Source organism: Ruditapes philippinarum, unplaced genomic scaffold, assembly GCF_026571515.1.
Source record: "Ruditapes philippinarum isolate M1 unplaced genomic scaffold, ASM2657151v2 ctg2693_1_1_1_1, whole genome shotgun sequence".
Classification (NCBI taxonomy): Eukaryota; Metazoa; Mollusca; class Bivalvia; order Venerida; family Veneridae; genus Ruditapes; species Ruditapes philippinarum.
The window spans coordinates 31,317-103,405 of NW_026860351.1; the positions used below are offsets into that span (position 1 = coordinate 31,317).

General features: G+C 33.0%; 2 protein-coding genes across 3 annotated transcripts; one reads left to right on the forward strand and one right to left on the reverse strand.

Moving 5' to 3' along the window:
• Window positions 1-10,002: 10,002 nt before the first annotated feature.
• LOC132759751 (heat shock 70 kDa protein 12A-like) lies at window positions 10,003-18,660 on the reverse strand. Of its 2 annotated transcripts, XM_060751579.1 has the most exons (9): window positions 18,636-18,660; window positions 14,866-14,965; window positions 13,651-13,795; window positions 13,238-13,386; window positions 12,568-12,795; window positions 11,753-11,906; window positions 11,233-11,373; window positions 10,632-10,840; window positions 10,003-10,419 (listed from the first exon to the last, which is right to left on the reverse strand). In XM_060751579.1, exons 2-9 carry the CDS (start codon window positions 14,866-14,868, stop codon window positions 10,009-10,011), a joined length of 1,440 nt encoding a protein of 479 aa, XP_060607562.1. In that variant the 5' UTR covers window positions 14,869-14,965; window positions 18,636-18,660; the 3' UTR covers window positions 10,003-10,008. The 2 variants fall into 2 exon arrangements, with proteins under 2 accessions (XP_060607562.1, XP_060607561.1); XM_060751578.1 differs by lacking the exon at window positions 18,636-18,660 and having other exon boundaries at window positions 14,866-15,079.
• A 14,012-nt stretch (window positions 18,661-32,672) lies between these two features.
• On the forward strand, window positions 32,673-59,166 carry LOC132759750 (uncharacterized). The gene is made up of 8 exons (XM_060751577.1): window positions 32,673-32,874; window positions 33,890-34,159; window positions 34,957-35,121; window positions 37,336-38,946; window positions 44,474-44,659; window positions 52,100-52,245; window positions 53,481-53,561; window positions 57,446-59,166. The coding sequence occupies exons 2-8, from the start codon at window positions 33,890-33,892 to the stop codon at window positions 57,996-57,998; spliced, it is 3,012 nt and encodes a 1,003-aa protein (XP_060607560.1). The 5' UTR covers window positions 32,673-32,874; the 3' UTR covers window positions 57,999-59,166.
• Window positions 59,167-72,089: the final 12,923 nt, after the last annotated feature.

Here is a 72,089-nt window from a genome sequence, read left to right on the forward strand (position 1 = left end):
AAAGATACAAATAAACGAATATGGTTTCGTTGATTGGAAACAATGGGGAAATGAAGCATCAAATTTACTTTGAAGAAAGTTTAACTCGTACGCTTTTTGTATTTTCAATATAACTAAACGTTACATATATACAGAATCACCGTTTAATATACGTAGAAAATGATATCTTCAATGAGTTCAATTTTCGAAACTAGTTTGTATTGCTTCAAAAATAATTCAGATTATTGGCTTTTTTATCTTATAATGTCCTACGTAGGAGTTATAAACTCCCTTTTAGGCTTATTTTTTTATCTCCTACGTAAATGTCTACTTTACTTCATTTTTATAACTAATAATATATTTTCCGTTTGATTCACCATTCCTTAAAATGAGCTTTTTGTATACAAAAATAAACGTAGATCAAGCTATGTTCCAGTACACCTGAAAATTGACACCCAGAGCTTTAATTACCTCTAGAAAACATGGTGGCAATAGATCTATCAAAAAACCAAACGTGTCAAAAACAACAGATGCACTGATGAAAATAACGTTCATTTTCTTCAGTTACATCAACGACAATGACGGTTTATTTCTCGATGAACACGCCAACAGAGCACCTGTACAATGACAACTATTCCGTGTTCTCACAGATTATTATTAATGAGGGAAATGCCTGTGCCAGTTGGACATTCAAGTCCCAGTTCCAGGCATCTACCAGTTCTTTGTAACTTGTAACTATATACTTTGTAACTACACAGTGTTTCATTAGGAAGAATAGGGATGTTCTGTTCTCGTTTATGCATGGACTACAGGAAACACAGACTGCGTCAACTAACGTACATTGCCTCACTGGTGACGTCATATATACGAGTATTTCGTGTGACGGTTTGGAAAACATGGATCACAATCAGACATCACTGTTCAGTGGTGCACTAGTTTCAGCTAAGGAGAAACATAAAAGCTTTGAAAGAAATACTGTATTTGTTATTTTGTTTTTTTATAGATTTATTTATAACGTTAGTGGTAGGCTAAAATTAATTTCATTGAAATTTTATCCTTATCAAATGATGTAGAGTTAGATCCTACATACCCGTAGAAAAATGTTTATACGTAAATATATATCAGATATAATATATCAAAGGGTGTATTCCGTAAAATTGTGCTAACGGGTGTAAAAATTATGGTGAAACCGATACAAGTTGTCCATTTTCCCCATGAAATAACATTCATAGGTTAGTACGTACATGTACAATGACTTGTATCATAGTTTGGGGTCCTTTCTGTTGAAAAAGTGTCAGAGTTAAATCGTATACATATATATGCACAGTGCGGTAACTGGAGTGCGGGTATCAGTTACCAGCACTCCAGATAATGCCCGTTGATTGGTTCATTTTTGCTGGGGTTTACTTATTGTGATGGCAGAGAAAGGGAAAGGGGCAGAAATATCATATTCAAATGCTCGTTCATTGGTTCATTTTTTCTGGGGTTTTGTATTATGACAACAGGGAACGTGCTGTCATGTTTGACTATAATACAAAAGAGAAAGAACACCAAAATACTCGGCAATCTGATTTATACTCGGGGGCTACGCCACCTCGTACAAATCAGATAGCCTCGCGTTTCGGTGATCTTTCTATTACTTAACTTAGTTAACGCGACATGCATGCACACTTCACCCATTCTTTATTCCGTTTTCTATTGTAAATAACAACGTCTTCATATCCATTTCATGGAAAGACACTTTTTCATAAGGGGCTAGAGTTTTCTTCCCCTTGAGCTGAGTCAGTGACATCTCTTTAATTGTAATATTCTTACCGGACATGTTTATAAATATATTTTCTACACTGAGCGAATATTTTTTCGACGAAATACAATATTTTGTTGACAGTGTATTGCCAGCTGTTGTTAACCTACGGAACAAGGTCAAAGAAATGCCCTCAATGTTTAATAATTCATCTATTAAACATTTCATATTTGCTATTATCATATCACATGGTATACTATTTTGCAAAAATCCAACATTAACTTTATCCAGAGGTATTTTCTTTACAGAAAAGAAGCTTTTTACAGGATGTTGAACTAAATCGTTTATTAAGGTGCTTTCGATAGATGGTACGAAACTATCCAATATGTTTTCATTCTCTGAAAATTTACATGATTCGAAATGAAGAAATAGTTTTATTGATGTAATTTTGTTGTCTGTAACCTCTTGCGAAAGTCCGCCATCTTCTTGGATAGATACTCTGTCTATAAATAGATCAATAACACCTGGTTCCCAGGAGACCACCCCATGGGGTTGAGTTGTATGTATATTCAAAATACGGGAACCGTCACGAATGGCGGCCATTGACGTTATTGGATAAACATTTGAAGAAAACGGCATGGCTTTCCTAAATTTTCGTTTAGAAATGTGTATACCATTGGAATCTGTGAAAAATGTATTACCGCTTTGTATTGTGGTAACAACTCTCATTGAAATTTCTCCTATAAAATAATTCGCGTTATTACGTGACAGGTCAGTGAAAACATTCACTTGTAAATATCTTCCATTGACACCAAGCGTATTTTTCAAAACATATTCAATCTTTATTAATTTATGAGAAACCACGACCATGCACTGGTTTCTTCCAGATATTTGGCTAACTTGTACGACGGACCTAAGCAGATTTTCGTTTTGGTTATTCGTTGATAAAGTATATGCTCCACCGCTTTTTGAAAAATGTCGCCAGTCAATCTTCAAACTTTCACAAAAGTGCTCATCTTTGTAGCACATTACCTTAGGTGACCCGTCAGATAAAGAAAACGTGATATTCACTTTACTGTTCTCGCAGAGAATAAATTCTTCTCCACTAGAATCTGAAAGCCGGTTGATCCTCATGGCACGTCCTGACATATAGTGGTGTGAGTTAGAAATTAAGAAAGATACAATACTTAAAGGCGGCAGGCTTGTTTTGAAAAATATGTGTGCCGTTTCACCTTGCCACATATAATCAAAGCTGTAATTTGACCCCGATATTTGATCTGTTATTGAAATATTTGGAGTGGAATGTAAAAACTCGACTATTTCATTCCGTTCTTGCGTAAAATCATTGTATAAAACAAAGTGACAGGCCGTTTTATTACGTTTTGCGTTACATATCTTGGTCAAGTTTGTTACAGAGGCAGGAAAAACATATTTGCCTATTTTTTCTTTTTCCTTTTGTACATTTTCATTATTTGATTTTATATCATATGTCTCCCAATAACTGCAACTACCAAAAAGAATGAATTCAACAAAGAACGCCATGATCTGCTGTGACGTAAGAATAGCAGACGTAAGTTTGTTTTCATAATCTTTTACGACATAAGCGGCAGACGTTCCAGTAATGGCGTCGTGGTGTTGAAACACATTTAATTCTCTTCTAGAACGGACTAGTTGACCTAGAACTAAACCTAATACATTCCGAGATATATCATTAACGGGAACGCTTAAAATAACAAGTGCAGCAAGAATGTCGGCTGCTCGAACAGACTCCTGAAGTTCCCGTCCAAGTTTTTTCAAGAATTGCCTCGTTGTGAAATATCCACTCCAGTAACCTATACCAGTTGTAAATGGGAAAAAATCTCCGCTAACCACTGGGTATTTGAAATGATTCAACTCCGATCTTTTTTCAATTTCAGTAAAAAAATCTTTAGGAGTCCCAAACCTCATTTTGACGTTATAGTTTCGATTGGAATTAATAAACTTCATCAAATTCTTCATATTTAAATGCTGCTTGTCCCATTCAAAACCTGTGTTGTACCTGAAGTCACCTCCATGTGGTAAAAGTAATACATTATGCAAATACCCGTCACTTTTAAGTTTCAGTTGTCTTACAACTTTGTCTGCAAAAGAACGTAGACTTCTGTAATGATGATATAACAAAATAACGGTTCGATTTACTTCCGGTGTGTCCGGATCCGGAAGTGTGATGTCATGGCCAAGGTCAAGATCTTCACAGACATGTCTAGCCGGTCCACAGCTGTCAGGAAAGCTTAGCCACTCGTATGGTTCAACCTAAATGATAAAGATTATGTTAAACAGTCATAAGAATATTGTTTCAATCATTTGAAAATAACATAAACTATTGATTTACAAAACAAAATGAAGGTCTGTAGACTATGTATATGCTGACTTTCGAATATTTTTGTACCCTTTAACGTTGGTAAGGGTAGCCTCCCTTTATTAAACAATTTAGCAATAAGGTTGAGGGAAATATTTGGAAATGAGAAAATATGGCAAAATAAATGAATATGTATGCCAAAGTGGGCAATGTGTAAAGCTTTTGACAACTTGTTTATCTAAAATGATTGTCGTAGTTAATTTTGAGTCACTCAAGGAAATTTTGACAATTATGTGCAACACAGATAATATATGCTGTAAAACAGCAGACGTGATGTGACAAAATTTGAGAATAGTCTTCTGACACGTCATATATGGTTTTATCAAAACTGACAGTTGGGTTACAACTGGTTGATTCGATGCTGATTCATTTTGCTATCAATAACTTAAAATTTAAGCTGCAGTGAAAAGAACAAAATATATACGAAACCTGAACAAAATGTCCTTTTCCATACGCGTCTGATGGTGTTTTCATGTAGAAATTCATCAGCTTCATTTTCATGAGGTATTCCTTCATTCCTAAATGAACTCTTTTCAAAACAGAATATTTTATCCCTGCCTTATCCATCAAAAATCGGGCGGTTGAGGAATATCCGAACTGGTCCATGTCGAATGACGTAATGGGTAAGACACCAAGATGTTGCTTGACCCAAAAATGACCTTCAATCATTTGATCTAAATACGCAAAATAGTGCGGCGTAGCCTCATCCGGAATGATCCATGCGCCGGAAGTTATTTCCAGACGGCCTGATTGCACTAAACGTTTAAATTTAATCTTATTCGATTTATTTTGCCTTGTCCACCATCGTTCAAGAAGGCATGTTTCAGGCCATACAAAAGTCGCGTCATTGTACTGATATAGCATCTCGACCAACAATGACAAAATGTTGCTTGTTGATTCATGAAAATACTCCGAGAACGTCTTCTTATAACCGGGATCATTGTGTGAATGAGGCACAACAATTACCGACAAGAGCTCTTTTCTACGTTTCTGTTGCGTGAAGTTCTTCACATAGTCTGGAAGTGTGTCTGTAAAATTACTGTTCACAAAATCTCCATGTCGTTCCACATGCGTCATGTGATCAAGAATATCGTTCACTGTAAAATCGATAGGTATGTCCAACCTGGTGATAAATTTAGACATGTTATACATGAACAATGTTTTATCTGAATTTTTGACGAGATGTTGTTTATAGAACAACATCACCTGCAACGTAAATACTCCGAAAAATAGGACGCATATGTATCGTAAATATTTTTTCTTTAAAATCGAATAAGACATCGATATAACAATTCTATCCATGGTAATTTTTTTATCATGGAAAACATACCTCTTAAATTTTACATGTAATTCAAGACTGTAAGTTAATACAATCTTTTTGTTTACAAATAATTACAATCGATTTCAATGGAATTCATAATTAGTTTAAAAAACAATAAGGTGTCCATTTTGTAGACTGTTATAAACAAAAGCGAGTGTTTAATTGTCACTGGTTAATCCTACACCACCGATGATATACTTCAATAATTTTCCGCCATAATTTGCAGAAGTAAGGACGGAAAAGACCGAAACAGTCCGATTAGATTAGTACATTAAGACACATAATGGTGGATATTTATTTTTTTCTCAATTTTTTGTGTGTTTAATTTGGAATTACAGAGAGGGTTCTATAAAATATAGAGAGTTTTCACTCAAATAATTATGTTGTTCTTGTTTTGGTAGACTTATAATTTTACAATTAGGATGTTTTTATTCCTAATGCGGCTTGTTGAAAATAATTTTTATAAAAGATGATGATAGCTCGTGCATTGGGTTAAAATCGAAAAAGAAATTGTCACGTCTTAAATGTAAAAATAACTTACTTTTGAAAAGTTGCATGATGTTTTATAAGAAACTTGTCCAACTTGTATGAAAATGACATGGGGCATCATTGTTTTATTTTTCTTTAGTCATGTGATAAAAATCACAATTGCATTTTGATAGATGGATAAACATAAAGAAAGATATCTTATTGCATGGTATTGGAAATAAATCTTTTATATAGTAATCATTTGGTCTAGTACAAGTATCGTTCGACACAAACGCCTCTATATTTCTATATTTCGAAATTAATCATCATTAATAAGTTCGGCATAAACTTAATGGTATGCTGGAATACTGCATGGTATCCCATTGATTCAACCCAAGCGTGAAGCTCTCCTTACTAAGCAGGTACCGAGTGTAAGCCTTTTCATTGCCTCCGTCCTCTTTCAAAAACTCGCTAAGTGCTGTACGGAACCAAAGTCCGAAGTGTCGATGAACGTCGACTTATCGAAAAAAATTGAAATAGTTGAGCCCGCCTCTCACAATACGAATACCATACAGGGTATAGTAGGGTGACGTAATCTCATTGATGATATAGTCGGCTTTTCCCTGCTGTCCCGTCTGTGAGCAGCTTCCAAAAATTTCGACCTGCACACAGATTCTCGTATTAGACTAGAGTTAAACTTTTCTCGAAGGCTTTGTGTCTCAGAATTACTTACAATCCAAGCCGCCATTTTGGTTTTCTTCTGAAATATTGCACTATAGCTTATATTTGAAAAATCGTTTTCCCCTATAAATATTCCGATTGGTCTTAAAATATCTGAATCTTGACGATAGCTCTAAGACCAATTAAAAGCATATCTAAAATGTTTTTGTCGGAACCAGTTCGTTGGAATTTTGGCTGATTTTTGCCCATTTATGTTTTTCGCCCGGGGCGACCCGCCCCCCCAAAGCGAAAAATTCAAAATTTAACAAGTTAAAAAATCGGGGGCCCAAGAGCCAGAAAACACCAAATAAGCGTGGATTTAAAAGAAATAAAACCAGTTCCCGTTGGAAAATTGGCCCTGATTTTTGCCTTCATTTTTCGCCCGGCGACCCCCCCGCAAAGCCGAAAAAAAAAGTCGAAAATAGAAAAAGTCGAAAACAAAGCGAAAATTAACAAAAAAATAAAAAAAAAATTAAACAAGGTTTAAAATAATCGGAAGCGCAGAGCGAGAACACTCAAATAAGCGTGAGATTTAAGAAATAAAACAGCGATGTCGCAGGCCGAAAACACGCTAATTTGCGTTGGCGCGGGGCGAGATTTAATTAATAAAACTTCGCCGTGCGCCTCCGCTAATTAGAGTGATTTTGTCCTCTGACCCCGCCAAGCGAAGAGTCGAGAATTAACAAGTTAAAATGGCTGGGCGCGGGGCAAAAACACGCCTATTAGCGGGGGTGCTAATTAGCGAGTTTACGTTCCGCACTCCCGCCGTTTTATTTCTTAAATTTCGCCCCGCGCCCCCGCTAATAAGCGTATTTTCGCTCAGCGCCAACCGCCATTTTAATTTGTTCATTCTCGATTTTTCGCTTTGGCGGGCCGGGGCGAAAAACACCGAATGCACAAAAACAGCCACCATTAGTGACTTTGCGTCCCTTGTTTATATACTGCAATTTTTGCAAAATTCTTAATGTAACTTCTTGCGACCCAATTTGAAAATGGGTTGAGACCAGATTACATATAAATACAGAGATTGGCAGCTTCTTCTTTCCTTATTTACCTTTCTTGCGAATTCTCGCGTTCCCCGGGATTTTCCGAGACTTCCAGCTTGACGTGAAAATCGACGCCATATTGTATTCCAGAAGCGATGTTTATCGATAGACAAATACTTGTATCTTGAAAATTTATAAAAATAAATTGATTCTTTAAAACAATTTTACGATAAAACTATCGTTAGGTGGTTTCTTCATGTAACCAGACCCGTTATAGACGTCAGTAAGGATAAGATAAGGTAAGAAATTGGTAGTGAAAAATATTCTCGATCAATAGCATAGATGGGTGGGGAAAATAATTTAAATCATCCTTGTGTTATTCACTTCTGTTACATTAGTAACCGATTTAATGCGAAATATAAAGTAAACTTTTGATTATGTTAACGTTCTAGTTATACTATGATTATTTGCTTTTAACCGATTAAGAAAAGGTGTGAAATCTGCACACAAAAGAAGGGAATGAGAGTCCATTTTTTATTTAAATTGATTGGCAATTAATTACACATCTTCGTTCCCTTTTTAGATATAATATCTCTATTTCTTAATACATCATCTAACGCAGAGAGCAACTCTTTCCTTATATCACTATATAATGGACAGTAAAGTAATACATGTTTCTCATCTTCTATAGTGTCCGGACAGTTAAAGCATTTTCTATTCATTACATCAATATTTTCATAACGACCTGTTTCTATTCTTAGTGGTGCTACACCACATCTGAATTTTGTAAAGGCTGATCTATACATAAATGGCAACTTAGACGTAAGGTACTTTTCAGTGCAGAACTGAGATTTAAACTTCCTGTTAATCATGTTAAACTTGACTTTATTCCAAAGTGTAGCTTTGGCTTTAAAGCTGCCCACATTTTCAAAGTGCTGTTTCTTTTCATAAAAGAATAATGACCAATTTTACTTCCCCTGTTAAATGTCATTACCCATGATTATAATTTCTTGAAAAATATTACTAATTCAACTCAACTTGACAGCGAAAAAAAATTAGCATAATGCCTCTTTAAAGTTTTATAATAAACAAGTTGTTAAGTTGTACTACTGTCACTATACTTTGTGCTATTATTCTCTTGTGCTACATTAGTTAGAAAAGTATAGCTCTACTATAATTATGACGTACGTAATTCTACTTTAAAACTAAATTTAAGGGTTTGGCTAAGTTTTGTTAATTTTCTATTCTGCTAATTTTTAGTTAGGAGTGTTTCAAGGGTTGTAATATTTTCCCCCGGTTTCACACTTTAAATTAATTTTTTGAAATAAAAATCACATGATGCCAAATCTATGTTTTAAAATTTTATTTTTAATGCTGGTTTATTATTAAAAGAGTAAGAAAAGTTTATATAAAAATTAACAACTATCATCAAACTTCTGACAGTTAAAACAATAACACTCATGACATAATACAAGCAAGCAATCACTATTCGGATATCAAACATTTTTTCATCATTTGAATTGATAATATTTCATGAACAAAGCTCTTTTTCTCATAACTATCATAATCTGAATCATGAAATTTATTATATAATCAAATAATTATATAATCACTTCATTCACATTATGGGTTTTGATTAAAACATATTTTGATAAATATAAGGATCACATATATACACAAAATTAGAATATTTATAGAAAAAATACAATGTATAATAACATATGAATGTGTACAGGGTACATAACATGTTCAAACATAAAAGTATCAAGATACGTATTATTATAGTTTGTCACTTTATAATGATTCATTTTATATTCTTGATGTTGAGCTAGTATACTAGTATTCAATAAACCCTAGCAACTGGTTTCAATCGGTCACTGAGTTATAAACTAAAGTTCGGATCTTCTTAAGTGTACATGAAGCGTACTGTTTTTAATCAGATTGTGGAATCATTTGTGTAACGCCGTACAATTTCACCATATAGTACATAGTTCTTATTTATGTAAATGGTCTTTAATTATCCTGCAATTATCAACAAATTGAAGGTCAGCATCTATGACAGAAAATCTACTTTTAGGTGTGTGATCTTTTCTGTTGCCTTTTCTGTACATTCAACGTCAATTTCAGTTCCTCCAAATATCATTTTAACTGTAACTTCTCGTCCGGCACCACTTTCCCAAGGGAGAAACAGGTTTACACAAAAGGTTTCCCAAATTTTTTTAGAAAACCGACTATTTTTAAAAACCCCCTTGGATTTTTTGTCCATGGGCCCAAAAAATACCCCTTTCCCCCCAACCCCAAATGTTTGTCTTTAAAAATTATGGTTGTATATGTTTTTTTGGGGTTTTGCCCCTTGGGGCCAAAATTTTCCAATATCTCCCCCAGCTTCTGTTTATTTCGAGAATACATTTCTACATTTGACTCCAGTATCAGTCTGTTTCATTCTCTCTAATGGATGCTTATCTGCATCAAAAGCTACTTGGACATTAGTTCCGTATGTGTATTTGCTGACTCTTTGTGATATAGTTGTTGGACTATGACCATAGATAACAGCTCCTTTGAGAACTGCTAGCCCAGCTTCGTCTGGAACTATAATTCTCAAGTCAGGAAAGCGACTTCTCACTGTCTCTTGCAGCATTGGTGATTCCGAAAATCCACCCACCATTACTATAGCCTCAACTCCTTTATTGCTGCTGCTCTGTAGCAAACCTTTCACATGCTCAATAATGCTTTCAATGGAAGGTTCAAAAAAGCCTTTTACAATAGCTGCGTCTACTCGCAATTTATCTCCCATCAATTTGACCTGTTGGCGAGAAAGAACTGATTGCATAATAAATTTTAAAAAAAACATGTGTAAATCTAAATACTAACTAAATAACAGACATTCATATTAAAAGTCAGATACCAGCCTTGCATAACCTTCAAATTTTTAGTGCCTTACAATTTTGTTAGTTATTTTTCATTTTTAAATTAGTGAATGTGCTATATACACAATTATATTAAGCATCTGTTTACCTTGCTTGAAAACTCTGTCTTCTTTATCACGTGCTGTAACGGTTCGTCCCTCATTTCCATTACAGTGTCAGATAGGGCTGCAGGTATTCTGAAAGTAATTTTTGTGTCTTTCTTCGGTCCAATTTCACGCTTCTTAACTTCAAAGTCCCTAAACAATTCAAGGTAGTCTTCCATGTTTTTGTCTCTGAACATTGGCATCACATCGGCACCTAGATGTTTTAAAATAATTATAATAGAATATGTAACAATGAACTACAGAAACTTTTATTATGTTAGCGTTTTTTTAAGTTTTCCTAAGCTAAGCTTATGTAATAACCATAAAATTTAGATCTTTGAAGCCGTTTTCTTCAGTTAACATTAAAACGCTGATATTTTAAACATATCCCTCGTTTTAATCAATATACGATATCAGATGTTACAAAAGCGGAGAAAAGCATTGATTGAAAAAATAAAAAAATAAGATAAATTACATTTGCTTTATTTTCTCATCCGTATCAAAATAATATAGAACATGAATATACAATGTAATTATCATATAATGTTTAAAGCATATTAACCGACAAATTAATTTGTTTCTTTTTTATGCAATATAATTTGTTACCTGGTCCTGCAATTTCATTCAAAAACCGGAAGAAAGCGTCGTCAACTTGTACCCCTCCCCATGCTCCTCCGCTGGCTTTATCCAATTCTTTAAGATGACCACCGCTCATCACCTCGTGAACAGTGATGTCCACTGTTCCACCTGTAATAGTTAATTAAAATAGGGCAAATGGGTTTTAAAAAGCGTTATGAAAATGATCATTCCGAACAAAGCCTTAACTGTGCTACACATTTGAGAGAAAGTCACTGCAATGTGTTATTCTAGTGTCAATAGAATTTATATGGTGCACAAAGATTCAATCATTCTCTACAATATTTGATCATTAGACGATTCATCGCATATTGGCATTAGTTTTAAATTGTAGCTGTTTTTGTACATACATAGAAATAATAATATTCACGTATGGTCTGTTATATGCATTAATACTCGTAGTACAAGATTAAGATTTATACATCTTACAAAAGGGAAATGTTACGAAGTACAACATAAGGAAGAAAAATATATCATAATATAAAGATACCTCCTGCATCAAGAACCAGATACCGTTTACCAGGCCCGAATGTCGCCAACGAAGTTTTACTACTTCCACATTTTTCCACAGGTAGATGGCGGCAATATAAACTTGCAGCTTCCGGTTCCAATGCAATAGTAAGCATGTCTTCGGATATACCAGCCTTTGGATAAAATTGAAAAGTAAAATGAAACTTAAAAAGATAAATATTATGACAGCATGGAATATATATTTTGCCAACATGAAACAGTGGGTTAATGTTTAACAGATATTTAAGATAATGCATTCGTTGTTATAGTTTCACATGATACATTTCAAAATTACAAGGAAATAATCAAAATCTCATATCATTATGTTTCTTAATAATGATGACATATTTAGCATTTAGCTAACAAAAAGAGAACAGAAATATTATTAACAGTTTCGTTGAGGATGTAAGAATTCTTTATGAACTAATCAATTCTGGTTTCAATAACTTATACCTTCATACACCCACTTTATTAAAACTTTGTATAACTTCTGTAAACAAATATGCTGTAATATGTACTTGTGCCTGTGATATATGAATTGAAGAGGCTTTGGTATTGTCCATTCACTGAATCAATAACCGTCAAAATAATATCCCTGCATTAAATTTAATTCAAAATTAGCATCAATGTGAATGTTATTCAAACGTTACATAATTCCAAGTGCATGAATCAGTATCAGTTGTAATAATTAATGCAAACACATAAGTTCAATTGGCAAAGGGACAAATTTAAAGTTCAATGATTGATTTCAACTCATAGTGCAAGTGCGACATAAACATCAAAGTAATACTTGACCTGCTGAGCAGCTTCTCTCATGAACTGTTTGGCAGCATCATTCCAGATAGCGGGTACTGTGAGGACCCAGTGAATGTCCTTATCTTGAAGACCCCCACCAGCAATGCGGGATTCCGACAACTTGATGAGGTCGTCTTTTAGATATTTAATTGACAGAGAAAATACTGTTTTGGCTAACAACTTCTTCCTTCCGCTTGCGTCTTCTAACATAAGATTTCTTCCAAATCCCTGATACGAAAATAGGCCAAATAATGTTGCACTGTGTCATACGCATATGATTTAAGAATCATGCCTTTGTATGTTCATCTACTGAATGAGAATTTTTAACTGGATCTACGGGTGTGAATCAAATGCTTGTGATTAAAGTGTCGGAACTACGAAATTGAAATTACCCGTGTACAGACTGTTTTCATTCTTTTTTTAAAGAGGGATGGCGTTTACATCGCACCAACAAAATAAAGGTTATCCTGTAAGGAAACATTGCATGAACCTATAAGCCAACCACCTATCTGATGATATTGTCTTAAAACGAATACCTTTGATGTAGAATTTACAACACTTTCTGCATACTTATTCTACAACTTATAATAGTCTACTTTCGAAACGTTTTATGCGAAAATAGATATATATAAAAGGATGGACGCCAACTTTTGATATGAAAGTATATTACCTGTCCAAAAAGATTCATTTTAAATCTCTTGAAAAAATACCACCCGCCATGCTCGCCATCACACGCGAGGTCAGCATATTTACTTTCAGCTTCATATCCAAAACTGTGAAGTGTTACACCATCAGGTTCTATTAAAGCACATGTTGGCCCTGAAACAGTTCGATCAGTGGTTCATATTTCTAGTTTTGTTTAAAAGACATGTTCTCTTATATTATACAAATTAATCACTCTGGTGATCATGAGGTTGTTTTGCATGCATCAGAAAACTTACGTCTACATTGTAAGATTTTGTAATAGCATCATTGAAAATTTCTTTTCTTTTTTTCCCCTAGAAAATGATGTAAAATTTACAATATGTCTTATGATTGAATTTGTTTAAAATTTTATTTCTATTGTAGAAAGACAAATCTCACCTTTTAGGGAAACAAGTTGTCCACCTGTCCAGTTTTTTGCTGACACTTTGGTGGCATCTCTTTCAAACTCATGCTTAAAAGAAAACGCCCAGCCTGAATAGGTCGTTCCAAAATCTATTGCTGCCACTAATAATGAATTACCGGCCTGAAAAAATTATTTGATTCTTTTACTTTACTTTTAAAGAGAAAAGAATTGTTAAGAAATGAAAGTTAAGAAACTTCTAAAATAAAGAACATGTAAAGTAAAGATTATCCAACAGAAGTTCAGTGGATGCATGGGTGATTTGAGTCACGTTGATACAAGCTGTTTCTGCAAAATTTAGCAAACTCAATATTGTCAAATATCAACGGATTTCAAAATATTCGGTATTGTCGCAAATTGAACAGATCCGTTGCAAAATTAAGTGTCAACGAGGCAAACTGCAGTAAATAGTTTGAACTATTCGACGGAAACAAATCAAAATCGATATAATGAATTAAAATACTTCCTGTTTTGCTTGAGAAGTTTATAAAGGAACATTTTACCAGATCTTTTATACTCGATAGCCAAACAAATATTCTTGAAGATAATAATAAATCCATCCTAAAACAATACAGTCAAGTCATTATAAATACACTGCCCAATTGTGTATAATAATGGCAATCACATGCGAAAATTAGACGAAAATAATTGCACTTTATGGTTACATTCAATTAGTACCATTATTGCAGATTTACACAAAAATAGCATTTTAAAAGGTCTATTGGAACTAGAGGGAAAATATTCGTCCTTCTGAAAATAGGTCGTATATGTAAGAGTGGTTTTGTCGGGAGGACAATGCTTTGTTATAAATGTATTTGTGTCTCTACAATAAGCAGTTAAGATTAACTTACAAATTTTTTTCATCATCTATTATTTATTTAGTGTTTTGATACGAATTGGTTTGATTGTGATAAATATCCTTTCGGCCATTTTGAATCATGTAATCACTAATCATCTAGATTTAAAATATTTTCGTGGCAATGTTTGATCATTTTAATCTTAACGACAGAAACACAGTTTTAACAGATTAAACTTTTTATTACAAAAGCTAAAAACAAAACCTTAACGCCATTGGCTATCTAAACATCACAGAAAAATCGGTGGAATGTAATGAAATAAAAATTATATTAAATAGCATAATAAATAAAAACTTAACAATTAAAATTCACAAATAAAGCATAAAATGTGCTTACCATGACATCCGAGTAACTATGTTCTTGCAAGACTTGCACGGAATGCTACGTTCGTTATTTCCGATGGAATTTACTCCCGCTTTTTATTTCAGATTAGAACCTGTTGACACATGCAGCATATTAACAATATGACCGGACAATGATATTTTTTCTGTTGTCCTTTGTTGTCATATTTAAAAACTTAAGGATGTACTATAGGTTCATCTGCGCTAAAATATGCATATGAAATTTTATTCATATATTTAATGGTACAAGTCAAAGATTAAGCTTTGTGATTAAATCTGAGATAAGATATAGTAAAACAAACAAAAATAATAGTTATAACGGGTAACCTACATGCAATATCTCACGGGGAGGAATCACGCCGTTCGTTACCCAAACAAACAAGATGGCGGATGCGGCCAAAAAGTAGGATTTTCCCTTTTTTCTCTGAAATTCATGATGTTCTTGTGTAAAGGTACATATAACAACCTTCTCCACAATTTTCCTGGCACACAGACATTTATTTCATGGTGTTTTGTCCCGTACTTCTTCTGAAATGTGCGTCACCAGATTCGAAGCGAGAGAATTTTCCACCGGTTTGATCGTGGTAACGTACGACTTCTTCACTCAAATTCGCTGTTTCTTTTACATATATGTATATTAACTGAAACCACTGACTTTAAAAAGTTGTAATATGTTGTCAAGTAATCATTCATGCCCATTTTGGCTAGATTTACTGGTGTAAATATTAATATCGGGGCATTTTCCGGAAATGATAACGTATGGCGCATAAAATATTAATGATAACGTACGGCGCATTTTTTTACTTGGTGGATTTCTATTTGTCGAGTCAGCTGATAATAAATTATTTGTATGTAGGAAATGATAGATATTTGTCATCTCAGAAATAAATTATTGAACAATGCTGCACCATCGGATATCAATATCTTTCTAGCTGGTGGCATAATAGATATTCGTTGTAAATATACCAAGTAAAACACACGTTTATAGTTTGAGAATATTTTTGTATAAAATGCAGAATGGAAAGATTTGTGTATTGTTGTCTTCACATTGAATTTCGCCAGTGCTGTGCGATAATTATGGTCTTATCCCCTTATCAGAAAGAAGAAATGCATTCACCAGAGCAAAAATGTTAAAATGGTACGGAAGACTTGATATATTTTCTTTTCCAAAATTACTTTAACAAATTACTGATAAGAAAATCTTAATATTTGAACCACGTCAAACATAAACAAAACGAAAAGTGATTGCGACTAGCTTACACCCAGATGAGATGAGCCTGTGTTTATACAATCTGGTCGCTCATTAAAAGAAAATTCATAAAAGAGAATAATGAATGAGTATAGGTTCTATATTGAATTTATTGAATTAGTTAGAAAATAATGTTTTGCGAAAAAGTTCAATAAATTTATTAAATAAGAAATTTCCAGTTTATTTGACGAAACGTTTTCTATTAGCGTAGCGTGACGTTGTGTCACTATGACGTCAGATATATTTGCACGACATATCCGTACAGTTTTTTATTATAATTGATTTGATCAAAACAATTACATCCAATTCATAAATTTGCCTATCATATTTTGGCGTTTTTTTTCTCGCAAACGCCCCAACAAAAACAATCAATCTCTTACAAAATAGTATTGCAGGTATCAGCAATAAAAGAGTGTCATTGAAATTTGCGGTAAACATTTTACCGACCATGATAAAGTTTCAAATCGGATTTGGATTTCGATGTTTTATCCATGTCCGAGAACCCGTCTGAAATCATTAAAGCTAGACCGCTCATGAATGCGCTCAGATGACGTCATTATCTTTATGAAAGAACAGCTGTAAAAATTACTACGCTACTATGATAATAGTGTGTACGAAGTATATGTTAGTAACATATACTTCGTAAACACTATTATCATAGTAGCGTAGTAATCAGTTAGTGTTCATCTGTGTTGTTCTACAGAATTTAGAAACTTTGACAGGAGCGATAGCGGCCGGAGAATGTTTCTTATTTCCGTAGAACAGCTACGGATGAATACTAACATACTTAGTGTCAAGCTTTATTTGGCTTCATTAATATTTACTTTCTTTCGTCACTTTACTTGTCTATTTTACGAACACGGTTCTATTAAGCACTATGAAAAATAGAAGTTTATGTAGTGTCCAAATTTATTTCTCACCCAATGAAAGCGCTGTATTTCTTAAAAAAATATGTGCGTTAATTTTCATTGAAGAACAAAAGACGATACTTTATTGAATTCCGTTCATAGTCGATTATAATTCATAGCACAGCATAGTGACGTAATAAAGTGCCAAAAAAGCTTGACACTTAGTATGTTAGTATTCATCCGTAGCTGTTCTACAGAAATAAAACATCCTTCTGTCGCTATCGCTCCCGTCAAAATCTATAATTTCTATAGAACAGTACGGATGATCACTAACATATACATAGATATTTGAAATTTGCGATCAAGTTTCACTTTTGACGAAACTTTAAGATCCCCAAAGGTGGAAAAGTTGCTCTATATTCGACTATGATATGCAAGAAAGCATATCACTCGTGATTACCTATCGGATTTTAATATCCATCCCACTGGCACCTGCACAAGGGCTTAAGTTAGCAAGCATCGTTACAGCCCATTGCGAAAGAGCCCTCGGATCGGATATTTCTATCCGTTACAAAAACACATGACATATATTATGCAAACACTAAATAATATTCAGTTTCTTTATTTCGTTCTACACATTCTCTTATGTCTGGTTAACATAACTTTTCTCTTATATAGAAAATCAATTAAGCAGACAAAAATGCACCGTACGTTATCATTGTTATTTTGTGCGCCATACGTTTTCATTTCCGGAAAATGCCCCGATTTAATATTTTCAGCGGTTATTCTAGCCAGAATGAGCATGAATGCTTAGATGCCGACATATTACAACTTTTTAATGTCAGTGGTTTCAGTAAATATACATATATGTAAACGAAACAGTGAATTTTAGAGAAGAAGCCGTACGTTACCACGATCAAACCGGTGGAAAATTCTCTCGCTTCGAATCTGGTGACGCGCATTTCAGAAGAAGTACGGGACGAAACACCATGAAATAAATTTCTGTGTGCCAGGAAAATTGCGGAGAAGGTTGTTATATGTACCTTTACACATGAACATCACGAATTTCAGAGAAAAAAGGGAAAATCCTACTTTTTGGCCGCATCCGCCATCTTGTTTGTTTGGGTAACGAACGGCGTGATTCCTCCATGTGATCTACAATATCTATAAACCTCGGGTATTTTGTTTACGAGCTCCACACCACTGAGGACTTAAAACCGTAGATTAAGCTTTGTGATATACCCGTAAGATAAGATATAAATAAAAGTTATAACGGGTAACCTACATGCAATATCTAAAAATGTCGACTTTTTGTTAAAGTAATTTCATTCCACTGAGGCCTGAAAACCGTTTACATAATTATAATTTGAGAATATTTCGTCGATTATTATTATTATTATAAAAATACAATGAAAAATAGAACTATTTCAATAAAATGGTTATGTTTAAGTCAATTATAATAATCTATTTTTTTTAGATATATATAAACTCACGAAGATAATGAAATAAAATTGTTTACTTCTAAGGCTAAGCACTAACCGTTCCTATGCTATACTGAAAAAAAACAAAACAAATTATTATATCATAATAATGATGTTTAAGTTTAAACTGTATATATATTAACTAAAATTTAAAATTTAAAATAAATGTCATTTTCAGAAAACTTACTTTTCTCTTCTCTGAAATCTTTTGTAAAATTAACTAGGAAGTAAATTGGTTTCCGCGAAGAATGTGTCTATCTATACTAGATATTTTTATCAATTATGACTCGGTGAACTGTGCTTTTCTAGTGTTATCAAATTTGAAACTAGATTAAGAGCTTGCATAAGTCCCATTTCAAATTATCGCCCAAACTGTTATCTAGATGTAAGGCTAGATTTGTCGGTGATGGAATAGCCATATATTCGATTTTGTCTTGTTTGGAATTCATACCAAATAGTAGTATTAGTTGAAGTTGGGGACCATTATAGAAATAGTATTCATTAAACAAACACAATTCATATTAAGATAAGTAGAAAAAAAAAATTTGATGCGGAACGTACGGTGTCCAGTAAGGGCCATCGCAACACACACATAACCCGAAACAACGAAAACACGACATTACGATCATAGTCAAAAGTGAAAATAACCAAACCACGACGGTTAAAAGTGGAAAGTAGGATGGTGAAAAGTCGAAATAGCAAAACCACGATGGTAAAAAAATCCGATATAATTTCGTGTTTTCTCCATCGTACTTTTTACATGTCACCATCGTTGTTTCGTTATTTCGAATTATGTTAGTGCATATTATAAGTAGTATGGTTTTAAGATCAAAGTATATCGAAAATAATAATGCCGATGAACTGTTAGCCTTAATAACGCTTTTTATAATAAAACTCAAGTTTCCTCTAGCAGCTTTTGCCACACAAAGCATAAGTGCTGACTTCCTTTACCCTATATTGTGGACTGCCATTTCCCTGCTCGAAATCCATTTGAAATTAAAGGTACTTTTCCTAACTTGTGACGGTGCAAGTGCCAATAGAAAGTTTTTTAACATGCATAAATTTCCAGGAATTGAAATAGTGCATTACTCCATCAATCCATTTGATTCATCGAGAAAAGTGTATTTCATTTCGGATGTACCACACCTACTTAAAACAGCAAGAAACTGTTTCAGTAATTCTTTTTCTCATAAAAACACACGCCGTATGTGGAGAAACGGAAAAGATATCTCTTGGATGCATGTAGTCAGACTATTTGAAGATCATTGTGAGTTTAGCATGTTTATATACACCTGTCCCTAAATTAACTAGGAAGCATGTAGACTCGAATGCCTTTTCATACATGAAAGTGAGCCTAGCAGCCCAGGTCTTTAGTGACAGTGTAGCCTATGCATTAGAAGATTTATACGGAGAAGAAATTACGGAAACTGTATCATTTATCAAGATTATGAACAAGTTCTTTGACATTTTAAACGTCAGATCTTTCGTAGAGGGTAGAAATAAAAGGAATAGTAACCTAAACCCCTTCTTTTCCACAAATGACCAAAGGCTCAGTTGGCTAGTGGGGGACTTTAAAAATTATTTTCGTGACTGGGAAAGTAGCATTGACCAACGCTAGGGAAACTTCACTAAAAAGGAAAAGGTCAGCATGGGCCTAAGCCATCAGACTCTTACTGGATTAGAGATAACAGTAAACTCTATTTGTGAGTGTACAAAATTCATGTTGAACAAAGGAGCTAAGTTTATTTTGACTTCTGTTTTCAATCAAGATCCCCTTGAGCAACACTTTGGCCACTACCGACATAAAGGGGGTCACAATAGAAACCCAACCGTCGATGAAGTAAGACACATACTGACAAGTATCAGAACTGTTGGAGCCCAAGCTCTTGCACCAAGACATGGCAACACATTAGTTGACCGGGGGGATTATGTGATTGACGATTCAAAGCTACCAAGAAGACGCTAAGAAATTGAAAGTGATTATTACATGATTGAAATGTTGTTTAAATGACTTTAAAATTGTATATTGTGCAATTCTGTATATACCTAAAAGTTCTAAGGAAAATATATTTGTGTATAAATGTATATATAAATTACCATCATTTTTAGTTGCAAGTAACCAAGATTTGCATTAAAGGGACTCCACTGAGGTTTAAAAGCATAAAAACATAACATTTGAATTTCTTACATAAATGAGCTGGGGCACTTTAAACAGAAATATATGCAAAGATAGTTTAGAAATATACTTTAAAATAAACTGAAAATCGTATTTTCATGCTTGTTTTAGCCCTATTTGAGTGAAAAGCGTTTAAACGCTTTTCATTTTGGGTCATTTTTTACAATATGAATAAATATTCTGGAAAAATGAAGTGTGCGATTGGTCTGTAATTTTGCACAAAGATTAGTGGTCTAAACCTACATCAAATGGTACATCTATCTGGAAAAACTATTTTCAGTCCCATCAAAACCTCAGTGGAGTCCCATCAAAACCTCAGTGGAGTCCCTTTAAGATTAAGATGGTTTTAAAACATCTGTCTCCAGATATGTATAAAATTGTGATATTCATTTCTAATAATTTAATTCCAAGGCAGTGCAGTGCACTTATTACTGCTTTCCAATACTCTTCCAAGCACTTGGCAATTTTTACAGTTAATAAAAAGTTTTTATTTTATGCTTTTCAGTGGATTACTGATTTATCCGTGAAAATTATATTTGATAATTTCACAGTGAAAATTATCAAAATATAATTTCACTTTTTTCAATGACGAAACTACTTTTTTAAGATTTTCCCCATGTGGTACCTCAATTCTATTTTTACTGACAATTCTGACAATATCAGGCTGTTAAAAAAATAGCAAAGCTGAAATAGATAAATAACATAAATGTCAAAAGTAAAATAAAGAGAGAAAACTTACTTCTATTCCTTCAAATTCCAATCACAAAATTTCGTCTCTAAATTTTTTTGTTTCGTTTTTACAGTCTGAAAAATACATTCCTACCCCATGCAAAACTGCTCTTGATGACATTTGGGCATATTAAAGTATCCTACGAGCAATAACTGCCGTATGCTTTATGAAAAATTGAAAAGCATTGACAGCTATCACTCGTAAAATAAGTAAATCAACCCAGCGTTCCTTACAATGCCTTAGCAAACTTCCAAGTTTTCCATTTTCCTAGCTCCTTTTCTGAATGTTTTCACTTCTGTCAACACTTATTTTTTGTCTGTTACAATCCTCAAATAAGTTTTCTTTCTTTTAAAAAGGTGTATGACTAACAAATCCAAATTATATCCTTCTGTATCTTACACAATTATTTTCCTCCCATGAAATACACGACTTTAAAAAATGGCTGCCGTTTACATTTTACAAAGCCAGGTCTAATATAAATTCGCAGTAAGTAACAGAAATATGGATGGATGGTTGGACTTTTTCTCCTACAAGAATTGTTTGTTTTTATTATTTAAACAAGCGATCATTCATATTTTTTAATAAAATGAATAAATATCACATTCATTTAACCTCCATTGGCGGACTTATTTTTCAGCTCAAGACTTCTTGTATTTAATGAGAAATTCCCTCTAAATGGGGCTCTCAATGGGGGAAACATATTTTAATATCAACCTTAAAATTATGGAAATTTCGTTTTAACTTGTTTTAAAGCATAAAATAAAAAGAAAATTTGTCTGTTTGTTGTGTAAGATGTAATTTTATTTCATCTCGTGAACTTTAAAAACAGTATACTGTTTTTAAAGCCCACTCGATGAAATAAAATTTCATCTTACACACAAACAAACAAATATCCTCTATATGTTTTAAAGTACATATATGTTATCAAGTTGCTTTAAAAGAATGATGACTAGCAGTACATGTAGATAATTTGTTTCCATTCTTATTTGAAATGACGTAGCGTTAAAATTGAAGACCTTTAGATATAAGTTTTAAATAGTTTATATGTGTCAGTATTGTTACATATATTATGTTTTTTATGCCTTTAATAAATTGTAAATAAGTTCACATATTTTCTTTAAATGCACCCATTTACACAGTAAAATAAAGTAGAAAGGTAATTTAGTTGCTGTTTTAAGCTAGTCTAAGGCTGGGGAAAAAACTAACTTTATCATAATACACTCCATGGCAATGATTAAATGTAATTTAAATATACCCCCCTTCCCCCCAACAGCAATCGATCTAATATAATTAGAAATATTATATGTGCTTTAATTGCCATGAAATACATAAAACAATACCAGTGTAACTGTGTTACATCCTTGTGAAAAGTTTGAAAAGCAATATGCCACACAGAAAAAATGATACTACTTTAGAGAGGGCAGACATGAATTATATTTTTAAATAAACTTGGGGTTTTGATGCTTGTTACCAGAAGAACGGAGTGATAATTGTAATACAATCTCCTAAAAGTAGCAGAATGTAAACAAAGTACTTGTAGACTTCAACACAGAATACTTGTTGAATAACTGTAATTGTTGCCAAAAAGCAACAAATGAAAAAGATGGTTCATTTAAATGGCAAATGAGTAATGAGTAAGTTTATGTGTACACACCAAAATTAAAAACAATTAGGAAATTAATGCATACTGGGCCTAAAAATTCTTCTATATAATTATGAAGTACATTCATTACATCCAAAAAATTATTCATTTACCCGAACCATCTTTTTCATACATCTGTATATTACATCTCTGAGGAAAACAAATCCCTTTCTGAGAATTTGGCAAGGTATTCATCAATTGCATTGAAATGAGTTATACTTAAAGAAATCATACCTTTCAAGTTGAGATTATGCTTCTTTAACACATGACCTCGGAAACCAGATATGCTTTTCATTAAATGTTTGCATTCTGGACATTCGTACATAACTGACTGAGTATCCTCTAGTACACATACACTATCACAAAGTTCATCATAATCTGTATAATCACCAAATCTAAATTTAAGTCATCATCATCCCATGACACAAAATCTGACTTAGACATAGTGAAAGCTTAAAAGCAGAATGGTGTGAACTATTCAGTGAAAATATAATTTTTAAAGAGAACTGATGTTGTCTTCCCTGCAACTTATAAGGACTCCATGGGGACGTTTTCTTTCAAGTGTTAAAAACCAACATCAATTAATAATCAATTGATAAACTCGCGCTTTTGATCATAACAACAATTATTAAATGATACAACATCAATTAATAATCAATTAATAAACTCGCCCTTATGATCATAACAGCAATTATCAAATGATACAAACTTTCCAATTAATGCATATTTCCAGAGACACAGAGACATAGATAACAGAGATATAGGCCACTTCCTAGCCAGTTAAAATATCATGTGTGCCTACTAAACTTAAAACTTGTAGCAAGTAAAACTTATTAACCAGATATCAAAATCAGTAAAATAATACATTTTCTGAAAGCTTATGCATTTGTCTATGGCTGCAGGTAAAAATATTTACAGTTCCCATTTAAATAAATGTTGTATCATTTTTTAAAGAGAACTACTTAATATTTTTTGTTATAAAACTATTCATATGACAAAAAACTGGCTCAGTGGGTATGTTCTGCCATGTTTTTCTAAGTGAAAGGCATGGAAAGTTACCAATATTTTAACATGCAGCCATAGATAAAAGATTTATCTTTCAAATGGTATATAATATTAAAGATCATTATTATGTACATCCATTAAGTTTTATTTGCTACAAAATGCCTAATTTTCCACTTTTTATAGGCATGAGTGATATTTCAATGGAGTATATAGGAGCTGCTTATCTCTGTTATCTATGTCTCTGATATTTCTAAAATTTCGCTGAATATTTTTCACACCATCGCCGCTTTTCAAATGAGATTATCATGCATCCAATTAACGACAGGATTAAGTAAAACAACAATACAAAAATGATTCATTATTCTTTATTACATAATTGCTTTACAAAGATATGAAACAAACATTATTTTTTTCTTTAAAAACAAAAAGCAAAAAAAGAAAAACATTAATTATCGTCTTCAGAAGCCGCGTCCCGTGGCAACCTACGAACAGGTGCGCGCTTCAGTAATCACGCGGAAGTTTAGCGAGATTTCGGTAGTTGCGAATCTCTGTATTTTAACGTCTCTGTTGAGACTTTGTAAACTTAGCCCATCCGGTCTCAACCCGGTACGGAAATAGACCGAACCCATTGTAGTCTAGAAAGTAGTTCTTTAAAATTTTGAAATGGCCGAATTTAAGTCATCTCTAGTTAGATTGGTCATAATTAAAGTGTATTTATTGCATGTGTGTAGTTTTTGTGTGTTATATGATGACTTTAAAAGTTGTTTTTTGTGTATTCTCCAGGAACTCATTTGTTGGTGGAAGGATTAAAGATGTACTACCCACCAGCTGTCAGGAGTTTTTAAAGTGGTGAATTTAAACAGTGTTACAACAGAATGAAGATATCTGAAAAAAGTAGATGGCTAACCTATTATATTTTGGGCCTCATTGGACTTAGAGATAGTGTTAACGTTTAAAGTTGAAGACAGTATATAATTCATCAAGAACAGTGGAATCCAGAATTAAGCCTCAAATTTGACTGATTTACTATAGAACAAATAGTACGAAAATTCACCGGGCCGAGGCCATATCCATGATATGCTAAATGTATTCTCCGATTGACTTTTTCCATTGATCCAGAATATTGACGGATTTACAAATCTGTTATAACGTATTACTGTGGATTCAGACAAAAACCGCTGAAGCATGGACTTTACGTGCTCTTGGACGCTTGATACTAGACCGGAATATGTATATGTTTTCCAGCGTAAACGTTTGAATGTGTCAGAAATTCTGGCTGATAAGAGATAAACTACCAGAACAATGCCGATTAAAACAAAAAATTTCCGTTTCATGATATACCTGAAATTTAAGAAGAAGAAACATAACAAAATAATTGATCATTCGATTTAACAAAACCTAGCGTAAAGCTCGTGAAAAATTAACCGAACTCAGGGTATCTGTGCTTTGAATAGATGTATTTTTGTTTGGTTTTACGTCGAGCCAATATAGTTAAGGGCATAAAGCGACCTTCCAGTATTACTTGTTGGAAGAAGACCTCAGGTGCCCCTCTGTACATTGTTCTAGGCAATCGCAACTACTCGGTCTTTTCCGCCATTCGGATAAGGAGATAATAGCCGAGGCAGTTCCGATTGTATTCTAGGTTTAGTAGAACCACCGACGTTACGTAATCTAACGGCATGGATAGTTTTCTCTAATGAAATACATTGTTATTCAATGACGCTGGCGTGGCTGAAGCAAGGGGTTTGAAGTCAATGACCTTAACCACTCTACCACGGACGCCCCTTTGAAACCTCTACATATATATCTTCATATATATGAGATATAGAATAACGTCTTGAAAATAAATAAAAAAAAATTAATATGCTATTCCATGTGTCGGGCATTGTCGGAGTATGATTGTAAGTAATTAATGAGTCTATGTTACTGAAATAATGAAGTTAATTACATCTTAGAACTACACATCTTTCAATGAGTACAAAAGCTTTGAGGCATTAAAGTCCACATATTGTACATTGAAAAGATGCAGCTGTATTTAATTTTCTATTCATGGCCAACAGTGTAGGGCCTACAATATGTAAATGTATTCAAATTTCAAATTACAATGAACGATTTGAACAAGATTTATTTAATTTTCAAATATCTGTAGAAAAGGGCATAATTGTATATTGTCGTCCTAATTATAAAGTACAACTGCATCGTATGATATATATTTATACAAAATGGTACGATAGAGTTATATACAAGCCTGCTTCTTTAAAAAGAAGCATGCGAGAGGACTTTTTGCAGCAGTGGAAGATTTGTTTAATTTGTAAATATTTGGAGTTATTTTGCATAAAAGGCACCGTGAATGTTTATAGATTAGATCTTGAATTATTTAACAAAATAGAATTTATTATATATATTGTACATATAGTATCATAATGAAAGTATACATTTGTATCTAACACTTCATGTTTTTTTAATATTTTGAAAGATTATGTGCCGGAGAACTGGACATTTTCTTGTGCATTAGGGATATTTTTTTCTACAAAGGGACAATTTATGTTATGTTAACATAAATGATTTTCGCACTACTTTCACTGTGTACTGTTTCCAATGTTATTATGAATAAAAGCCGAGGATGATAAGTTATGCCGTATTTTGAAACGGAGCATGCGCATGACACTTTTTGTAGACTGGTCAGACCCACAGGCACGAGTATCGGACCTGGGAAGAAAATATGACCACATTGATAAAAAACCTCTGTGTTCATCTTAAATGTGTCAAAAAAATTGTGTCCCCTTAAAAATATACTATACTGTAAGTTAACTCTTAACCTATAGTACATTTTTATGGGATGTACTATTCTGCGGTCAGGTCGCTTCCGGTCTCCGGTCTCTCCCGGTCTATTTTGACCGGAATTTCGAGAGACCGGCGAATAGTATCATATTTATTGGCCCTGTCAGTGCCGGTCTTCTAAAAATTATCGATCTTTCTAGATGAAAAATGTGTTGATATAAGATTTTTTTTCGTATATAATGTATTTCGTTTCAAATTAATTGTTTTTTAATTATGTATTTTTTGTTGTTACTTATTATAAGATTTAATCAAAGATATAAATGTAAAAGTGTATTAATTACGGGGAATGACATTAATTATTTTATGTGAGCATAAAATGTTATAAATGAAACTAAAATTATGTAGAATTTGAAATGTGTATGATTTTGATGCTCTTGTTTGTTTTTTGTAGTTGTATTGCATAAATATTTCCTTATATGAATAATACATTATCAATATCACGTCACATTGCGATTTTTTTTTACGTTTTGAAAATGATAAAATAATATATTATGTTATATTTTATGTATATAATTTATGTATTTCATTATTTATAATTGCTAATTGTGCATAATTTTGATGTAACGTTATATAAGTTCTGTGTTGTGTAAGTAAATTATGACCAATCTTTCAATATATTTATTCAATATTCTTAGACCATTTATTTTACTTAAAAAAAAAAACCACTTAAATAATTCATAAAATCCAATTTGTAACTTAGAATCTCTTTACTAAACGCTGATAACAAATTAAATAAAATGTTTCAAAGTTGATTGTGTCATATTAATACCATAAAATTTTCCCTTTTTATTTAATTATTGTATGTATTTATTGGTTTATCAGATATAAATAAAATGAAAAGTGTTTTTGTTATTTTTGGAATTGAAAGTTTTTGTATAATAATAATAATTAGATCTATAATAAATAAATAAATTTGAGAGATGATCTCTGTTAATTCATTATTGCAACCAAATTAAGTGAAAACATTCAATTTTGAAAAAAAAACTTATTTTTTTGTTACGATTTCAAATAAAATATCTACTTCAAAACCGGGAGAGACCGGACAATAAACGTGTGATACTATTCGCCGGTCTCTAGTAAATCCCGGTCAAAATAGACCGGGAGAGACCGGGATTTACCGATAGGAGACCGGAGAATAGTACATCCCCATTTTTATGGGGGCAAATTTTTTTTGACACATTTAAGATGAACACAGAGGTTTATTTCATCAATGTGGTCATATTTTCTTCCCAGGTTTGATACTCGTGTGCCTGTGGTCAGACAGAATGACAGACTATTCTCTCCCTTACCAGTTCCTCTCCCTGACGGTTCTCTCCCTTACCGTTTCCTCCCCTGACGGTTCTCTCCCAAATTTGAAATATGCAGACAGTTCTCCCCCCAAATTTTATATGTTAGTTATCATTTTAGTTTTTACTTAATCTAATAATATTTTCCCCCAAAATAGGGAGAGAATCGTCAGGGAGGAAACGTCAGGGGAGGAACTGGTAAGGGAGAGAATAGTCTGACTACCGGTCAGACCAACCTCTCCATTAAGTCTCTGGATAAAAGCGACAATTTATCCAAAGTTACTTCCCTTTAATTACCGTCCACCATTTGTCGCTTTACGTTGAACAGGTAAACAGATATGATTACTAAACTCCATTTTGTGAATTATAATTCGATTTACGTCAAAACTTTAATATTTTTTTTTTGCAAAACGATAATGTTGTTTATAACATTGTTAATTTATAACTAACAATCATAAGTCCTATAAATATGACGCTGCTTTGAGATAGCTTTATCTGTTTATTTCTTTGCAAAGCTTGATCATCATGTATAACATGCCTGTAATCTGGTAATGTCTAATATTGGACGACTTAAATCATCAGAGCATTACCATGCAGGTAGCTTTTCAAGTACATGTACTCTATTGAGACTTGGTCAGTTGATGGTAAAACTAAAAAAATATTTTTTTTGTTTATGTAAAAATTGTTTGAAAACTAGTTTTATCATTGTAACCCTGGACATAAGTTATCTTATATCCAAGTTGTAACAGATGTCCTAATTGTGTTTAAATGTTAAAATATTTTTTATAATGTGTTTACATGTGCAGGGGCATTGACCTTTTCGAAAACATAGCTACACACCGTTTTCCGGTACGTTACGAATTTAGCTCTGGGGAATTTCACCAAATGAAGTACATAACACAGTTACATGATATTTCTATTTTTCTATCATTATTTTACCGTTTAAGGTGAAAAAAATTAATGTCTTTGAAAATTATCAATTTTCCTTGAATATCTATTACAAATTTTTTCAAAAAAATAAATTGTTCATGATGAAAATCAATAAAATTTAAACGGACTTGGTGGAATCTTCCGTAATAAATAAGGTTATTTTTTGCGTAAACTTGTGTATCTACTTTATTTTCTGTATGGAATTATTCATACAATGATATTTAATTATTTTCTTATAAAGAAATTACTGTTTTATTTCAATTTAATTTAAAAAAGGCCGAAAACATCGAGTTCGCTATTACACTCCATTAGGTGAATTCCCCAGAGCTATGTACAGAAAGTACCGGAAAACGGCATTTAGCTAGGTTTTCGAATTCGCGAATTAGCCCAACAAACTGTGCACTTACGGGCTTTTTATCTATAGATGATGATCACCTTAAGGCCTACCTCTGGCAATATCCGGTTATCTGTCCCCCGGGGCAGAAAAATTCTTATCTGTATTTTTATGACAGTCTTGTGGTCAGCCCTACTGATCTGGATCATTCAGGCGCTTAGAACATATCACACCCGCATGCGCAAAGAAATAAAATATTTACGTTCCATGCGCGTGCGTAGTGAGCTGTGAAAGAACAATCATCTAGCAAGGGGTTCATACAGGATTTTACATAATAAAAATCCTCTATGGAATGAACTCCTACATTTAGACAGCTAAAATCACTTCAGTATATCGTTCATTCCATAAAAAATAACTGACGGAATGAAGTTATACATTGATACTGCTCATATAATTTCATCATACCGTTTAAAATAGCAGATGGAATGAACTTGTACATATATACTTTTAACATCGTTTCAGTTTATTGTTCATTCCGTATTATATAGCCTAATGCATATAATTATATCGCCGATATATATACTCCGGTTATCAGTCCCGGGGCAGATACCTACTAGGCATTCATAATGTTACTTTAATGTCAGTAAAAAAATCATTCCTTTTATGCTTATTAAGACAGTACCCCCAAAACATTGCCAAGCCCCTTTTTTAGCTCGACTATTCGATAAGAATAAGTAGAGCTATTGCAGTCACCCGAGCGTCGGCGTCGGCGTCGGCGTAACCACTTATGTTAAAGTTTTTGTAATAGTTCAAATATTTTCAAAGTCCATTGACATATGGCTTTGAAACTTTGCACACTTGTTCACCATCATGACCCCAACCTGTAGACAGGAGGAGGTAACTCTATCAAGCATTTTGACAGAATTATGCCCCTTTTTCGACTTAGAATTTACGTTAAAGTTTTTGTAATAGTTCAAATATTTTCAAAGTCCATTGACATATGGCTTTGAAACTTTGCACACTTGTTCACCATCATGACCCCAACCTGTAGACAGGAGGAGGTAACTCTATCAAGTATTTTGACAGAATTATGCCCCTTTTTCGACTTAGAATTTACGTTAAAGTTTTTGTAATAGTTCAAATATTTTCAAAGTCCATTGACATATGGCTTTGAAACTTTGCACACTTGTTCACCATCATGACCCCAACCTGTAGACAGTAGGAGGTAACTCTATCAAGCATTTTGACAGAATTATGCCCCTTTTTCGACTTAGAATTTACGTTAAAGTTTTTGTAATAGTTCAAATATTTTCAAAGTCCATAGACATATGGCTTTGAAACTTTGCACACTTGTTCAACATCATGACCCCAACCTGTAGACAGCAGGAGGTAACTCTATTAAGCATTTTGACAGAATTATGCCCCTTTTTCGACTTAGAATTTACGTTAAAGTTTTTGTAATAGTTCAAATATTTTCAAAGTCCATTGACATATGGCTTTGAAACTTTGCACACTTGTTCAACATCATGACCCCAACCTGTAAACAGGAAGAGGTAACTCTATCAAGCATTTTGACAGAATTATGCCCCTTTTTCGACTTAGTATTTACGTTAAAGTTTTTGTAATAGTTCAAATATTTTCAAAGTCCATTGACATATGGCTTTGAAACTTTGCACACTTGTTCACCATCATGACCCCAACCTGTAAACAGGAGGAGGTAACTGTATCAGGCATTTTTTTTACTATCAAGCACTAAGAATAGTCGAGCATGCTGTCCTACCGACAGCTCTTGTTAAAGCATGATGGCCCCTGAAGAAAACCCTCTTCCCGGGGAATACTTCCCCTTAAGTAGCATTTAATTATTGTTAGTAAATTATTTCGTCGCTATATATATACTCCGGTTTTCAGTCCCTACATGTGTGAGATTAAAATGATATTACCCATTTGGTAGCCCTTACATACCTAACTGTCTATACTACTGTATAATCACGTAACAATGAATTTATCAGTAATTTAAGTTACACGGATGACAAAATGTTCAATAACATTTTCATGAATTTTTCCAGTTTAAAATAAAGCCAAAGAAAATTATAATAAATATTAAACATTTTGCAAGTGATAATGAAAACATTACTGAATTGATTTTATTTTATAGTGAATGAATCTTTCAAGATATGTAATGTACACATGTACTGACATGCTTAAATGAGAAATTAATCTTGCAGAAAAGCGCCAAATTTTTAGTAAGAATTACTGCCCTAGAAGCTTCCTTCGGAGTAACCTCAACCAATGAAATTCAAGGAAAAAACCAGCGTCCACGAGATCATGATCTGCCCCGGGGGCAGATAACCGCATATTGCCCTACCTCTGTGTAATATCAGTTTTTAAAGCTGGTCGGTCTGCAGTCGAAATATTATGATTACAGGGTCATATCATGCACATGTTGGGCAGGGTCTGACTCCATAGCGTCTGCAGGGATCAATCCACTCATATTTACTAGTAGAGATCATTGCAGGACACATACAAAATGGTAGAATGCTTGTCTGGCAGGAGCAAAAATAATAATAATGTAAAATAATGTAATAGCAGAGATATACATAACATTATCTATGTCTCTGGTAATAGTAAGCTAGAATTCTCATAATCAGTTTGTTTACTTTTAAGGATGGAAAACCAGAAACGAAGCTTGTATTTTACGTTATGTTTAAATTGCGCACTTAATGCATTGTTAATTGGATATGGGTATCACTGGAATGTGCCTGACAATGCTCTTTAAAGTGACCGATTTATACATAACCTAAAACACAAGCTTTGTTTCCAATTTTGGTGCGGTAAATTTGTGAAAAACAAATTGTGAAAATTCTAGCGGTCGATTGCATTGACGAGGTTCTATTGCATTAGGGAGATTTATTTTTGAAAATTGTGTCTAGAATGCAGATGAATAGCATAGCTAGCATTCAGGACGATTAAAAATTTGAAGCAACCTGTCCTGCAGTACGAGGGGCTTTGAAAAAAAATTGATCCTTGGTCTGTGGTAGCATTTTACAGGTAACATTTGGTAATTTGGATAGGATAAGTTCTCCTATTATGCTATAACAGAGATTGAAATTCTAATAACAATTAATAAGGAAACAGTAAAATAATTTACGATGTAAAAATTATAACAGTAATTCCCAATTGATCTTGAAAACATAGGGTATCGAGTTTTGAAATACCCAATCAAATGGAGCCATTTTATTATACTCAATTACAAAGGAAATGATGGAGTAATACCCAATTCACTTTTAAAGCTTATCTGTTTCTCTGTAAAGAAGTATAGTCAATATTTATAACTAATTGTTATCTTTTCTATCTGTAGATTTACATTTACCACAAATATGGTTTGGGTTGTGATGGTAGGGCTTTTACAAAAAGATTGGTTTTAGATTGAATTTGGAGTGATGATGATTTGCTGTAACAAGGATGATCTAAGATAACTATTGGTAAGTTGTCTATTCTTTGTTTGACAGACTGACACAAATTCATATTTTAGTAGAATAGTCAGGGATAGAGATACAGGAAAAATTTTCCTTTCTTAGTTTTAAATTTTTTATTCATTAATCTGTAAATGTCCTCAAAATGAATACACTAGGCAGTCACAGAAACAAAACTTCTCTCCTTATAAAGAAAAAAATTGCGGTTTCCTAACTTGACCCTCGTTGGTCAGGTTAGTGCATTAAGATTTCACATTAGTTGTCACAGTGAACTCTGGAAACATTAAAGAACATGTCAAATAAATGACTTAGGTTTGTTTCAATCATACAATATCCACAATATCTGTTGTTGTAACTTCAAGGGTTTGTTTAAGTCACATGGATGGTTTTAAAAGTACCTGGTGATTCTGTCTGCGGCTAAATTTTGTTCAACATATATCAAAGCTTCAAATCCAAAATATATAGAATTTATACAGAAATAAATGCTTGGACTTTTATAAATGTCATTGTAGCATGATTTGAGTACATAAGATAATTCTCTTATTTTTGGCACTAATTTGCCTGAGTATCCCTTTATATTGTTTCTATGTAAGTTTTGATTTAGAGGAACGCATTATTTTTCATATATTTTAATGATTACATATAATGTGCACAAATATTTGCAGTACATATTTTACATATTCTTTGATGTTTAAAAATTGTTTTATTAGCATAATTATATACATATATAAAACATCACTTAAGTGTGGTATCAACCTCAATTACACCATACAGGATCTTTAGCAGCAAGGTCACACTTGAAGCTACCCGGTTAAACATCAAGGTCACACTTGAAACTTCAATGCTATACAAAAGTCATGGCTTCTGTATTCATCCTATTCCCTTTAAACTTGGTATCCAGGGGCTCTCTATTATTCATGTTTGGTAACCTTTTATTTGTGTTGAGCTGCCTGTTATTCACATTTAGCATCCTGGTAATTATAACTCATGTATTATGCAAATTGTATTATTTTCCTTCAACCAGATGAGTCATCAAGAAAAGACAATGCGGAGGAAAAAAAAGACATTCGCATTAAAGCTCATAGCAGCTGCTTTCATCACCTTAATGTTGCTGAGAACTGATTGGTTGACATCTGTGTTTATAAATAGCAACCAATCAGAGGAGAGTAAATGGAATCTACCAGAAGATTTTGTAAATGACAAGCAAGAAAGGAAAAGTATCCTGAGAGAAATTCTAAATGGGGAAGAAAGGAAAAATGAGGAAGATCCAGAATGTCTGAATCCAAGATTAAATGTATGTGAAACATTAATGCACATGGTAGCATGGCCTAGTGGTCAAAGCGTTAGACTAGTAATCTAAGGATCGCTAGCCGTATGGGTTCAAACCCTGTCAGGGGCAAGTCGTTGTTTTCTTGAGCAGGAAACCTTACACTCATTGCTCAGTACTGGTTGACTCCAGGAACGGATTCTAAGGCGTGCCTATAAGCTTATAGCTCCTACACAATCAGACTAAAATAAATTCTGTATAAACCAATATTAATACTACTTGTATAGTCATAATTTTATATATATTTTTACTACAAGATAGTATTCTAAAAAATATTTGGTTTCTATTCGCATCGTCCACTTTACTAATATAAATGTAGGAAATAGACTGGTATGTTAGAGGTATCGAGGAGTTTCGTTATTGTGTATTCTATTTATGTATTTTATCAACAGAAAATTTCATTTTCCACCAGAATTCTTCTGATCTGATAATTTTATGAAATGATTTATCTAAAAAAAAGCCATATTTATCCTTTAGAAAAGATGATCGTTGCTTTAATTTTAAAATAAATTATCCATTTCGAAGGTAATATAATATTTTGTTTACTGATCGTACAAAATCTTTTCTTAGCCACAATTATGTCCCTGTTGGACAAGAAGCTGATGAACTCTTTGAACGGGCCACATTTTTCTACCGGTCCTGTTGTAAATTCTAAAAACTTCTATTAAATAAAGAGAACTAAAATCAAGACAAGTTGAATTTTGATTCCAGTCTCTTGAGTTTTATTTTAGTCATATGATAACTTTATATGTTTACCATTACAGAGCAGAAAAGTAAATGAAACAACGTTAAGAACAGCGGATTGTAAAAGAATACAGCCTTTCAAAAGTGCCTGCAGATTAGCTGCAAAATTATTCGGAGATCCGTCCACCCTTGATATTAATGGAGCCTGCAAGACTCCTTATACCAGGGAATATTGCAACATTTCAGTAAGTGACATATTCAAGCTTAATTCGGTTACTCAAGACTGTTTTAAAAGTCATTTTAATCTTTAGGTTTAAAGGCCCATTATGCCTCAGATAATTATACTAAAATTTAAAAAATTTATTTTTATTTCTCAAAACTGTTTATTTTTTGCTCGACTATTCGATAAGAATAAGTAGAGCTATTGTAGTCACCCGAGCGTCAGCGTTGGTGTCCGCGTCGGCGTTAAACCACTTATGTTAAAGTTTTTGTAATACCTCAAATATTTTCAAAGTCCATTGACATATGGCTTTGAAACTTTGCACAATTGTTCACCATCATGACCCCAACCTGAAGACAGGAAGAGGTAACTGTATCAAGCATTTAGACAGAATTATCCCCCTTTTTTGACTTAGAAGTTATGTACAAGTTTGCATACCACCCCAGATTATTTTTATATTCTATTGACATCTGGCTTTGAAACAAGTTGAAATATTATACTCTTCTTTGAGAGCGTAATAGGACTCTCTCCAATGCCTATAACTGTAACATGGATTTAAAGAAAAACTTTGCCCTTTTGTAAATTTAGAAAATTTTACATTAGCAAGGCTCTTTTACTATCAAGCACTAAGAATAGTTGAGAATTGCTGTCCTACCGACAGCTCTTGTTTGGTATCTTGTTATGGTTTCCAAAAACATACTCACTTGCTATATGTATGAACTATCTTTTACATCTTTTAAGTTCTGTTGACCATTGGTATAATTAAAGTGAATTAATATTTTGTATGGAAGTCAAAATACTACTTTCTCTTTACAGTTTGGTACCTTTACAACACATAACTGCATGTTCAGCCCTACTTTTTTCAGTTGTAAAACATCTAACATCCACTTAATCCATTATTTAAACATTATTAAACACATGTTTGATATTTCTAAAGAATCAAAAAATATGGATTTCTGAGGCATAATGTGCCTTTAAAGTGGACATTTAAAACTGCATATAACTGAACTGTAAAAATGTCAAAGAAATGAAAGCTTTATGCAAAATAAAGTTTATTCTGGTGTTTTAAGTTGTTTTTGTTAGAATTCCCTTTAGTTTAATCATACTTATTTAGTTTTTATTTGAAATAAGATGTTTTTACGTTAATCACATTCATGTCCACTTCTTGGACTAAATAATACTGTCTTGAGTCAGATGAGGAATTGTGGTTGAAACTGGAGTCGGGTTCAAATCCATTAACCGAGGATTGAGAGGTGGACAGTCATGCTTTAACATACGACTCTCGCACTCCCATATTAAAGTGGCTAAGGCAAAATGCACACAGGTCTTCAAACAAGAACATGCTTATGGCCAAAATTATGGTCAAAAAGTTTTTTTCATATCTGATATTTGCTCTACATGCTTTCTTCTAATGTTTTTATGAACTTTTCAAAGTGACTGAAAAATTTGTCGTTAAAATTTGATGTGTCGTTTTTTAGCTCGACTATTCGATAAGAATAAGTAGAGCTATTGCAGTCACCCGAGCGTCGGTGTCGGCGTAACCACTTATGTTAAAGTTTTTGTAATAGTTCAAATATTTTCAAAGTCCATTGACATATGGCTTTGAAACTTTGCACACTTGTTCAACATCATGACCCCAACCTGTAGACAGGAGGAGGTAACTCTATCAAGCATTTTGACAGAATTATGCCCCTTTTTCGACTTAGAATTTACGTTAAAGTTTTTGTAATAGTTCAAATATTTTCAAAGTCTATTGACATATGGCTTTGAAACTTTGCACACATGTTCAACATCATGACCCCAACCTGTAGACAGGAGGAGGTAACTCTATCAAGCATTTTGACAGAATTATGCCCCTTTTTCGACTTAGAATTTACGTTAAAGTTTTTGTAATAGTTCAAATATTTTCAAAGTCCATTGACATATGGCTTTGAAACTTTGCACACTTGTCCACCATTATGACCCCAACCTGTAGACAGGAGGAGGTAACTCTATCAAGCATTTTGACAGAATTATGCCCCTTTTTCGACTTAGAATTTACGTTAAAGTTTTTGTAATAGTTCAAATATTTTCAAAGTCCATTGACATATGGCTTTGAAACTTTGCACACTTGTTCACCATCATGACCCCAACCTGTAAACAGGAGGAGGTAACTGTATCAGGCATTTTTTTTACTATCAAGCACTAAGAATAGTCGAGCGTTGCTGTCCTACCGACAGCTCTTGTTATTCTTCTTCAGGGCTCTGCAGATAAATGGTCCATCCACTGTGATATTTCTTTATGCCATAAATCTTTGTACATCGGTGAAGCAGACGACACTGGCAAATTTGTATGGAAATTACGCCGTTCAAATAACCAGCTAAAGAAATCAATTGAGAATGTGATCGAGACTAGTAAAACTAGATATTGTTTTCTTGCGTGTACAAATATGTCTCCAGACGAAGAAAAACAGACGGACGAATATTTGTACCTTGAAAGCGGGAACCCACAGTTATTAATTTTACCTCCGAAGCCAGTTGAAGAATCTCAATCAAAAGTAGAAGATGAAAGTAGTAAACATGTAAATTTGAATTTTATATTTATCGACTCCGTCTCACGACACCATTTTTATAGATCTTTACCACGGACTGTTAAAGCCCTTGATTCTTTGACAGCTGACTTCAAGGACAGTACATTGATGGTCCTTGATTTTGAACTCGTTCAAGGAGTACGCTTAAGAACTTTTGAAAATTTGCAGACATTGTTCTCTGGGTCTATTAATCCATTTGAAGTACCATTCGGAACTCAGGACATGCCAAGACAGATATTGAATTTGCAAAAACTGCTGGTGCCTTTAAGAAAGTTGGGATATTCGAATTTATGGTTAGAAGATTTGTGCCCGCTTTGGGAATGGGGACTTTCTAAGGATTTATTGGTTTATAACAAAAGTTTAAGTGATACTGCCTTATATAAGAACTTTATAGATGCCAGCAAAAGAGCGGGTATAGATGATTTAGGAACTACCTTTACAAGCTGTGATATACTAAATGCAAATGAAGTGCCTGACCCGTTTCATGCGCCAGATAAAATATGCTATAACGGGCAACATCAACACGAGTATATGCTATCCTATCTGAAAATGTTTCAAGAGACCATGCTTCATAGATCAAAACCATTTCTGTCATTCCTCGAAACAAATATCGGCCACATTGGTTCGGGGAAAAGAATTCAGTATTTGGATGCAGCTTTAGCGGAATATTTGGTTTGGTCGAGTACGATGGCCAATACATTGACAATAGTGTTCTCCGATCATGGTAATGCATACGGGGATTTTGTAAGTAACGCCCCAGACGGGCGGATAGAGGTCTATCATCCTGTATTATTTATGCTGATTCCAGATAAAGTGCAGTCATTTTTCAATAAGCATCAGCTTCAAGCTTTAAAAGACAATCAACATAGATTGATAAGTGTATTAGATTTACATTATACGATTATGTATATAACTAAAATGCTACATACAGAATTTAAATCAAAAACAAAATTTGATAATAAAGTAAGTGATTTCAATAGACAATTTAATGTTTCAAGGTATGGACTGCTTAGGGAAATCTCGCCATCGAGAACTTGCAGTCATATACCTAGAATCATGCCAAATTTATGTATTTGTGCTGGATATGATGTTTCCTCAAAAAATCGAGCATACCATTTCATAGTGGCAATGTATTTTGTTGGTATGATGAATAACAAAATTCAAACACAAAGGCGGGAGTCCAGTAAGAGGAAAAGTGCTGCGATCATGACAGGAGGTTTTGGAAGTTGTCAGCGAATGAAAGTAAAGAAAATGAAAAATATACAAGAAAGTACAGGAAATGTAAGTGTAATTAACCATTAATTATATTGTTGTATACTTTGTAGAAAATATACATTGTATACCTAGGTTTTCATGAGTGGTTTTTAGCTCACCTGAGCACAAATTGCTAAAGATGTGCTTTTGTGATCACAATTTGTCCAGCGTCCATGGTTCCATCAGTGTGTGACCATTCGTAAAAAAGTACTGAAGATATTTTTATGAAACTGAAAAAGAATCATGAAAAGATGGCAGTATAGAGATTATATGCACATCTTTTTTCTGCCTATGTAGAAAACTCTGGTTGCTGTGGTAACAAATAGACTAAAAATATGGCAAATATAGCAATACATGTATGTTGTGATAACTCAAAAAGTGCTTAAATCATCATTAAGGACAAGACCTTGATGAAAACCAAACTAACTCTGACCTAGCTGTACTCATAAATGACCTTGATCTGGAAAGTCTAATTATTGAATTTTTGCTTGCCAATTTGTTTTCTAAACCTTGTTGTTGTCATATGAAATGTTTTCTTTTTTGGACTTACAAATCCTGTAATTTTTCAGAAATGTTTAATAGAAGGAAAAAAAAGTTTTGCTTTTGTTAAAGGTGGTCTTTAAATCAATAACAAGACAATTCCAACGGTCAGAAAGTAATAAATATCCTAAAACACAATGGTATTACTAAAGTGTATGTTACATTCTGATATGTACATGATGTAAATTAATAGATGTCGTGTGACACATGCTCACACAGCTTGTAAAGGTTTTTTCGATTCATTTCGGACCCAAGACGTTTTGACCCCAAGTTACTCAAGACATTTCGGACCCAGGTGTTTTAGCCCTTTGCCAGATCAGCCCCATTTTTAGTTAAGGATAAGTCTAATACCTTTATGTGTTTTATATCAGAATTAATGTAGCATTTCAATCAATGAATGGAAAAGTTTAATCAATGAATGGAATATTTCAATCAATGAATGGAAAATGAATAAAAGAATTAATTGATTATTGATTTTATAAAAGAATGATGCTAAAATGGTAGGAAAAAGGGAATATCAAAACAAACGAAACAGAACATAAAACTTTAATAAACAAAATGTTGTACACAAATAGACATTTGAGCCGTGTCACGACAAAACCAACATAGTGGGTTTGCGACTAGCATGGATCCAGACCAGCCTGCGCATCCGAGCAGTCTGATCAGGATCCATGCTGATCGCTATTAGTTTCTGTACTTGTTATACAGTTTGTAATGGAACAGCATGGATCCTGATCAGACTGCGTGGATGCACAGGCTGGTCTGGATCCATGCTGGTAGCAAACCCATTATGTTGGTTTTGTCGTGACACGGCTCATTTATTATTAACAATTATTTATTTATAAGTAAATGACAAGTTTGAATGATTCAGGACAACATTATAAAGCTGCGAATTATTTATGAAATGCTTTCAACAATGATTATAGCACAGACATTTGAAATTCAAAACAAGTATTATAACATATCTTATAATCATAACATATCTATAGAAAGTAAGCGTGGTTTAATTCAGTTACGTTCAGTTTTTTTAGTCACTTTTATAAGATTTATCATCTATGATTACTAAATTGCATTAATTTAATTAAAAACATTATCCAGAAATTATAACAAACAGATAATTAAAAAAACTAAACAAAACAAAAAAACTGAAGTTTTCTTCGGTTTTGCTTTCAAACCGCAATTAATAAGCCATTAAAGGTCATTTGTTACAAATAACAAATAATAATAATTATATTTAATAATAATATAGTAATTTCTTAGAAAATCCTCTGGCAAATATGTGAACAATAAAACAATAACCCTCTGGCAGCGAAAGGGTTAATTCAGTTATGTTAAGTTTTTTTAGTCACTTTTATAAGGTTTATCATCTATGATTACTAAATTGCATTAATTTAATTAAAAACATTATCCAGAAATTATAACAAACAGTTAATTAAAAAAAACAACAAAAAAAACTGAAGTTTTCTTTGGTTTTGCTTATTAAACCACAATTAATAAGCCATTAAAGGTCATTTGTTACACAATGAAAAAAAAACAACAACATATTTTTAAATGTTTAGTTAAGAGATTATGAACTCTGAGGTGTAATAATAATCAGAATAATCAGAATTGATTGCTAAGCAGTTACTTGTAAGTGCCAGTATCTACATCTGAATCTACATCTACATTATACTTCTTCAAAATTGTTAATGATAACACTAAGCAGGCAAGTTGTCTGGGAATAGTCATGTATCTGTTAAAAACACATGTGTTTAGTGCAATTTATAGGTATAAGATAAAAGCAAGTTAAAAAAGAACTACTAGACTGAAGCAATTTAGCTGCCTTAGAACTGGAAAAACTGATGCAGCTGTCCAGTAAAGAGGTCTAAACTGGGACTAGCTAAATGTAAGGACACAAGTAAGGCTATTTCGCAGACGAATACTTCTGGGGAAAAATGAATAGGAGTGGCATTGTGTCCTTGAGTATGGTATTAGGTAGTTCAGGTTTCTAGTGGGTGCCAGGTGGTGATGATCGACCCTCACAGGATTGTGTTGGATTTTGTAGAGTAGAGTAGGTTCACAAAGCTGATGTTGCGCCATTGCTCTAGAGTTTGCCAATTAAGTTCACTGAACATTTTAGATACACTACTGGTGTAATTGTTGTATACATATTATATCTGGCAGCTGACCCGTTACCTTGTTCTATTTTGTATACCAGATATTTTCGCCAAGGATGCCAAACCGTGGAACAGTATTCTAACTGGGGCCTTACTTAAGTTTTGTAGGCAATTTCTTTAACCTTTTTTTTTTTTAGCTCACCTGTCACAAAGTGACAGGGGAGCTTTTGTGATCGCTTTTCGTCCGCGTCCGTCCGTCGTCCGTCCGTAAACTTTTACTTTAAATGACATCTCCTCATAAACCACTAGGCCAATTTCATCCAAACTTCACAGGAATGTTCCTTGGGTGGTCACCTTTAAAAATTTTTCAAAGAATTTAATTCCATGCAAAACTGTGGTTGCCATGGCAACAGAAAGAAAAAAACTTTAAATATCTTCCTTTAAAAAACCCTAAGAGCTAGAGCTTAGATATTTGGCATGAAACATCTTCTAGTAAGTGTCTACCAAGTTTGTTCAAATAAAAGACCTGGGGTCAAAATTGGCCCTGCCCCAGGGGGTCATTGATTTTCCTTATATGTGTACATGTATAGCAAAAACTTAAAAAATCTTCTTTGAAAAAAACCCAAATAGCTAGAGTTTAGATATTAAACATGAAACATCTTTCAGTGAGTGTCTACAAAGTTTGTTCAAATAAAAGCCCTGGGGTCAAAATTGGCCCCGCCCGGGGGGTCATTGATTTTCCTTATCTGTGTATAGCAAAAACTTAAAATCTTTTTTGAAAAAACCCAAATAGCTAGAGTTTAGATATTAAGCATGAAACATCTTCACGTAAGTATCTACAAACTTTGTTCAAATAAAAGCCCTGGGGTCAAAACTGGCCCCGCCCCAGGGGTGTCATTGATTTTCCTTATATGTGTATAGTAAAAACTTAAAAAGCCCAATGAGCTAGAGCTTAGATGTTTAGCAAGAAACATCTTCTTATGTGGGGGGGGGGGGGAGGGGGGGCTATATACAGGTGAGCGACCTCAGGGCCATCATGGCCCTCTTGTTGAAGTTTTGACATTTCCTTTTTTTGTCGCCTTGAAAAGGTGACCTATAGGGGTTACTTTTGTCAGCGAGGTCGGCGGCAGCGGCTTCTGTGTCGGCATCGTTGTCGGCATCATTGTTGGCGTCGGCTTCCCCTTAAGCTTGTTCGGAGCATAACTCAGTCACTATAAGTCTGATTGACTTCAAACTTGGTATGCCTGCTTCTTTCAATAACCCGAAGTGCAGTGCACAAGGACCAGTACTCTGCAGTTCTTATTTTTTGAGTTATTGCCCTTTGTTAATTTTCATACTTTTTTTTTGTCCGGGCCATTTCTCCTAATGTATAAAAGCCATGGACTTTAAACTTCATAGGATGATAGGTCTCATTAAGAAGAAGTGCAGTGCACAAGAACTTGTACTCTGCATTTCTTATTTTTTGAGTTATTGCCCTTTGTTTATTTTCATACTTTTATTGTGTCTGGGCCATTTCTCCCGAAGTATAAAAGCTATGGACTTGAAACTTCATAGGATGATAGATCTCAGCAGTGCTCAAGAATCGGTACTCTGCATTCTTAATTTTTGAGTTATGGCCCTTTGTTAATTTTCATACTTAATTTTTGTCCAGGCCATTTCTCTGAAAGTATAAAAGTTATGGACTTGAAACTTCATTGGATGATAGATCTCATTAAAAAGAAGTGCAGTGCATAAGTAGTGATACTCTGCTTTTCTTATTTTTGAGTTATTGCCCTTTGTTGATTTTCTTACTTTATTTTTGTCCTGGTCATTTCTCCTCAAGTATGAAAGCTATGGACTTGAAACATCATAGAATGATAGATCTTATTGTGAAGAAGTGCAGTGTACAGAAACTGCTGCTCTGCACTTATTATTTTTTTAGTTATTGCCCTTTGTTATGTTTCATATTTCATTTTTGTCCTGGCCATTTCCCCTAAACTACATTGTTCACAAGGCGACACATCCGACTCGCAGAGTTCTAGTTATAAATATGAGTGACTTATTTGCTTTTGCTGATATGTTATTTATATGACATATGTTAATAGTATCATGAAGATAGATGTAATTATCCCCCACCGTAAGGCGGCGGGGAAATAGTCTCCATACTTCCATTCGACATTTTTGCCCAGAGCATATCTCAAAAAGAATTGGAGGTATCAATTTGAAACTTCATTGGTGAATAGATCTCATTGAGGAGGAGTGCAGTGTTTAAGAATGATAACTCTACCCTGCATAATTTTCGAGTTATTACCCTTTGTTATTTTTCAAAATTAATTTTTGTCCAGAGCATAACTCAAAAAGCCTTTGAGCTATCAACATGAAATTTCATAGGTTGATAGATCTCACACAGGAGACGTGCAGTGCACAAGAATGATAACTCTACCCTTCATAATTTTTTAGTTATTGCCCTTTGTTATATTTTATACTTTTTGTACGGAGCTTTTCTCAAAAATTGTAAGAGGTATCAACTTGAAACGTCATAGGTGGATAGATTTCATTGAGGAGTGCAGCACACAAGAATGATAACTTACCCTGCATTATTTTTCAGTAATTGCCCTTTCTTATATTCAGCCATTAGTATTCACAAGTCATATGTTTCAAATCTGTAATCACTTCAGCCATCAGTTTTCATTACCAAAAGACCTCTTTGAATTGAAATATCTGCTCTACTATATATATTCTTCCAATGAGCAAACACATTCTGCGGGGGTGGCCATGGTAACAATTGGCTCTTGTTGTAATTAACTTTTTTGATCAAGTAGTTTTTGTTGTTTATCAAGTGTCTCATTATATAAGAATTTAAGGTGTTTTTATTGTGTGTTTCATTAATTATATCGATTTTTTTTCAAGAACGTACAATCTTTTTTTTAATGTCATAGAAGGGCCGAAACGTCTCGAGCGTGAAAGGGCCGAAACGTTGTGGGTCGATTTTGTTTGGGACCGAAACGTCTTGTAAACAAATATGGCGGAAAGGAAGAAAACGCGTAAGCCGCGTATGTCGCCAGAAACAGCTAAAAGGCGAAGAAAAGAAACTTATAAGACATATGCACAAACCCGACACGCTGTAAGATTGTCGAAGGAAACCTGGCAGGAGTGGAATAGTTTGAAAGATGCAAGTGAAGTCAGCACTCACGATGAATTTGCCGTGCGACTTCTTCAAGCATGGTGAGATAAATTTTTAAGTAAATAAACATTCACTTCGAATAGTGTAATTAATGTCCTGAATGTTAAACTAACGTTATTTAATAAAAAGAAAAGTAAACTGCATATGTTTACTTATATGATTTTCAAGGGGAACTATTCACTTCTGACATCCCTCAAATTTTGAAAAAGAACTTAAGAAGACAAATTATTCCCCTCTCCAAACACTTCAACCCCCATCCTCATTTTTTAGAAGAAAGTGGCTAGTCGTACGGCTAGCCAAAAGTTCTTGCTGTACGTGAGTCGCGTAAGCAAAGACAGAGTGTCTTGGCTAGCTGTACTGCATTTTCAAAGTTATATGGAAGTCGAAAACGGCGGCACGAAATACCCAAATACACCCAAATATACCCAAATATAGCAACATTTATTTTTGTTTGTATAAAATATAGATTATAATGAGAATTGTGCGACGATGCTCCAGAGGGGCCCAGCACATTACCCGGAAGAAGAAGAAGAAATAAATAAATATTTATAAAACAATATGACTTAGTCTGCTATAACTTTCATTCATTCCGTTGAAATGGGCAGTTAAGATGTTGTAAGAAAATTTAGTTGTGACATTTGCTTATCTACTATATAGGTTCTTTATGAAAGTACTTGCAATTGTAAATCAAGATATGATATTTGTTCACAGTATATAAACGATTTGAACCCCAACCGGATCTTGTGAGAAGATCTCAGCATCTAAACGTACAATCAGGCGTAATGACACATTAAATTATCAAAAATCGGCTTGAATTTAATATGTTACGGTATGTTAACATTTGAATCATTTTAAGAAATAATTTATCTTTGCTTAAATATACATCCATAACCTTCTTCGTAAAACATATGCGCATAAACCGCTGTGCTCTTCGCCTCATGTTTTGTTTATGTCAACACACGCCGATTACACAAGCAAATGTATGCCTAAAATTGTTTTATTTCACTATAACTCATATCTGAATCTTAACTTTATTGTCTTAACCTCATGTTACCGGACAGACACTTGTGAAAATATCTTTGAATATTGATAAAACATAGTAAATAATAGAGGCGACATTTCTGATAACTGTACCCGTCTTGCTAAAACAATTTTAATGATCTGTACCCTACTTGTGTTTTCACTGAACCATTACTTGCGAGTCACTTTTGATGATTTTTATTGTGTTTTTGTCGTATGTTCCAAATTTTATTGTGCATAATACGAAGTTATTGTGTCACAAGAGAAGGGTACATGTTTTAGTTCTATGTAAGTAACTAAAACTGCATATGAATGGAGGAGCTTCGTCATGTTTTCACTGTCTACGAAAATACCGGCATGAAGTGGCTGGTTATACGAACCAGAAAGTCAATTATTTCTTGATAGGAATAATTAACTAACAAACCTCATCTTCACTTACCATTCATTTTTTTTCTTTGGAAAGATATAAAGCTAAAATATTACATATGTAATATAATTTTTTTAGTCCCCTACCGGTTTACCGGAGGGGACTTTAGGTTTACCCTCCGTCTGTCTGTCCGTCCGTCCGTCCGTCAGTCCGTCCGTCCACAAAACTGGATCCCGCGATAACACAAAAACTACTGAAAATATTTCAATGAAACTTGATATATGGATAGATGGCAGTATGGAGATTATGCACGTCTTTTTCTTTTCTTCCTATGTTGAAAATTCTGGTTGCTATGGCAACAAATAGACTGAAAATATGGCAAATTTTACACATAACCTGGATCCCGCAATAACGCAAAAAGTACTGAAAATATTTTTATGAAACTTGATATATGGATAGATGGCAGTATGGAGATTATGCACGTCTTTTTCTTTTCTTCCTATGTTGAAAATTCTGGTTGCTATGGCAACAAATAGATTGAAAATATGGCAAATTTTACACATAACCTGGATCCAGTAATAACACAAAAAGTACTGAAAATATGTTTATGAAACTTGACATATGGGTATATGGCAGTATGGAAATTATGCACATCCTTTTCTTATCTTCCTATGTTGAAAATTCTGGTTGCTATGGCAACAAATAGACTGAATTTCAAGATTTCTGATTCTAGTTTTTAAGTTTTTTCACTATAAGTTCTTTATTTCTTAAGGTATTTTCTTCAAACTTTAAACATAAGTTGCTTGTAATCAACCACATCATATGTGACAAGGTTTACAACTCTAGCACAAAATTTATCAGAATTACCTCCCTTGAACTTAAAATTTTCATGAAAAAACATTGTTTTTTTTTTAAAAACTTCTTTTTCTGAATGTATCTACTTCAAACTTCATATAAATGTTTCTTATTATCACTCAACATTTGTGATGGTCCAATACTCTAGCAAGACTATTTCCAGAATTATGCCCCTTTTGAACTTAGATTTTTTTTTGAGAAATTGGTAATTTTTACTCCAACTTCTTCAATCATGATAGGATTTTAAAAATGATATATTTTGATAACAGGGATGTTTAAAAAATAACTTTAGAGTGTCCTTCAGTCCGTCTGTCTGTACATAAAAACTGTTTCCTGTGATCACTTATAAAGAACTTTTTCAACAAATTTACTTAAAATAGGAACATAAGTGAATGGCAAATGGCCCTTCAGAATGTTGCTTGGGCTCTTACCGGTAGGGGACTTATGGATTGCTTGCAATACTATGATAATTGCTTGTTATATTTAGTTCAACGGCATTGTTGTTAGTTTTGACGTGACCGTTATATAATGTCACGTATCAATAAACCCCGAAATATCATTACAAGATTTTTTTTGCAGATTACTTATTTCAACATGTTGAAAGCTTTACACCTACCGTTGATTTCATTCTGCTTTTTTAAACACTGTTTTATATTCTGAGAAATTCATTGACTTTCATTGACATGTACGACTTTTATTCTTGAATATCTTTCATAGACGTCGACAATTTTGGCATCTTTTTAAACGGAGAATATTCGGGAAATTTTGAAATTTTAATTGTCAGTGTTTCAGCTATTGGTGTTATAAACTTCTTTTTTTCGTTTACGTTATTGGTTGTGGCGCTGAAATTTTTTAAGTAGGAAATTTTATTCTGATCATTATTTATTCTTATTTTCTAGTTGCAGTCTGGATGGCGAATAATTATGTGGCTAATGATGGCATTGAAATTCGTAGTCTTTACTCAACAGTATATGCAGTTGTATTCTTCCATGGTGATCCGAAAGAAAAATATACATAGCATTATATATTTTATTAAACAAATGATTAACAATATTATCAGTTAAACCAATTCTTGGAAAATACCTTAGATCCCACCTTATATACTAGAATTCCATTACAATCATTTATATTTTCTGGCAATAATTGATACAAAATCGTAATGAACGTAAACTTTTTCTCCAATAAATCTTTAAAAATACTCACAAGTCAGGGTACAGATAAAATTCGTAAACTCACAAGTAGGGTTCACAATCACCAGCAAGTAACGTTCAGTTTATGGAAATGACCTCCTTGATAAAACTCTTAAATTTATGTTCAAGATACAGCAATATGTTATGCATATGACTAAATTATCGTTTGTTATTGATTACTTTAGTAGTTCGATATCACAATTCAATGTTTAACTAAATCAACATTGGAATAAGACAGATTTTTATGCTCCCCGAAAAAATTTCGGGGGAGCATATAGTCGCCGCCTTGTCCGTCCGTCAGTCCATCCGTCCGTCCGTCTTTCCGTCCGTCCGTCCGTCCGTCCGTCCGTCCGTCCCCTTTTCTTGTCCGGGACATAACTTTGAAACAACAAGAGGTATCAACATGAAACTTTGTAGGTAGATAGATCTCATTGAGTAGGTGTGCAGTGAACAAGAACCGTAACTCTGCCTTGCCTATTTTTTGAATTATTCCCCTTTGTTTATTTTTACACTTTGAACTTTGTCCGGGACATAACTCTAAAAGTATAAGAAGTATCAACATGAAACTTTGTAGGTAGATAGATCTCATTGAGTAGGTGTGCAGTGCACAAGAACCGTAACTCTGCCTTGCCTAATTTTTGAATTATCCCCCTTTGTTTATTTTATACTTTGAACTTTGTCCGGGACATAACTCTAAAAGTATAAGAGGTATCAACATGAAACTTTGTAGGTAGATAGATCTCATTGAGTAGGTGTGCAGTGCACAAGAACTGTAACTCTGCCTTGCCTAATTTTTGAATTACCCCCCTTTGTTTATTTTACACTTTGAAATTTGTTCGGGACATAACTCTAAAAGTATAAGAGGTATCAACATGAAACTTTGTAGGTAGATAGATCTCATTGAATAGGTGTACAGTGCACAAGAACCATAACTCTGCCTTGCCTAATTTTTGAATTACCCCCCTTTGTTTATTTTACACTTTGAACTTTGTCCGGGACATAACTCTAAAAGTATAAGAGGTATCAACATGAAACTTTGTAGGTAGATAGATCTCATTGAGTAGGTGTGCAGTGCACAAGAACTGTAACTCTGCCTTGCCATATTTTTGAATTATCCCCCTTTGTTTATTTTACACTTTGAAATTTGTCCGGGACATAACTCTAAAAGTATAAGAGGTATCAACATGAAACTTTGTAGTTAGATAGATCTCATTGAGTAGGTGTGCAGTGCACAAGAACCGTAACTCTGCCTTGCCTAATTTTTTAATTATCCCCCTTTGTTTATTTTACTTTTTGAACTTTGTCCGGGACATAACTCTAAAAGTATAAGAGGTATCAACATGAAACTTTGTAGGTAGATAGATCTCATTGAGAAGGTGTGCAGTGCACAAGAACCGTAACTCTGCCTTGCCTTTTTTTGGAGTAATTGCCCTTTGTTCATTTTGACACTTTGAACTTTGTCTGGGACATTACTCTAAAATTATAAGAGATATCAACATGAAACTTTGTAGATAGATAGGTCTCATTGGGTGGAAGTGCAGTGCTTAAGAATCATTACTCTGCCTTGCCTTATTTTGAAGTAATTGTCCTTTGTTTATTTTTACTTTTTGACTTTTGTCCTGGACAATACTTTAAAAACTATTAGAGATATCAACATGAAACTTTGTAGGTAGCTAGATATAATTGGATAGAACTGCAATGCTTAAAGAACCTAAACAAAGCCTGGTCTAATTTTGGAGTTATTGCCCTTTGTTCATTTTTACACTTTGACTTTTACCCGGGACATAACTCTGATATCATCAGGAAACTTTATAGATAGATAGATCTCATTGAATAGAAGTGCAGTGCAAAAAAACATAACTCCGCTTTGCCTAATTTTGGAGTTTTTGCCCTTTGTTCATTTTTTTTATACTTTCCTGTGTCCAGAACCTTCTCGGGGAGCATCACCCGGTTCAACCGGTTCTTGTTGTTCGTGTTCAGTGTTGTTCACCTGGAAGCTGTTCGTGAGTTTCGATTATTTTATAGCCTTCGTGCTAACGTTTATGTTTTGCACAACTTAGACGTTTAATAAAGTTTCTCTCTTATAATATAAATAAAGATTTACTAACCTAACAATCATCGGTATCAATATAAATACCAATATCGTAAACAAGTGAAGTGGCAGAATATGGCTGACACTAAAATCTTCTCACAAGATCCGGTTGGGGTTCAAATCGTTGATATACTGTGTTGTTGTCTACACTTACATTTTTAAGGTGCAATTTTGTTGAAATTTCATATCATAATTATACAAGTGTCAATGTTATTTAAAAAAAATAATAGCTTTAATCAAATTAATGGAGTACAGTATGCAATGATAGGAAAATGTATATTTGGGTATGTTTGATTATATCTTAGTCAATAGTGAAAGTGTATATTGTATTCATCATTAAAACAACACTTTTTTAGTATAAAACATTTATTTTTAGTATAATTGGGCAATATTTGGGTATATTTAGGCAATATTTGGGTATATTTGGGTATTTCGTGCTGCCCGTCGAAAATGCATTTGTTATTTCAGTGTTTTTTTCCTGAGTTCCTCTACTTTGGGAATGGTGCCGGTACCAGACTGATTGGGAAAAAATGCGTTATTTTGACTGAAATTGGGATTTTTTTAAAGCATTTTTTCTGCTAGAAATAACATCAGTCATCATGAATATCAATAGCTAACAGTTCCCACTATCGAGGGAAAACTATTGAGTGGTGATTCATGTGAATATGTTGAATTTAAATGATTTCAGAGAAATCACTTGGCCTTGTGGTTGTTTTCAACAGCCATTTTGGGAATTTAAACATTGGAAATTGGGAATTTTAATGTCTATTTTCTATTGAGAACAGTATTGTTTTAGGGTAGTAGTTATATAAAGGAAACAACACTGTATTTGATGACATTAAGCGAGTATTTTAACCAAGAAACAGCACATTGTCTTTGTATGTTTATTTTTTAGAGATTAATCCTCTTGACTTTAGGCTTAAATTAAGGCTAACTGATTGATTGTGATTTTATGTTTGATATTTATCTACTGTATTTGAAAATTATACAATTAATTTTGCTTTCACTGTTTTTTAATTATTTTTCAATGTTCTTTTTATTTATTCCATGTATTCCGATCTTTATTTATTTGACCCATGTGCTTGATTCATCTTTCATACAAATAAAACAACAAATCATAATGATGAGCCACAAAATAACATATGCATGTTTAACTTCCATATAATTTTGAAAAGTGCCGTACGGGTAGACAATACAGTGAGTCCTTTCTAGTCATATGTGACTCACGTACGGCTAGAACTTTTGGCTAGCGGCTAAGCGGTATGGGCCCGGGCCAGGATTTTGGGAACACGACCCATACCCATGGAATTGGGAATTTCAGCAGTGTTTTTGTTAAAAATTGGGAAATAATGCATGACTGAAATTTTGCAGTGATTAAATGGATGCAAACAATTATACTGTCTAGACTATGATGACATCTTCAAAGATTTAAGCACGTATTACAGTGAAGAAGCCCTTATTTGCAAAGATTTTAGAGTTTTTATTTTGGAACTTTCAATGGGAATTTTTTCCTGTGGATTGGGAAAATAATATACTATTTTCTATTGAGAATATGACCCAATAAAGGCTATAAAATTTTTTATGCATCTAATATTCTTTGTTCCTTTCTTACTTAGGAAAGAAAAGGCTCCGAAGGAGACTGCGGAAAAATCTGTGGACATGAAGCAAACAACTATGAAAGTCAAAAGAATGTGTTCAACTACTGCTGAAAAAAATGTGGTTTATAGGCAGCAAACACCTCTCAAAGTAAAAAAAATGTTTTCGACTTCCGCTGAAAAGCCTGTGTTCGTGAAACAAACCCCTTTCAAAGTAAAAAAAGTATGTTCCACTTCTGATGTAAAATCTGCTGCTGTGAAGCAAACACCTATCGAAGTAAAAGAAGAATGTACACAAACACCAATCCTACTCATAGTAAAAGAAGAAGATCATTCAATTCCTTCTGACGGGGAGGCAGCTGCCCACTCTTTTCCAGTGTCTGATATATCTGATCGAATGAAGGGTTTGTAATATTTATTGTAAAGTTTTGGCTAGCAAAAATCAAGTTAGTGTCTTCCATATTATAAATGTATGATGTGGCTTTAAACTTCAACATAATTTAAAGACCTATAAATTATTTGTAAATAGGTTTAAATGGTTCCTCATATTTTATATATTTAGATGTTCAATGATCACAAACAATATTAAGGTAGTCTTTCTGTAATTATGCTTTCCCACCACAAAAATTCTAACATCGGTCAATATCGGAGCATAATTATTATCGATCATTTCTGGAACAGTATTTTTCCAAAATCTTGGGCATTAGGTTATTAACAATCATCTTTTATCACTATTTAGAAAATTACGGTAGTAACGGTTAAAAATTATATTAAAGTATCAAAGATTTGTGAAAAATAATGTTCCGGAAAAAAACCAATTTAATACGATATTGGCCTGTGTTAGAATTTTTTGGCAGGAAAGCATTACAGTATGGCTACCTTAAATAGTAATAGGTAAACCTTTGTAGAAAATATTTATTTTCTAATAATCTTAAAGCTACACACCTCCAGCTGAGCAAAAATAGTTAATGAAAATCAAACTTGAGAAATGAATGAAGAGTTAAAGTCATAATATTCTCAATGGAATATTGATAACTTACATATTATATGCATATGATGACTGATTTTACGTATTTATCAACATATCTCTACTACATGACAACACAGTAAGGGATATTTCTACATATTGTGACCTGTTTTTGGTAATTTATGAGAATTTTAGTGCCATTTGAAATGTGAAATTTACTATCTAAGTTCACTTTACAATATTTAACCATTCAATAAATTTTCTCAATTTTCATGAAATTAAGCATGAATCTGGAGGCATGTCACTTTAAAGAGATTCTGTAGGTATTAATTCTAATAGCTTTTAAATTACATTTCGAACTAATAACTTACTATGAAGGTTATATAGAGAGGTAACTCTATTATAAGTTATATTGGAAATTCTTGCAGAGTTGCCTCCCTTCCATTATATTATTTTTATAGTCTCTTGTAATTCTGATTAGAATGGCCATACATAAATAACTTTTATTTTGTAAAATTATGTAATTGAATTGTTTTATGTTGTGATGTATGGATGAGACTCGAATACAGAATATATACTAAACTATTATATATGTCATAAAGTGAGCTCCTCTCTTGAAAATAACTTTTTGTAAGAAAGCTGTTGCTTGAAAAAGTGTAATAAATTTATTCTATAGGTCAGAAACAGAAACACCAGAAGACAGTCTTGTTTCAAGATATAAAGAGAGAGCCAGGGCTATAGACAAATCTTTCAAAGAGTAAGTTTGTAAGTTTTTTTAAACATTGTTTAAATGTTTTTGGGATGATTTCAAATTTGAATGAACATTTCTTATGTTGAAATGAATTTATCTAAAAGTATTCTTTAAGGAAGGGGTTTTATTTGAAGAAACAAAATTTATTTTAGTTGATTGTTATTGTAAAAAGAAAATGTGTCCCAAGTCTTTTCATTTTGTATGGAGTATGTTTCAAAGCATTTTAAAGTAAATTTATGTTATGGAGAATTGATGTACAATCAACCCTTACTTGTTCTAAGTCGAAGTTCTTATGGCCAGAAATAAAAAATTATTGTTTTACGTGCCGTTACCGTTTCCACAAAAATCCACAGCTACCAAAAATAGTATTGCCTAGGAAAAAAAAAATATATTCAATCAAAACTTTGTTCGCTCAAACTAGAAGGGCCTGTGCAATGTAAGGAGATCGATAGTTCGAGCGCAAATCGAGGTTGAACTATTATCAGGTAAGGATATAGGCTAACGGTTTTCCCACCTTAAACATTGGTCAAATGAATAAATACGTTTCAAAATTTAAATTGTTTTTAAAGGTATATTCAGTTTATCAGATAATGTCATTTCTTCTAAATATTTAGAAATTTTTATCCAGGTGGTTTTCAAAATGCGTATCAAAAACAGTACACTGTGTTAAGTTTCGTTGATTTGGTTGAGTTGAAATTTGGGGGGAAACATTTTCCAAACTTGTTGAACATATGTTTGTTTATGGGATGGAAATTTTTTTTTTAAACAAAAAAAATTAAAGAAAAAATATACAAAAAAAATTTTCAGGGCCCTTATTTGTAGTCTTTACTAAAATAAAAACAATGGGAAAATTATTCTATTTTAAATTTTGATAAACTGTTAAAAAATTTTAAACCCTTTCATTCCCCCAAGGTGTAATTGAAAAACCCTAGTTCTGTTTGTTCGGGGAATCAAAGCGGGTTCCAAAAATAGAAAAATAAAGTATTGTATTAAAGGAAAATTAATTTTAGGAATTTTGGGGGGACTGGGGGGAATTGGTTTTTTTTTTTTTTTTTTTTTTTTTTTTTTTTTTTTTTCCTTTTATTTTAAAATTTTAAAAATTTAGTTTAAGTTTTTAAACATTCCCCAAAATTTTGGTTTTTAATTCCTTTTTAAGAAAAGATAGAAAAAAAATTTTTTTTGAATAAAAGAAAAAATTGCATTTACCCAACCCAAACCCTCCAAATTGATTTGGGTCGGGGAGGGGAAAAACAGATAATGGGTTTAAAGGGGTGGCCCAAATTTGGAGTTTTTTTTGTTTTTTAAATTTTACAAAAAAATTTTGAAAGTTTGAAGGGTTACAAATTGGGAATAGCATTGGGAGGATATAATAAATTTAAGGGAAATGGGAAAAAGATACAAAGTAAAACTATTCGGTTTCCAGGGGGGGAGGGGGGGGAAAAACTGGGGATGAAAAAGGAAAAAAAGGCAACAATTTGGGAAAAATGGGAAAAAAAGTTAAATTAAAAGGGGGTCCCCGGGTTTCAAACCCCTGTCCCCGGTTTTAACTTATTCTCATCGTGTGACAATTTGGCACCCCCCTTGTGGGGGTGTTTTTGAATTCATATAAAGGGGGCCCCGGGGGTTCCAATTTTAAGAATTGCTCTGTAACCTTGGAAAAATTAAAAAGAATTTTAAAAATTTTAAGGGCCCCCCCCCCCAGATTAGGGCCGGGTAAGAATTATGGGGGGTTTTTTTTTTCGGGTTTTTGGTGAGAAAATGTGTAAGGGTCTGATGCTCAATTGGAAGAGCCCTGGAACAGTTTCCGGAGGTCCTGGGTTTGAGCCCAAAAACAATCTGGGACATTGTCAAATTTTTGGCATATAAAAAGGGATTTTAAAATTTTAAAGGGCCCTAAACTTATATATTTGTCGGTGTTGGGGTTTAAAAAAAGGCCTTATCTGCAAAATTGGGTACTGTAGAAATTAAAAAAAAACATTTTATGACTGTATATTATCTGTGCATGGGGAAAAAAGTAACCATTGGCTTAATGTTATGACATTCTTTTATACTTTGATTTAAGTAAGTTCGTATATTTGGGGTTTAAACAAAAATTTGAAATTTATAAAATTTTAACATATTTTCCCAAATACGCCAGTAATTTGAAGTAAATATCTTGTGTATTATTTTCCAAATTCGTATTCATTTCAAGTGAAATGATTTGCAATTCTTATTATTTTTTTTTATCGTGAACAAGGGTTATTTGCTTAATTATTTTTGGAAGGGAGCATAAACTTGCAACTTTCCTCATTAAAATAAAAAATACCATCTTAAAACATGTTTCAAAAACCAAAAAAATTCCAAAAATATAAAACCCTGAATAAAAAGTCATTGTTTTTATAAATATTACACAGCTTTGATTGTATGGCGTCCTGTTAAGTTTTTCTCTTAGTAAAATTTTTATTATTCCATAAGTCCCTCTTAATTTAAAAAAAACTCAATTTCCCCACTATTATTGACCCCAGAATAATGAAATAAATGCTTTGTCTTTGCATTTTTAAATTAAGCCTCAACTTGTTTTTGAAAAAAAAAAAAAAAAGAGGTTTTGTTAACCTCACTTCGGCATTGCTGTTTGCCTTCTGCAAACTTAAAATTCTTGAACATCAATAACTTAAATTAAGTTTCTTTTGGTGTAATTGTCTTTATAATTGGCCACAACACCAAACCCTTGGCACAAGAAACCTTTTTAGTTAGACCAGACTAAGCTTTGACTTTCATTTCATAAGTGACCTTAAACTTCAAGGCAAAAATGTCTAAATTTTGCTTGATTTTTAGCCTCGACTATACGAAGTATTGGAGAGCGTGTTAAGCTGTCCTACCGCCACCCCGGCCGTCCGGTTCAGAAATTTCAGATTAAATTTTGGTGGCAGTAAATATTTTTCAACTAATAAAACCTTTTTTCAAATTTCTTTAAGGTATCCAACTTCAAACTTCAAATATATGTTCCTTATCATCAACTTCAGCTTATGTGACATAGCACCATAATTTTCAGATAAAATCTCCCCTTGAACTTTAGAATTTTCCTTAAAAAAATTGTTTTTTATCTGTTACTTATTTATTTTCGTAAGGGTCAACTTACCATAACTTTTCAAAATATACTGTTCCTTATGCATTAACTACAATTGTTATGTGACAAGTCATAACTCTAGCACCAATATTTCAGATTTATCTCTCCTTGAACTTAGAATTTTTCCCTTGAAAAAATATTATTTTTACTGTTACTTATTTATTTCTTAAGGGAATCCACTTCATACTTCAAATATAATGTTCCTTACCCATTAACTACATCTTATGTACCCTAAGACCAATATTTTTTATTTATCTCCTCTTGAACTTAGAATTTTCCCTTAAAAAATACTATTTTTTAACTGTTTACTTTCTTAATTTTTTAAAGGGAGTTTCAACTTTCATACTTCCAAAATATATGCTCCTTATCATTTACCAACATGTTATGTGAAAGATTCATAAACTCAAGTGGGGAGTCCCTTTTAAACAGTACTTTACATAGATTGTTTGTTGTATAAACATAATTTCCTTATTAGGCACGGAGAGTGAGACTAACACATTATAAAATGATGCGGACAAATCTTGGAAGATTTACCAAAGAACTCAAAGTTCATTCATGTCTACCACAATGGATAATTAAATGGCCATGCTTCTTGTGTTGCTCTTAAACTGGTATGGGATTTTTGTATTGGCTTTGCCAATTACTTTGCTAATTGCTTGTCTTTAAATGGTATATTGATAAAAAGATCCCTGTGAATCTTCGAGTAAATGTTCTTTTTATTAGTGTGCAATTATTTAAATTTGTAAATTTTACTACCTACTATTTGGTGATATTTTATTTACAGGATGCACTCTAAAATGTCTAAGATGGACTTGTATGTGCAAACAGACGGACAAACTGTGGACGAGATATTTTTCATAAGTATTTGTATTACAGAAGACTCGAGCTTTGCGTTGGGTAACTTTGACAGAATAACACCATACGGGAAATACTCAAACTGTTCAGATATGGGAGTCGACTTGAAGTTGTGTATATGTAACAGCGATATTGAAGATATTCAAACAACAGCATTAGATGACATAGATCTTGACGAAGTTTTAGACAGTATTCATTATAGCGATTTAAAAGAAAACATTACCTCTATAAGTATTAGTGGCAATGAGTGTTTATATGTAGTTTCTCAATCTAACAAAGCAGGGGTTGTTTATGAGGCGTTTAATAATTGTAAGATGCCATTAGTGTTGAAGTTATTTTTTAAACCAGTAAATCTTGTGCTGTCGACAGCTAATGAGGTACAAGTAAAAATGTTCCATGGTGATATAACATTTTTAGCTGCTGGTGTTAGTGAAGTAAAGAATGGTTGGTCTTGTGACATGGGTCTTGAAGTCAGATCTTAGTTTATTCGAAAAGGATGCACAACTTTTGTGATGAATTATATAGAAGAAAAGAGTTACACAACTTAAACTGGAATCAACCAAAATACTGGAATTTGCAGCAGTTAACCAGAATTATCCAGCAATTTTGTTACTTAACAATGGAAAATTGTATTATGTTTCCACAAAAAGTTTATTTGCCTTTTTTAGTAGGTCACATGGACATGATTATGAGTCAATTGCTTGACGAAATATTTACAAGATATTCATTCCATTTACATACTTTGGTATGATTTTTATCAAGATATAAACAAATATTCTACTATAATTTCAGACACCCCAATATTGTTTTATGCTTTGTAATTGTTGGCGGAATCACTAACTTAGATTTTTGTATTTTTTTGTCGAATTGTCAAATTTTATTCTATATATTGTAAAGTATATTTAGAGAGCATCCAGCTCACAATTATTTTTGTGTTTTTATCTCTTGTTGTATCATTGAAACTTTCATTAGATTTTTGTTTGTATTTGCTTGGTTTCACGTCACACCAATACTAAAAAATTTCACCAGCAATTGTATGATATTATGTATTACCTCTACATGTATAAAGCTAAATATCGGCTTCAAAAATTGTTTTTTTTTATTTACAAAAAGAACACTTCTAAAATACCTATATGAAAGAAATGTGTTTATATTATGTATTTCCTTAAGAGTGATGATGGCGCATGCATGTAATCATTGACAAACACATTGCTAAATGGTTAAAACCACACTTAAAATACTCGTTAATAGCAACATAATTATTATTATAAATATATTGGTTATCATTTTAGTCTCTTTACAAACAATATTGATGTGTGTTAAACAGAGAAATTCTATTTTACATCCTTTCGGAAAATTGACCTTAAGATTATCCAACCAACATAATTTTACTGTTTATAAATTCATAATACTAGTATAATAAATAAAATCATAAGATATAACTTTATACCCTTTAAAGGGACTCAACTGAGTTTTTTTTACATGACATGATTGAAAATGTTTTTTTGTTGTTTTTTTTCAGAGATTTCTTTACCATTTGATTCAGGTCTGGGCAAATAACTTGTGTACGAATTTTCAGATCATTCCCTCACCCATTTATTTAGAATCAGAATCATCTCTTATTGTGCAAAATCACCCAAAACTACAAAATATTTCACTCAGATCTGGCTAAGAATGCTCAAAAATTGATTGTCAATTTATTTCTTAAATATCTTAGGCAAATTATTCCATTTTGAATGCTTTACTGAATTTTTATGCCCCCGCCATATAATGGCAGGGGCATATACATGTAGTGTTACCCTGTTCCGTCATTCCGTCCTTCCGTCATCATCAGTTTCCGTTCATTATCTTAATAACCCATGCACATATTGAACTCAAATTTGACATATGGATATGTCATGAGAAAATACAGGTCAAGTTCGAATTTGGTCTTGGTTCGATGATTTTTGGCAGAGTTATGCCCCTTTTACATTGAAAATAATATGAAATTTTCAGTTTCCGTTCATTATCTCCAAACGGTTCAAAACATTCAAATTCAAAATTGACATATGGATATGTCATGAGAAAATACAGGTCAAGTTCGAAATTGGTCATGGTTCGATGATTTTTGGCAGAGTTATGCCCCTTTTACTTTGAAAATAATATGAAATTTTCAGTTTCTGTTCATTATCTCCCCAACAGTACAACACATTCAACTCAAACTTGACATATTGATATGTCATGAGAAAATACAGGTCAAGTTCAAATTTGGTCATGGTTCGATGATTTTTGGCAGAGTTATGCCCCTTTTACTTTGAAAATAATATGAAATTTTCAGTTTCCATTCATTTACTCCCCAATGGTACAACACATTCAACTCAAACTTGACATATGGATATGTCAAAGGAATGCGCAGGTCAAGTTCAAAATTTGGTCATGGTTCAATGATTTTTGGCAGAGTTATGCCCCTTTCACTTTGAAAATAATATGAAATTTTTCAGTTTCTGTTCATTATCTCCCCAATCGACAACACATTTAGCTCAAACTTGACATATTGATACTCAAAGGAATGCGCAGGCCAAGTTCAAAATTTGGTCATGGTTCGATGATTTTTGGCAGAGTTAGCCCCTTTTACTTTGGAAATAATATGAAATTTTCAGTTTCTGTTTATTATCTCCCCAACAGTATTAAACATTCAACTCAAATTTGACAGATTGATACGTCAAAGGAATGCGCAGGTCAATTTCAAATTTGGTCATGGTTCGATGATTTTTGGCAGAGTTATGCCCCTTTCACTTTAAAAATAATATGAAATTTTCAGTTTCCCGTTTATTATCTCCCCAACAATATTACACATTCAACTCAAATTTGACATATGGATATGTTTTTGGAATGCGCAGACCAAGTTCGAATCTGGTCATGGTTTCAATGATTTTGGCAGAGTAATGCCCCTTTCACTTTGAAAATGATATGAAATTTACAGTTTCTGTTCATTATCAAACCAAACAGTGTTATATATTCAACTCAAAATTGACATATGGATATGTCAAAGGAATGCGCAGGTCAAGTGGAATTTGGTCATGGTTCGATGATTTTTTGGCAGAGTTATGTCCCTTTCACTTTGAAAATAATATAGATACATCTTAGGAATAAGCAGTTTAAGTTTGAATTTGGTCGTGGTTCAATGATTTTAAGACAAACTTATCTTTCCTGAATGTTGGAAAAATTTTGAAACTTTCAGTTTCAGCACTCAAACTTTTTTGTGGAAATGTATATAGCCATTATGTTGGCTACAAATATGCAATATGCTATTTTTAAAAGGTTAAGACTGAATAATTTCAGGTGCCTTGAACATTGTATAAAATGGTTAAGACTGAATAATTTCAGTGCCTTGAACATTGTATAAAAATGGTTTGTGTTAACATTGAAAAGTTTAAGGGCTTTGAACTTAGAATGAAAAAAATAATTTGTGCAAACATATTTGGAACTAAATATTATAACATTTGAAATTTTGGCTGCATGCGGGGGCATCCGTGGCATGATGACACATTTCTAGTTGTAAGAATTTCAAACTTTATCTTTAGGCTTTTTGACCTCAATTGAGCTCCTTGAAAGTTGCTATGAATTACCAATAGCCATGATCAATTATATGTAATATATAAACATCATAATCATCCAATAGATATCTAGCATGCTGTATTATAATGAATATGTGTAATATGAGGAATATTGACATTGTTATAATATTGAAAAACAAGCAAACTATAATGTATGTCAGTACGAAATCTTTGCTCAACTATTAAGATATAAGAAATAAATCTTGTTTTTGCAAGTAGATATAGTTTTAAACTTGATAATGAATGTTAAGTTGTAAATTTTGATAATCTTTGTGAAGCGCACTTAATGATTATATTAAAGATATAAAAAATGTATTGACTTTATATGCAATTGAATATTTATTATTAATAAAGATACAAAACATGTTTTGCCTAGATATGGCTCATCATGGTATATGTATTTATTTTGTTTTTAGCTCGACTATACGAAGTATATGGAGAGCTGTCCTACTCGCCCCGGCGTCCGCGTCCGCGTCCAGATTTCAGATTTAAGTTTTGGTGCAGTAAAATATTTTTCACTATAACTTTGTCATTTCTTAAGGTATCAACTTCAAATTTAAAATATATGTTCCTTATCATCAACCACATCTTATGTGACAAGGTTCATAACTCTAGCACCAATATTTTCAGATTTATCTCCCCTTGAACTTAGAATTTTCCTTAAAAAATACTATTTTTTACTGTTACTTCTTTATTTCTTAAGGGATCAACCTCATACTTAAAATATATGTACTTTATCATCATTCCCATCTTATGTGACAAGGTTCATAACTCTAGCTCCAATATTTTTAGATTAATCTCCCCTTGAACTTAGAATTTTCCTTAAAAAATACTATTTTTTACTGTTACTTCTTTATTTCTTAAGGGATCAACCTCATACTTAAAATATATGTACTTTATCATCATTCCCATCTTATGTGACAAGGTTCATAACTCTAGCTCCAATATTTTTAGATTAATCTCCCCTTGAACTTAGAATTTTCCTTAAAAAATACTATTTTTTACTGTTACTTCTTTATTTCTTAAGGTATCAACTCCTTACTTCAAATATACGTTCCTTATCATCGACCACATCTTATGTGATAAGGTTCATAACTCTAGCACCAATATTTTACCAGATTTATCTCCCCTTGAACTTAGAATTTTCCTTTAAAAATATTAATTTTACTGTAACATATTTATTTCGTAAGGGATCAACTTCATACTTCAAATATATGTTCCTTATCATTAACCACATGTAACATGGCAAGGTTCATAACTCTGACATCAATATTGCAAGAATTATCTCCCCATGAACTTTTTTTTACTTGAAAAATGTTATTTTTCTATAACTTCTTTAGTTTTAACGGTATCTACCTCAAACTTCAATTACTTATTCCTTATAATCAATTATATTTTATGTGACAATGTTCATAACTCTTGAAGTAATTTTTACAGATTTATCTCTCTTTGAACTTAGGATTTTCTTTAAGAAATATTACAACTTTGTTTCTTTTTAAGGAATCTACTTCAAACTTCAAATATATACTTCTTATCATTACATACATGTTGTGTGACAAGGTTCATAACTCTAGCGTGACTGTTTCTAGAATTATTTCCCTTGATCTTGGAATTTATCTTAACAAATGTTATTTTTTTACTATAACTTAATACATAATTATACATAATTGATTTTTCTTTCATAGTTTTGTCCTCCTTACTGCGTCCAGTATTTTATTAGTCGAGCTTGGCTGTCTCCTGTGACAGCTCTTGTTATATTTATACCTTTTTTTGCTTACTAATAGATGTATTTTATATAAACATGTGTATAGACACGAAGCTGTTTGTTAAGGTTGTCATGTTTTGAATCACTTGCTCATTGGACTAAAAACAGTTAATGAATGAAAATATTGAATTCTTTCAAGTGTGGAAGCTATAAAGATAGCTTAAATATTGATGGTGTTTACTGACCTTTGGGAAAATATTGATGGTGTTACTGACCTTTGAACTTGCTTTTGACCAGCGATTATTGTTTGTTTTAGTTGGAGTTAAGGTCACATGTACTCTGTTAAGGTCTTATGGCAACTTTCCAGTCTAGTTTTACTGGTGATGAAAGATATCAGGTGCCTCTTGGTCCATTATTTCAGGCACACATGGGCACCTGAGTTAATGATCACTGTCTGTTATTCCTCAAGTTAGATAAAGGAGAAAATGGTGCATATAAAGTTCAAAAATCATGTTTTGACTGATAATTATCATTAAATTGTTAAGTGTTGATTATATTAGATAAAACAAATAAAGGCTTGAATCTTTAAGGACGTTTTTGGGAATTTTCATATAGGCAGACTCAAAACTGTTCAGTAGAATTTCTTTAACTTGTCATGTTGTTAGAGCATGATTACAGAAATATTTAAAATGTTTTCTGTATGTTAGATACACAGTGTAAAAACATGTATGAAAATGGCATTACCTTTATTCTGCCGGAACCAAAAGTGAGTTAGATTAGACACCAGTTCAGAGCCAGGCCAGCTTGCAAATCCATGTAGTCTGACCCGAGGCTCTATTGTTGGTAGCTTAATTTAATGGGCTTGTATGTTCATTATATTTTGTTATTAAAATCCCTTAAACTCCGGTTAGTCATAATTTGCTATTGAAGTGTACGCAACTATGAATTTTGATATAAATATGTCCCTTTTTTGGACATACAAGCATGGATTTTGATATGATTATGTCCCTTTTTTGGACATACAAGTAATTGTTCTGACAAGTAAAACTCATTGTTCTGACAAGTAAAGCTCATTGTTCTGACAAGAGATCTATTTGTATTTTGAGATACAATATTAAAATTTATTTTGACAAATTTGTATTTTCTTCATGAAGAAGAAAAAAAATAGATATATAAATAGATATATGTAAAGGGTTAAGATATTCTGATATGCCAATATTTTTTTATATATACATGTAATCAGATGTACGTATTTTCTTATTGTTTATTTGTTTGTCTTTCACTTTCCTGGTTTATGATACTGGTAAAACAGAAAATACAAAGATGTAGATAACATTTATTTACATCTCTGGAAAATGGTATAAAAAAAATAAATAAAAAAAGAATTAGATGTATATTTATTTTAGATTTTCCTTTGTTTATTTGTTGTTGGACACTAACCAAGTCGTAATTATGGCCCCCTTCAAAGAAGAAGGGGTATATTGCTTTGCATTTGTCTGTCGGTAGGTTGGTCGGTTGAACAGTTGGTCCGTAGACCAAATGGTTTCCAAACAAAAACTAAAGAACGCTTGGGCCTATAAACTTCAAACTTGGTATGATAATTTTTCATGATAGTACTGAGTAGATGACCCCCTATTGATTTTGGGGTTAAAGGTCATGGTCACATTGACCTTGTAGGAAAAACAGTTTCCGATCAGTAACAAAAAAAGAACGCTTAAGCCTTGGTATGATGATTGTTCATGAGTAGTAGATGATCCTTTCAATTTTGGGGTCAAAGGTCAAGGTCACCTGTTTCCGATCAATAACTAAATAACTCTTAGGCCTAGGAACTTCAAACTTGGTATGATGATTGTTCATGACCAGTAGATGACCCTTATCGATTTTGGGGTCAAAGGTCAAGGTCACATTGACCTTGTAGGTTAAAACGGTTTCAGATCAATAACTCAAGAAAGAAGGCTTCGGCCTAGGAACTTCAGACTTGTTATGATGATTGCTCATGACCATTAGAAGACCTCTTTTTATTTTTGTATCTAGAGGTAAAAGGTCGAGGTTACATTGCCTGTGTAGGTAGAAATGGTTTTGATCAATAAATTGATAATTCTTTGAATTTGGGGTCAAAGGTCAAGATCATATTGACCTTGAAGGTAAAAACGCTTTCCTATCAATAACTTGACAAGCCTTCGGCTGTTAGCCCTCAAACTTTGTAGGTACATTGGTCTTGGCAAGTTGATGACTCCCATTGACTTTTGGGTCAAGGGGTCAAAGGTCAAGATCACATTGACCATGTATATCAAAACTATTTGCCAACAATAACCGGTCAACCCATGGACTCTTGACCTTCAAACTTCACAGATCATTTGTTTTGGTCAGAAGATGCCCTCAATGAATTTTTTGGGTCAAGGGGTCAGAAGTCAAGATCACATTGACATTACAGGTAAAAACGCTTTCTAATCAATATCTCAACAACTCATGGGCCCTTAACCTTAAAACTTCACAGGTGCATTGGTCTTGGTCAGTAGATAACCCCTATTGATTTAAGGGTCAAAGGTAAGTCATATTGACCTATTAATAACTCAACACCTGAAAATGCCTTGGTTGATATTTTTTTATTAGTTATTGGTATACACATTTCAATGTCTTATGTAATATAACAAATTGGCTGTCATTAAGGAGGCATACATAATGCATATATTATTTGGTAAGATTTGTGATAACATTGTTAAATATTGCTGCACACAACCTTTACGGTCACAATTGTCTAGTGACTAGTTACGATAGTAGATAACCAGTAGATAAACCCTATTGATATTTTGGTCAATAAGTCAACAATCAGTCATATTAACCTGGCCACTTGACTTATTGGCTGCCGATATGGGTATTTTTTACATGCATATCTTGTTTCAAACAATCTGGCAATAAAACACAAAATGCCGGTGAATTATTACTTTGTTTGAAATAATGTGAAAACGTCTGTAACAATGGGACTTCACAATTTTCTATTACCGTGTATTTTATTGTGTGATTTTAAGACTTAACCATCCTAGGGTTCGAACTCGTGGTCTACCGGTTTAGAAGCAGACATGAATCTCAAGGTCAAAACTTACATAAAAGGAGCGGTTGAAGGTTGAATTATTTCCTTACCAGAACTTTTTCAGATTAACAGTCATTAGTTACATCCGGGTGACCACCCGTGTTTGAAAGCAAACACCGGTTGTTTATTTCAGCAACAGCAGCAGTTCCTAATGGGATTGTATAATTTATATTCACCGACTTGTCCGTCTGTCTGACCGAGGAGACAAGGTGGTATATTAATAAGGTAGTGCTGATATAGATGATGATATTAGTGATGATAATAGATGAGAAAGAAAACACAAAAACCAAAATTTATCTATTCGTAAGGAGGTGTTGGTGTTGGCAGTTTTCACTCCGGATCACTGTAGTAAGCCACATCGAATTTACAAGAGCATAGTTCAGCCACCGCACCGTTCCTGGGCATGCTGTCAAGCAGTTTACCACCAGTACTAGTTGCCTTCACTTTATCAAGAAACTGATTACTTATGTTTATACAAGAGCAGAGGTACAGTGCGAATGACCGTAGGAAGGATTGCATGGTCAATCACAACGAATGTGACCTGCGCCGTCCGGTAATTGAACCCGGGTCCCCCGATTTACAATCCAACGCTCTACCTATTGAGCTTACGGACGGCCTTTCTTCCGTCCGTTTGATTTTATAAGGATGTTAAGAAAAAAAGTTTACAGATCCGTCACCCTGTCTGAGATGTTTAATAAATTAATAGGAGTTCTACATTAAAACCGGGTTATAGATCCGTATTCCAGATTGCATTTATCGGCAATTGATTATATCCTATTTGTTTGGTATAGCCATTAACCATAATTGCATTTAAAATATTCATTGGACAGAACAAATAATGTGTGATATCAAATCCTGTTTGGTATACATTCTGAATGGACCAATTTTAATCTATAATTATATAATTAAATTTTAATTTTCCTTACACATTCCTCCTACACTTGTGTGCTTCGAACTCTTCAGCTAGGGAGCATCACAATTATCGTGTCAGTGTACGCGACAAATCGACTGCAAATATATATAGTTACTATTTAAGCTATATGAAGAAAAAAATACGAAAACAATAACAAACAAACAAACGAAAATGGATAAAAACAAATAAAACAAGGAGCACCTGTCACCGTTTTGTGAGTGTTTAGTAAAGATTGGGGTTTTTCAAAGAAAGGCAAATTTTTCTTCTTGAGGAGGAGATATTTAGAAGTTGAAGGTCGGGGTAGCTTAGAATAACATTTATATTGAAACAACTGATGAAATGTTCTACAATTGCAATTATCGTTTTTTGTTGCATTTTTTTTAAGTTTGGCTTTATTTTTAGGTAGAATAACGAACTATAATCGTTAACTTTATTCATTCGTATTTTCAGTAGCAAGATATAGACCTGGAAGTCGTAATTAGCAATGTATCAATAGGTGTATGTGAATAATGAATTAAAAAAGTTAAATTAAATAGCGAAAATGATGATTGATTCGTTTAAAAAAATATAACGCGGCGAACCCACAAACCCAGATAATTTTTACTTTAAAAAATTGCAAGATGTTAAAATCCTTAGATAGTTTGTCAGTTTTTAGTTAGAACTTGTTTGTTATTTTAATCTTCATTTCTAAAATACATTATCCTGTATTTAAAAGTTGTTTACTGTCTTTAGTTGAGTGTGAATTTAGTACTTTCTTTCTTTATTTTAATCGAGTTAAGTCAGCATTTAGAAATTGTTGTTTTCCTAAATCGCACGTTAATAACATTGGTTTGAAAAAAAGACCAATCTCTCTATCTCTAAAACTTCAAAAATATGCGAAATATTGAAATAATATGATACAAGTGCAGTATTTCTCATTAGAAAGAGTTTTGACACATTATGCAAGATGTAAGGGAAGCTTAATCATTAAAGTTTAATTTAGCACCTAAAACTCACTTTTTAAAGATGAAAATTACCATTTTTGACCAGTGTTTTTGTAGTATATACAAATGTTTTCCGACGAACTTCTTGACAGTTATCACAAGAACTGCCGAGAAGTTATCATAAGAACTCAATCCCTCATGTAACCGTGTCCCTGTAGTTATAAGACTCGAACCCAAATTTCCTGGTATAAGAGACAGGAATCATATCACTAGAAAATTCAATTTATTTACCGACGGCCCACTCCCAACCACAAAGGGGAGGAAAGATAAGTAAAAAAAAAGGAACTGGCTTGGAGATTATAAAACTTTTTTTTTTCTGAAATCAGTCTCGAATCTCAGGATTTCATTGGTTAATATTATTCTGGCTTTTGACAAATCAAACACCTGATATCTGAGCAAAAGCATACGAGGGATATTCTTTATAACATTAAACTTTGGTGCGTGAATTTGTAAATGAATTTAACCAGATACCTTTTTAGTAGGACTACTTTTTGAACTGTTGATTAACATTTAACTGTTAAACTTGTAAAATATCAGTCAATATCCAATTGACAATGTACTTTATTTGAATAATTAGTAAACTATTTATAACCAAATTTGTATAGATACGTGATTGCTGTAGCACGATTCGTATGAATCAATATTTTACTTTTCACTCTGTGTAACGGGTGCAACATGATACGGAGCCGTGTTTATTATAGTTAACCCAGTGCTATTTTGTAAAAAACAGGTACAAGTTAATTAAGGATTTTGGACAAGAAATTGAAGTTAAATCAAGGTAACTTTCTCATAGCATTAGCAAATATGCATAAATAATTATTTTAATGCAATGTTTTTTGTTTAATTAATGATAAAAATGGTATTATTTATATACTTAAATGTCTGACATTTTTTGGCTAAAGTAAATGCGGGCTCCAAAATTTTAGTAAATTTAGCAATTAAAACAAAAAATAAAATTACTAATTATCATTAACTTGGATTCATATTTAGGTACATAAGTTGCTAGCTTAACAAGACGAGATGTTGAGTGATGTGTGTGCATTTTGAATATTTGTGCGTGCGGCACAGCACGTGCAGCACACAGAGCAACACAGCACCGCACTGCACAACACAGCTGTGTATAGAATACAATACAATAGAATTAATCTTATTACCCTATACAGATTCTAGCGTATTTCTTAACTAAAGGTGAAATTCAAAGGCATGCCTAGCTTATTTTCAAATAATCGTAATAGAGACATTTTCTATTTTGTAGTCATTAAAGATTTTGTTACAGGTTATATATACGCTATATCATTCATCAAGATTGATTTATCTCGTGCAATCATGATAAAAAAACCATTACACTTTCTGCTCCAGAAGCATTAGGGAAATGCCATATAACGACACATACATGTATATGACTAATCATGTTATATCTCGTCATTAATGTCTGAACTTTTATTATCTATTACAAAAGAATCGCAATATCCTCCATAGCTATTGTCTTTTGGGATTAATAAATTTAGTTAGACAATAATATCGCATCCAGACTCGTTAATCCAGATATTGATTATCTGTGTTGATCTTAATTACTATCTGCTGAACAATTGAGGCAAATGTTATGTCTGAGTTAACTTAATATCCTCAGTGGCTTTCTTACTGCAATCGTCACAAATAAAATAGAATGAAAGGTTATAGCTATATGGTAAATGCATCTGTTTTCGTGTATTAAGATCTGCAGAAGCACAAGGATGCATTTAAAGCACATGCCCTCAGGCGAGGAATTCAATAAGCCAAGGAAAAGGTGCATTAATTAGCGCTATTCTTACATGAAAATGCACAGATAATAATAACTGCATGTTCCTCTTCTAGAAAAAGTACGTGTCTTGGATCCCTCTTGGATCAAAGTTGGCAGGCCCATATGGGGTCACTTATTGTAGCTTATTCGTCACTTGCGAAATCTGTTATACTGAATAATCCGAGGACATAATTATTCTAATTATTAAATGATATCTTATTAACAGATATTTGTTGATATTATAGATAAAAAAGCAAACAATGCAAACTCAGTCTCTCGTAAATGTAATGTATTGATTTAAGATATTTCACTTATATTTGCGCAATATTGCATGTCATAGTATATAGGCTTTTAATGAACCGAATGAACCAATTTTCCCACAAACGGAGACTCGAAAACACGGATTTAGTTTTCACAGAGAAACACCTATTTCATAGAACAATTAGTACAAATAAGTTGTGCGTGCTGAATACTTTACCTGCGTTTATTTTGTACTCGTGCCATATTAGATTGCTTATGCTAGAAAACGTTTTCTGTTAACAGATCAACACTACACACTCTGAAAAGGTATCAGTGAGTAATTTTTGCAAATAGTTTTTTTTTCTTTTTTAAAAGGTTGGTGAATTTCTTAACAAAGTAGGGAAGTTTATACATGTACAATGATAATGTGGATGAAGAAATGTCTTAAGATTCTACTGCTCTTCGTTGTGGTAATCATACTTGCCATGTTTGTGATCACCTAGCGGTTTTCGTCTACTATAAATAGCTACCAATCAGAGCAAAGTGGGCGGAGTGAAACTAGAGATGTGACGGCTATAAATAGCCATCGTCGGATACCCACGACCGAACCATTAACATTTATCTTTGATTTATCTTTGATTGCATGTTATGTGACATGTTTATCAATAGTGGGTATCCGACGATGTCTGAAAAGGTATCAGTGAGTAATTTTTGCAAATTGTTTTTTTTTCTTTTTTAAAAGGTTGGTGAATTTCTTAACAAAGTAGGGAAGTTTATACATGTACAATGATAATGTGGATGAAGAAATGTCTTAAAATTCTACTGCTCTTCGTTGTGGTAATCATACTTGCCATGTTTGTGATCACACATCGGTTTTCGTCTACTATAAATAGCTACCAATCAGAGCAAAGTGGGCGGAGTGAAACTAGAGATGTGACGGCTATAAATAGCAATCAATCGGAACAAAAAAGGACCATTCAAAGGGCTGATGCGAGTAAGACGAAAAATCAACATAAATATATTGCTAGAAAAAATTATAGAAATACATGTACTGTTATACGACTGAAGGTATTATTTTAGTATTTATACGTTTATTATACGTTTTCCACTTATTTATTAAGTAATTTTTTACATGTATCTTATGAAGTAGACATGTAAGTGAACGTTAAGTACGGTCTTAGTATGAACGTTATCATACAAGACTTTCCTGTTCGTGTGTGGTCAAGTTGTTTATAAAACACAGCTTTAATCTAACTCATTTTATTTGGACGTTGGTTCTGTTATCTTTCCTTCCTGTTCCCGGTACTTACCCAATAAGTACAATGGTTGAAACAAGTTTACAACGACTTATAGTGTGTATAAATGCAATTCATAGTGATACTAGTATGATCACAGCATAATTATAACAAAATGATCATATCTTTATTGTTCAGACCCGCAGCATTTACCCCCACCCTCTCCCCTACCCTGCTCAAACCGAAAGTTAGTAACCTTTGCAGCTTTATATTGTGGGCGTCTGACCTGGCCTTTTATTGTTAGCAAATGTTCTACTTGAGATTCCAAAAGTAAAGTGTAAATGTAAATGAAACTGGACAAGTCAATATCAAGAAATTCGGATATAGATGTTATTCTTAAACTGATGAAAACTTATTAATTTTGTTGTTGTTGTTCTATATAACTGATACAAAAGTGTTACTTAAATTGTCACTTCTTTTCAAACAAGATGATGAAATTTTGTTTTGTTTTGTATTTGTGTAAAAAATATGTAATGTTTAATAATGTCTTTTGAACCACTGCCAATTTTACATCTAGTACCTTAATCAATTACAATTATAACATATCAAAATGTTTTATGTTGTATCATACTTATAACAAATCACATTAAAAGAATAATTTACAAAAGAATTCTAATCTCGAACCATACTAACATGTACATTGAGATAACAATGTGTCATGTATAGTAAGTTTTCGTTATTACAAGTAAGTCAGTCACTATTCATCAATTACAATCAATTTGTATACCTGATAACAAAATTCTTTAAAAAATCAACTTTTGTAGAACAGACGGCGAGGTAAAATCAATGGAATGACTCAATGTAAGAAGCAACCGTTCCTATCACGTGACTGTCACTTTAATCTCTATAATCCATACGCAATTGATATAGAGGTGGCATGCAGGAAGAGCGGGGCAAAACAGTTTTGCAGCATCACCGTAAGTTCTTACTTTCTTATTGACCATATAGCACTTCCGACGCCGAGTGTTGA

Excerpts from the sequence above, each read along its gene's own strand:
- LOC132759751 (XM_060751579.1), bottom strand. Across the intron at positions 13,387-13,650 it reads ACAACTTGTTTCCCTAAAAG|GGCCAACATGTGCTTTAATA; the intron begins GTGAGATTTGTC and ends GAACTGTTTCAG. Across the intron at positions 12,796-13,237 it reads AAATGAATCTTTTTGGACAG|GGATTTGGAAGAAATCTTAT; the intron begins GTAATATACTTT and ends TTTTCGTATCAG.
- LOC132759750 (XM_060751577.1), top strand. The coding sequence starts at position 33,890 with ATGAGTCATCAAGAAAAGACAATGCGGAGGAAAAAAAAGACATTCGCA. Across the intron at positions 38,947-44,473 it reads TACAAGAAAGTACAGGAAAT|AAGGGCCGAAACGTCTCGAG; the intron begins GTAAGTGTAATT and ends TTAATGTCATAG. Across the intron at positions 52,246-53,480 it reads TCTGATCGAATGAAGGGTTT|GTCAGAAACAGAAACACCAG; the intron begins GTAATATTTATT and ends TTTATTCTATAG.